The following is a 72,089-nucleotide window of genomic DNA, read 5'->3' on the forward strand; positions in this document are numbered from 1 at the left end:
AAGTTGTGTCTGTGTGAGATTATTACAGAGTTTGTGGGAGAAAAGTATGAAATACAGCCTCGTACCTTTGACGCTGTTATATAATTCTTGGTGGGAAAACGTTTATTTAATTTTTTTTTTGTTCATTTGCATTCAAAGCAGAAAAACAATGAGCTTAAAAAGGAACAAAGATTTTTCTTTTAAGTTGTTAGATTTATGGCATGAAACAGAAATAATTGCTCGAAATATAGTAATTAGTGTCAATACAAAGTCCATTTTTTAAAATGCAACAAATTATATGCTATTTGGTGTATTCATTCCTTCATTTATTTCTGTCTTTTTAAAATGCTTCAGTCACTGTAGTAAAGAAGAAAGAAGAAAACCTTTTCAACATATTTAGTTAATGTGAAACATTATTAGTATTTCTGTATTGTGTCTCTGTTGTGTCATTATCTAACAGTATGTATGATATATGTAGTATGTCAGTGTCTTGTCTGTCATTTATCAATTCAAGTGGTAAAAGACCACTTATAACTGCAATGTCACGTTACCTCTGAGGCGACTCATAAGACAGAAGTTACATGCTGCAAGTCACATGACATATGTAACCCTAAAACTTTCAAGGTTTTGGTCTCACCTGGGACAAGGAACCCTAGTGGATTCCTGGATTAAAGTCCTTCTTTGAATCAACCATACACCCCGCCTTTTCCAGACCAGGACTCTCCCTCTCTATACTACATCAAAAACCTGCTGTGTCTCATTCAGCAGCGGATGGGTTAACATTGAAGTCCCTTGCAAACCCTGTATGTCTCTGTCAGCTGCTAACAGGTATTTTGTGCGTCTGTATGAGTAGAAGAGGGGCGGTGATGAAATGTTGGTATCTGACAAGTTGGGAGAGAGAACGTGCGCTGATTGGTCCACTGGTAAAAGCGCTAACTCTGTTAATTTCACTGATTAGTAATTTTCCTCAACTATTTTTACTGACAAAAATGAGACAAACAAAATAAAAGGTGATTTATGATGATAGAAACTATTACATTTGCCGATTTCATCAACAAATAAAAACACAACAAGGCTGACGGGATGGACAAGTTGGGAAGAGATACGATCTTTGTGTGATAAGTTAGATGCGCAAAATTGGATGGAACTGATCTGCACAAGTCAGTTAGGATGCAGGTGCTGCGTGCAAAGAGACAGAGAGGAACAGACATATGAACAATTTCCACATTTGATGTCAAGGAAAACAAGACCCCTGGTTTACGAAGGGTCTTGCCTGGAACAGCACTTGAAGCAACATTTGCTGAAGAGTAATCTCGGAAATTTGTGCAAAATTTGTTCGTTTGTTTTTTTCAGTTGTTTTGGTCACCATTAAGTTAAATTGTTTGGGAGATTCTGCAGCACTGTTTTACTGTGAAACACCAATAATATTTTGTGGACTAAAAAAACTAAACCGGACCTTCAACCAGCATGAGGTGAGATAATAATGACTGATTTTTTTTTTTTTTTTAAGTGAACCATCCCTTCAAGCTAATGTTATTTTTAAGTAACCTGAGCTGGTGTGTTTTTGCTAAACTGGAAATTCAATACAAGCCAAAAGAAACCACTGCTGTCCTGCGCGGATCAGAGAAGTGACCGACCCACAGCTGCAAATCTTAGATCGGAATTACATCGGTTGACACTAAGGATAGTAAGTGTGAAGTTTCACTGTCCTCAAACTGAAGCAAACATGGAACAAAAAAATACACATTTGAAGAAATGCAACATACTGAACTGCAATTAAAATATACCTTAGTGTACTAAATGTTAATGTTAGAAACAGGTGAATAGATGGTTCCTCCAGGATTAAAATGAGTTTTTACAGAAATGATTACTAGATTTATTGACTTAAATCTTATCTTAAATCTTTATCTAAATCTTATGAGATTTAGAACTAAAACTAGTTGAAGTTCAACGTTAAACTAAAACTAAATGCCATCTTAGTTAAAAGACTCAATAAAAATTCTCTGTCAAAATGAAATCTGCTCTCACTGCAAACTGTGCTCTTCAGATGTCATGTTTCCAGATCGCGCCTCAGCTGTCCTGTCTGCCGAGGCACCAGTTTGAGCTTTAAGTTGGCTCAGTCATCTGAAATAGGGCCACTTTTGCATAATTATGTTGGTTGAAAAGTGGCACTAATCATTTCTGAAAAAGCTCACCTGTATTTGCAGTTTCAAAAGACTAAATGTTTAGTTACTGTATGCTGCAGGTGCCATAAAGTAAGAGGTATATACAAATGTTTGGTATATGTTTATGCAAAAAGGAGCTTGAAAAGAAAATGCTGGGTGACAGTTATGTAGTAAAGCCTGATGCAACTTCAGATTCACTTTTTCTGCAGATGCTGTCATCACACATAATGAATCCTGTATGGAAAATCACTTCAATTTTCATCTGGCTGCAATCAGCATGGTTCTAGCACAAAACTGGACAGACAGAGTTATTGATGTTCAAAATTGCTGAGAGCAGGACCACTTTTGGGTGTAACAAGAAAGGTCTGCCTCTCTATTACTGTCTCTCTCCCCCTCTCCCTCGCCGTAATTACAATATGCTTGCTATAATTTAGTGCACTTTTTAAATTGCAAATCTAAGAGGAGCAGTGATGTAGTTCGTATTGTGAATCCAACTACCAAATGTGCTGTGAAATCAAATGCTCCATTGCAACACTGTCCGGACCCCAGACCCGGGGCTCAGTTGGAAGGACTGACGTTAATAGATGGCTCGCCTTAGTGGCGGAGCTTTACTGCAATTACCCATCAGTCAGCTCTCAATCCTGGTGTGGATGTGCCCACCCTTACCCCTTTGCACCTATGTGACTGATGACTTGTACAGCCCGGCCCATGCAGCGCGGCAGTAAAGAAAGCTTCGTCATTTTCTGCTCAGGAGTGAAAGCTAGCTTCCAACCACCATTAGAACCCCGGGTTTTCTGTGACCTTATGTCGCCTCTGGAAAATTCACCTCTGCAAGCTGAGAAGCACGTACTGGACTTTGACCTCTGAGGGGGGGGGGGCATTGGAAAAGTTGGGGAGAACAAATTCAAAACTTGTCGGACGACAGCACAGGGCATAGTTCCACAAAGCACAAACACTAAAACCTATTTAAGTTTTTCTGTCGGAGCACTTTAAAAAGGAGTTAAGTAATCCCTGCCCCTTATTTACTTGTTTCAGCAACATCACAGAATATATGGCTGTGTTCAGAACAACATACTAACATACTGCCTGCTACATCAGTCTGTAGTGCATACTGACGTAAATCAACATTTCAGCTTCCACTCAAAGTCAGATTTTCCAGTATTATTTGAAGGCAGGTTTGTGGTCCATCATTTATTTAAAGAGTAATAAAAAAAAAAAAAAACTTAAGGTTAAATAAGTATTAAGATTAAAAAGAGACCAGGCAGTAGCAGCTACTGTCTGTAGGAGGAGGCTGCTGAAGTGACTGTCCGCCTGAATGATGTTCAAAGTGTTAAAAAAAAAAAAATGACAGAATCGGTTGTAATCCAGGTCACAGAGCCAGTAACACAATGCAGAGTCATTAGCATGATTGTTTATTTTATATCCATAACATTGATCATGTTAATTACTTGTTTCCAAGGATCATTCTAAACAGGACCAAACACATAAACATCAGAGAGAATGCCATGTTATTGCCTATTGTTATAAATGATAGGAGGGTTTGTAGTTTTTTTTATTTCTTTGTTTTTCCCCCAAACCCTTTGGACTGATTTTCATGGAGAGAGAATGAGGTGTGGTAGAGCTGTGTGTTGTGGAAATGACGTCAGGGTGCATTGGAAAGCTCTGCTGAGGATGCACTACAGCTGCACCGCCGTCTAACTCAAAGACTTTTATCAGCACTTATCTTTTATTTTTGGGATTCGTCTAACACCGACCCCAAAACTAAACAGAGGAGACAAGACGAAGCTCACGCCTCACAGGGGCGGAGGTCCGACGCTGGCGAGGCCTGGACCGAGGACGGCTCATCGATTGAGCTAAACCGCCTTGCAAGTGCTGCTCTGTTGAAACCCAGCTTTTAATAACAATAATAATAATAATAATAATAATAATAATAATAATAATAATAATAATAATGATAATAATAATAATATATAGATATTGATAGCTTTTAATAAAGCTATCAATATCCAAAATATACACAGTTTATTTCCCCCCTCTAAAAAAATACCTCAGAAACTAATTTAATGATGATAATAAAAAAAAAAAGCAAACAAACTACAGTGTGGTGCCTTGCGGTCTTCCCTGGGACAGGCTGAAGAGACACAATGCATCATGGGAAAACTTGCCAACCTTGAGACCTCCAAAACAGGGAGGATTTTGAGACTAAAGCGGGGTGTAGGAGAGGTCGTCCCCCCTCATCGATTTCATTTCCAACATTCTGGTGACTTTGGTGCCTGCAGATATTTTTCTCTCTTTCCTTTCCTTTAAAACTTTCTGTAAGAAACAGGAATTTCTTCTTTCCAGGAATCTCTCCATCTGGAATCTGCTTGAGAACTTTTTTTTTTTTCCTCATATTACTCGCCATTTCTCTCTCTGTCTCTCGCTTACTGAGTCGGACAAGACCGTGCATGAATGAATGAGCATAGATGTGTGAAGAGCAACTGACCTAACGGTCATGAGATTCTCTCTGTGTGTCACGTGCTGCTGTGTTCTTATAAAGGCTGTGCAGTGTCAGAATGAGGTTGTGACAATGAAAGGGGAAAAAATTGGTTAAAATAGTAGAGCTGCACAGTTAATCACAATATTATCAAAATCACAATATGGATGAGTGCAATACTGAAATCGCAGAGCCAGAACCAAATTGCAACTGGTGACGCGGCACGGCCATGACTGGTGGAAATTGCGGGTTACAGTTTCAAACTGCGACTGCCCATCAATAGCTGTTATTTAGCAGACCACTGAAATATATTGTCCAAATAAATTAGATTCCTTAATTGTCATGAAATTGTTTTTAAAAAGTACTTTAAAGCTGAAATATGAACTTTTTTGTGTATAGTGAAAGGCCTACTTTTAGCCTATTAATGCATTTACCTCATAAATAATGGCACATTGCTCTCCCCTACATTTGCCACTTTTAATAATAAAAAGTATTGGCATCGATATCGGTGATTCTGGCCTTGACTTACTTGGTATCATTTCAAAAGCAAATTTTGTGATATCGCCCACCCCCACACACGATATACTCAAGTTGACGTCACACCCAGTATGAATTATATGTTATGCAGCCTATTTAATCATACATGAGCCTCTGGTGAGAGTTTCTTGAAATTTTGATAAGTGGGTTATCTCCATTACAGAGTATGACCTGGAAAATTAGTTCTGAATGGCAGCAGTCTGCCAAAATAATCAGCGAGTCATTGGTATTGATCAACAACCCGATCAATCTATCGCAGACCTATTACAGTCATTTTGTGCAGCGGGGCCGCAGAGCTCATATCTCATTATTCTAAACCTACACAAAGTCCAGACCAAGCGATTATATTGTTATGAGGCAGCGGCTGTTTGTGCAACATATGCAGTAGATGAGTCACAGGTGCTGATCAGTCAACGTGGTCAAGGTGCGAGGCATTAGGGGATGTGAGGGACAGGATGTATTAGTGGAAAGCATGATGAGTGTGACCCTTCCAGCAGCGACACAAAGCGACAACAAGTACTTGGCAGCAGCCCCTCACGCTGATTGACTTGTCTCCACAGTGGGTGAGATAAGTCTCTGTCAGTGTTCAGTACCATGTGCCAACACTGGACCATTAACGTTGTTGTTTTTTTCCACACAGCATTAAAATGCAATCAGTGTGACTTATTGTGGTCAGTTGCGCATTAAGACAGGATCACCACCAACTTTTCAGACCATTTACTTGATGCCGAACTCCAATTACAATGAAGGTCACGGTGATGCCCATTTGTTCAGATGTCTATACCTGCTGTAGACACGGCCAGGCGGAGGAGTTCAGCTCAGATCAGTTTTATGTCGATGATAGTCTTTGTATTGAAATTTTGGACTATGTTTTTTCAATCCTATCGTCTGTATTCACATTTGCACCTACAATTGTTGACATATTTTTGAAAATTACTGCGGAAAAAAGGTTTAAAAATGTAACATCCAGCTTAGAAAATGATACACCCATTTCCCTGGCAAGTGTACTTTCAGATGTATTAGAATAAATTCTCTTGGATAAGCTTCAGGAATACATAACTACTGACAATCAATTTGGCTTTAAAAATGAACACAGCGCAGATTCGTGCATATATACACTGATGGAAGTTGTTGGTAAGTACTCTGCAATATTTGTGCTTCCTGGATACGACCTTTTGATTGCATTAATCATGGAAAACTGTTAAACTAGAGGAACAAGAGGTTCTCCTGTATTTAATAAGGGTCTTGTACTTTTGGTATTTGCAGCAGACCATGTGTGCTGGATGGGGTAAGAGTGTATCTGCACCCTTCATACTGACCAACGGGGTCAGACGAGGTGGAATACTGTCCCCTGTTCTCTTCAGTCTGCACATGGATGATCATTCGAAGCAGTTAAGAGCGTAAAACTGGGTGTATAGACGGAGAAAGCCTTAGTGAATGCACTGCCAGGCCAAAAATAGTCACACACTCTAATATTTTAATGGACCACCATCAGCTTTGATTACAGCACGCATTCGCCATGGCATCATTTCAATAAGCTTATGCAATGTCACAACATTTATTTCTGTCCAGAGTTGCACTAATTTTTCACCAAGATCTTGTATTGATGATGCATAAACTCGTCTTCTCCAGCACATCCCAAAGATTTTCAGTCTTTCACAATTTGAGCCCAATGAATCCTGGCATTGTCATCTTGGAATATTCCCATGCCATCAGGGAAGAAAAAAATCCATTCATGTAAAAATCTATTCATTCAATATATTCAGGTAGTGAGCTGACCTCATTTTTTTGGGCTCATGACGTTGCTGAACCTCGACCTGAGCAACTGAAGCAACCCCAGATCATAACACTGCCCCCACAGGCTTGTACTGTAGGCACTAGGCATGATGGGCGCATCACTTCATGATGCCCCCATCACTCTGGAACAGGGTAAATCTGGATTCATCAGACCACATGACCTTTATCCATCGCTCCAGAGTCCAATCTTTATGCTCCATAGCAAATTGAAGTCTTTTTTTTTCCTGATTATCCTCACTGATAAGTGGTTTTCTTAAGGCTACACAGCTGTTTAGTCCCAATCCCTTGAGTTCTCTTCACATTGTTTGTGTGGAAACGCTCTTACTTTCACTATTAAACATAGAGGTGAGTTCTACTGTTGATTTTATTATGATTTGATTTCACCAAACGTTTAAGTGATCTCTGATCACGATCATTCAATATTTTTTTCTGACCACATTTCCTTCTTGAAGATGATGGTTCACCACTGTCCCTCCAGGTTTTAATAAAGTGTCAGACAGTTCTTAACCCAGTTTTAGTAGTTTCATCAGTGTCCTTGTTTTCTTTGCTTGATGCAGGTCAATAATTTGACCCTTCTGAAACAGTAACATCTTTTCCACGACCACAGGATATGTCTTCTGTCATGGTTGTTTAAGAAACCATGAGAAGCTCCTCAATGCATCAGTTAAGGTTAAAATAACTTGTTTCCAGCTGAAACACATTAATCACTGCAGTAATTATCCAATGGAAAGATCTGACCTATTTGCTTTGTTAAATCCAGGTGGTGACTTTTTTTTTTTTGGCCAGGCGGTGTAGATGGAAGCTGGTGATTTAGTCCTCCTGTCTCCTTATAGCGGTGGTTTACAGCAACAGCACCGAGTCCACTCAAGATATGGGGCGCAGTACGACATTAAATTTAACCCTAGTGCTGTCATGATTGCTAAAACTGAGGAGCATCCGAAGCTGAATATTCCTACAATATTTTTTTTGATCCTGTGGTTGTGCCACAAATCACATTTTTTGTTAGTTTAAAATCAAATTTCATGTAGCTGCTGTAAAATGTGGTGATGGAAACATGCTTCATTGTTCTATTGTGTGTTTTTTTGAATAACATGTTGTATTTTAATCTTGTGATTGGCTGCTACTTTGGCCGGGGTCAGGTCTCGTGACAGATTTTCAATCTCAGTGGCACGTCCTGGTTAAATAAAGGTGAAATAAAAAATAGAATATATAATGGGCAAGAAAACACCTGCATTCATTTTTAGTTTCAATGAGTCAGAGGTATTAATCATGTCAGCGGAGGGGAGGAAACCCCATCTTTATTGGAAGTTTTCTTCCCGATGATTAGTCCAAAGATTTGAATCAAATTATTTGATATGTACCCATTAATACACCATCGGGGTAATTTAAAGTGTCATCACACAGTTTAGGGTAGCCTTTTAATCATAATGTTTCAAGGGAGGAAAGTTGCCTCTATCAGGGAGGCTAGCCAACAAAAGAAAAAAAAAAATCAATAAAAAAGTACAAACACACAAAGTCATCATCCTTTGGAGGAAAAAAAAATGTGTAAAATGGTTCACACTGGCATCATGCTAAGAACAAGCAGACTGACCTGCTGACACACAGACTCATGTCTGCTGAATGGCCCACCGGCTCCAGTTCACGGCTCCCTTCATGCTTTGAAGCTGTGGCTCTGATTAGTGATTGCTAACAGCCGCTGCCAATCACTGCAGCTGGAGGAGTCTGAGGGCAGAACCTGCACACAGGAGAGCACAGAGAGAGACAAAAAACACGCTACAGCACAGAGCAAACACAATACACTCAAACATTATTATTATTTTCATTGTTGCTGTAATTAATAGCGAGGTGATGCTCAGCATAGCCGGGCGTTTGTTGCATTTGCCGGCTTGACAAAATCTAAAGCCCCAGTCAGAGGGAACGGGTATCACAGTGGTGGTTATCAGTTTTCTTTGTTAAACCAGACTTTCTTCTCCAGGTTCTGTGTGCCTTCATGTAAAAAGTGGTGTTCGGTGCGTCATTTGACTCTTTCTTTTGCACAAAATGGGTCGATCACATGCCGCCTGCTTCAGTCTGGATGAACAAATCGTTATAATAGAGAGCTATGGAGAATACTAAAAATATATTATGGCAAAAAGAAACCCTGGCTGAGAGTAAGGCAAGAGAGCTGTTTATTTCTAACTGACAACTTCACAATAACATTCAAAGTTGATACAGCAGATTTAAACATGTTGGGCTACAGTCAGTCTGATACTGTCCTATAATGAAGGATAAATGATAAGTAAAATCAACGTTAGTCTATGTTCGCTTCATCATTCATGTTCACGTACGGATGATCTGCTATGACCTGAAGCAAAAAGAAAAACAGATTTTCTGCATCACCAGCTGAGGTTCCCGTGGCAACGCGATGCATACAGTTTATGCTGCTGTATGCAGCTTCATTTGATGAATTTACTAACGTCCAGCTTAGCAAATTTAAATATATAACGTGTAAGAATCTATAAAAATAAAGAACATTGTCAGTTAAGGAGTAGAAGATAACCTGCTCCCGAACAGGTTATGAGTTCAGCTTAAGTTACCATGGTGATCCAGCCAGGTTAAAAGAGAGGCATCTTTGTGACACAGTGAAAACGCAGACTTTAGACTGAACAGTCCTCACTAACACATTAATCTTGCACTGTAGTACGGCCCGCGGGTGAGGCTTGCTGTTTTTTGCTTGTGCTTGTTTTTGCCACTGACAGGCTCAGGTTGTTGTTGTTAGTGTCGGTCAACGCTGCATAAAAGATCGTGGCAGTGAGAGACTTTTTCTTAAAGGGAGAGTCAGTGGGGTTTGTCCGAGCTGCTCATAAATGCATCAGAATGTCAAATGCCACCGTTTTGGGTTGGTGAAACGTCCCGAGCAGCGAAACCAGATGGCAGCGTCTCTGCAGATACAGCAGCCAACACACACTTCTAGTGGGTCATAAATGATGATTGAAAGCGATCATGTGAGTCTATATATTGTTTTTTTAATGGAAAATGTTGCAGAATATAACTTTAAGACATGTTTCGTTTAACCAGATGTTTTATTGCTCTCGCCAAGCTAACCCCTTGAAAAGCTGTCATTTCACCATCATTGTTATCAGCTTCATTCAAACAGTTGGGTTTGTCTTTCCGCGGTTCCAGCAACAACCATCTCTGGTTCGGTTGGAATAAATCTTTAATTGACTGTGTGAGCGTGCAGGGCAGGTGATGCTGGAGAGCAGCTGCAGCCCGGGGAGACATCCTCCACCACTGCACTGAGATTTTAGAAGTGAACCCTCGAGGAGGACAGAGATACAGAGACAGACATACAGGTAAGAACAAGTTAACCAAGCGGAATAAAGAAAAACACAAGCATTTCAGTATAAGATGTAAATATATAGTCATTGTAGGTGATATATATAAGTAAGCAAAGTCTTATTCTCACTACATGTCATCAAAATCTCAAATCTGCCTTCACCCAGCAAGATGTTAATTGGTATTATCAAGTCTAGGTAATATGTTGCTTATTTTTATATTTTTTCTGCTTATTTTCCTCCAACTTTGCCTCAGGCCATGTTTTACTGAATTACACGAGTCATTTTCATACTCCTAACAAACACCAATAATGAACAGAGAGAATGGCAAATACATTAAAATTGCACTTTATTTATAAGAATACCCTGAGGTCCTACATGCACTGAACCCAGTGTTTGCTTAGTGTTTTTACTTCTGCGTGAGACAAAGGGATTGTGTTGCTGCCCGTGGAGCACATCACCGCTGTGTGTATTTGAAAGACAGACTCCTTCCTTATAAAACAGAATTGACGCTGCAAGAACATAAACCGTTAATTATGTTAATTATGCAAATACATACTTACCCACTCTGGCTTTACAACATGATTCATGTCAGTCCAATCTCTTTGATTATTAATTGCTTTACGATGTATTGTTATGAAACCTGACTTGAGTTAATTACCACAAGGGTGTGATTATCAAAAGGCTCCCAGTTCCAGTCGAAAAATGAATATCAGTATCTTCGGATGTCTTTAACAGTCGTCGCAGTGCAATGTGCTCAAGGGTCTCTCCAGAGATTGTGAAAGGTGCCACAGATTTTCAGAATCAATAGTGCTGTAGATTCTTTTCCTTGGTGGTTCAGACTCATTGATTTGCCAGCCAAACATGCTGGTTTAAGCCTGTCATCCCTACAGGAACTAAACTGAAATAGATTCCTTGAAATAGAAGTTATCTTTCTAATTAATAGATTACTGTGTTGCGCTGATACGTTTTTTCTATCATTTTAAGGTCGTATTGTATTTGCTATCACATCAATTAGCCACCACCTTTCTCTCTCTTTGTTTTTTTTTTTCTTTTTGTTTAGCAATATTATTTTTTTTTCTTTATTAATTGTTGTGGCTTGTGTTATATTGGATTTTATTGTGTTTTTTTTCCCTTTGATCGCAAAATAAAAGAAAATAGCAACCCTCTGCTCAAACAGAAAGTCTTGATGTGTTTGTGGTAAAACGGTTCAAAACTCTTTAAAATTGTTTTTATTATGTGACTCAGATTTAAAGTATAGAGTGTATGCACAGATGCATGGAAACACACCTCCTCAGTGGGACTGAAAACATCCTGAAAACCGCCGCCTTTAGGATGAGAACCTGCAAAACTGGATGCAAAACTCAACAGGGATCCTGACAACTAAACAAAGACAGAGTGGTCTTTGGCATATGGCCAGAAATCACGTTCCCGGACATTTATATATACAGTACCTCATTTCAGCGCTGTGGAAATACACAAAGCAAAGCCTGAAGGCAGACAAAAGCCTGGACGCTTGGTCGGTTCGTTACTTCAAGGATGGATTTGTTGGCGAAATTAAAGTCATGTTGATACCAAGGGATGTTCTGGCTGTCCATGCACAGGACTGTACAGATATTTTTGTTTTACTGTATTACATTATTGGAGACAACAGCGTTGATGTTTGCAGTTATGTCCAGAGTGAGGCTGCATGACGCAGTGTGCGTAGAATAAAAGACTCAGTCACACAGAATACAAATGAAAGATGCTGAATTATTAATTAATGAGTAACATTAGTCAGTACAGAGTGAAACCCAACATTTCTGACACAAACTGGCAACTGCAAATCCAGGTTTCTGTGCCTGGATTTCAGTTGTTTCTATGAACTGCAGTGATCCATTTGCTTCTCTTTATTTAGCTTTTAGCGGTCCGTAAAAAGATCGATCCCGTTTCTTGTTGACTGTAGTTGTGTAGTCAATCACACAAATTATGTTTACAGGTTTGTGTGCTTTTGTGGCATTCAAACCGTACACTAACACCGCCAGTCAGTAGTCTTTTTGCCATTCTACACTTAGCGGGACCTGCAACAGCTGTGTCCAATTGATGGCAAAGCAACCAACAGACAGGCCGAGCAAGGTGCATTCAAAGTGTCGATGTTCAGTGTGCCCTGCAATTCACATTACCTCATACAACTAGTTGCATTCTTTATTGATACACAAATCAATTTGTTTGTTTTTTTTGTTTGTTTTTTTGGTTTAGGCCAGAGTTCAGGGAAGTATTTTACAAGGCCGACAACCCCAGTGACTTCCCAACATGCTGTTTACTTGCACTCACACCACACACATCCAGTCCAGACGCTGTTCACTTGCACGAGAGAGCATGGCTCCAAGCAAAGGAATTACAGTAAAGATTTAGGCTGAAAACTTTGTGTAAATGACATAACCCTTTTAAGTCAACTGGCACGTTGGGGCTTCAGGTGACTTGGATTACACCAGACAGGCAGACTTTTATTTTATTTCTTTACATTTAAAAACTGGTCACCATTCACTTAAACTGTGAGATTTAGGATAAAAACATGATGTAAATAACACCTTTCAAATCAGTGACTCAAAAGTGAGTCAAAAAAAAAGGGAGTTTTCTAGGATGCAAGATGGTGTGGTGTTATAATATGTGTCAAAGTAAGACTAGATAGTGGACCCAGACTGAAACAGTGGAGGCAGAGTTCAAGTGCATTTAATCACACAAACAAATGATCAACAGCTTATTTAAATGAAGAAGGTCCAAACCAGAGTCTGGAAGAAAAACAAAAGAATTCACAAATGCAAAACACAAAACTCCAAGAAATGAGAACAGGTCCAGCAAACGACAGGACGACACATCGGGGCATCAACGGACCGACAAAGAAACAGAGAAACACAGGGACTAAATAGACTGAACCAAATTAGACACGGGTGGACAGACAGGTGAAACCAATGACAATCAAAAAGAGCGGGAAAAGAACAAAGACAGGAAGTAAAGACAAGACACATGAGGGAGGACCGGGACTACAAAAATAAAACAGGAAATGACCAACAAAAACCAAAACCATCACAGTCTGTGTGTAAAGAAACAAAAACTATATTACCCTTGTTCAATGAAGGTGATACTAACGTAGGACCACGTCACACAGCTGAGGCTGATGAAGTGGACGATGGCGGACGCTGAAGGAGCTAAACCTTACCAAGGCTGAAAGTTGAGCCGATGTGCCTGAGATGTGCTAAAGGCCTTCAGTTTCTACTCTTGATCCGTAACGGAATGAGTGAAAGGTCTACAGTGAAGAAATTTTGTACAACCTTTAAACCCAACAACATAACAAGTCATATTCTATCTTTAAAACCTGAGATTAAGCCATACAGGCTGAAGCTTTACTCCACAACCTTGTCTCTAACATCATCAGAGGCAACAGAGCGTTCGGTTGTTGTTTGGTCCCCCAGATCTTTTTTTTTTTTTTCTTTACCCTCATGATACTGGTGCAACTTTAATTTTCAATTTCAAGTTTCCACCCTCGCTTTCTACTCACTGCATCAGAGGGATCATGGGAAAATGTGCTTTTTAAAAGGTACAATTGGGCTGATCTCAAATGTTTTGAGCTGCATGCATAATGCAATGCAATGATCCATTGTGAGCAGTTTTGGGTACTTTTGCCGAATGCCTTTTTTTTTTTTTTTATTTAAGCAAGGTTTATCAATGATTTCTCACAATACTCAGAACACTGAATATTTAAATTAGATGTATGTTTTTGTCCATGTTCACATCATTTATTTATTTCCGAGAGATGAGAATTCCACAGAAACTTTTCTGTAGGGTTCACTGAAATAATTTGCCACTGCCGCTGCACTGCTTTGCCATTATGTTCCACACAGAGTATTCCCAGTTGTTTTCTTCCCTTAATGGGATGCCTCACACACGCCTTGTCTTAGATGACACCGCATGCTGTTCTCTCCTCCCTGCCTACACTGTTGATTCATTGGCTGGTGGATTGAGAGGCTTCACTTGCAATTTGGGAAAATAATGTAATCTCAGGATGGGCAGAATTGTTGAACCCTCTCTGAGATTACTCTCCTGTCTGCCTCAGTGATTACTGATCACAGGCAAAAGAAAAGAAAAGAAAGTCTTTCCTCTATTGTATGCTTCTATTTTCATTCTCACCTCATCCGTCTGGCGAGAGTTATTTTCGATTTCGGTTTTGAGAATTGGCACTCTCCCTTTCTGCTCCCCTTCCTTATTTTCATTGCTTACTGTGTGGCAGTGTTTTAAAGTCCGAGAGCGTAAGTTTTGTTCTTTCTGTATTCGCCCGGGCTGATTTGCAATCAACATATTTGTGAATAATATTGCAGCAGAACGCAGTGAGACATAAAAACGCTTTAGCGTGATCAGAATTATGTTCATCATACATCATGCAAAGAGCTGAACAGTGTTTACTTGTTATTAAAGGAGCAATATGTAACAACAGCGTGTCCAAAAATTTGTAGTGCAGTCAAGATAGCGAGCTGGAGCCACAGACTGTATTTTAAATAGGTATTTAATACACAGTCTGGTTGAAGCACGTTGTTTATTAATGTTTGTTAATGGATGCCACATATACAGGAATCATGGTATGTATGATTTGTGTGCTCAGTTAGCTGCTCTGTGCCTGTAGTGTGTTGTTACAGCAATTCTGAGATTGCAAAAAGAATATAGGTGCATACTGACTTATATTACTGCACACTTACAGACAGATAGTTTTTTACTGCCACATGTATTCTGCTCAGTGTCTGACATACAGGTATGTAAGATTCACACAGACCATCTCAAAGCCATAAAACGGTATCAGGACAGGCATTGTGAGAATGGTAGGCATTGTCCACTTTTCACAATAGTCTTCACCAATCTTTTTCTACCTCTTTTATTGAGCCACAGGGGCTGAAACGGGGGCAGTGTGTAATGCACTTGGGAGGGAAAAAAAAAAAGTCTGTGACAGTAATAGGTGCAAATGGTGCGTATGAAGATGTTGTCAGAGGTGTGTGCAAAGGACCGAGTTTGAGTTTTGGATAGGGGAGAAAAAACGACTCATCAAGATATCTGGAAGAGTCTTTCCAAAAGTTAATGGTCCAATTAAAATGTCCGTCCCAATGACAAATTCCTTTGAAGCCAGGCTCTGAACGCCAAATCACAAAGGCTCTTCCTTAACAGAAGGAGAGAGTGCACATCACCATTCACGCCCACTGTTAAACGATCTCATCTGTTGAGACTTCCTGTGATGAATGATAAGAGTGAAGGAAGGATGAGAGGGGAGTGGAGGCTGAATGGCTGTCTTGCATCAATGTAGACCAAAGAGAGAAGAGAAAGTGTGGCCATTACTATTTCTGACATGGTGAGATGGATGTCACCCTTATTTGCCATCAGATTAGGGAAGCCAGGCGAGGTGTAGCTCTCAGCCAGTACATCACATGGGCGTAATTAAATGAGTGAGAGCGCTGACTGCTCCTTTGAGCCCAATGTTGGCGCCTGAACAAAAAGACCTTAGCACAGGTAAAACAATGTGCACCCACACGAGGAAGGGAAGAAATTCAGTGACATAAGCTGAACTCGCAGGAACTCGGTGAGCTTTACCACTGCCAGGGCTGCACAATCCTTCAAGAAGGTGTTATTTTCATAATATAATGAAATACATGTGCCTCAGAAAAAGTGGCAGCAAAAATACCTTGTCTTGCGCTGTTCAGGGAAAAATAATCTGGTTCTACCTCATTCTGCATTCACTACAAATCACTACTTTTTTTTTTTTTTTTTTACATAAATCTGTTAGAATGATTGTGCGATCCTAACTGCATGACTTCATGGTGGCTGTGCTCAACTTTGAATCTGCGTGACTTTCCCATGTCATCCACCCTGTTGTCAGTCATGCTCTATTTATCCAGGATTTCCTTGCTCTTGTGTATGATCGCCAGACTGGTCTATGTTGGATGACATTTGGTCCAAATCCACGAGATGGGGTTCTTTAATCCCTGTTTCTGCTGTTTGTGCCAGGCCCGAGTAATCCCAACAGTGCCCTGCACCACCAAGGTCCTTGGATGAAGTGGAGGAGAAGGGCTGGAGTCCAGGTAAAACTGAGATGGCTCTTGGATTGAGTCTTTGGAAAATAACGCTGGATATTTCTGATGCGCTTATCTTATTTCTCTTGTGGCCGGACAGTTCATGGTCAACAGTGACAGAGACTCTTTTCCCCAACCTATCCTCCAGATATTCCTTATCAGTTGATGACTCTGTTGCTAAACATTATGAGTTTTTTTATGGGCGGAGGTTAGGTGGTGGCAAAACAATTCTCTAAACATGTTAGCTAACTAGCTAGCAAGTTTTGTTGGCTTCTTTCTTAACAATGGCTGAACAAAAAACAAGCATTTTACCATGTTGTATCCACCCTAGAGGGAGCTTTCTCATTTTCTCTGCTAGAAGAGCATTATAGAGGGAACTTTACCGCACTTTAGCCGCCATAGGTGCATCCAATAAGGCACTGTTGCATTGTTTTTTTTTTTTCAAACATGGGCGCTCCGCCCTCTCTGAATGAATTCAGGGGAACCGTAAACGATGTTCTGATGAAGACATTGCTTGTTTTTCTTCATAGGCCCCTGTGTTTGAACAGCTGTTCTTGTTTTATTGTGGATTTTTGTGCATTATCTGTATAAATTGTATTTTAATGTGTTGTGATTTTGTATAGCTGCTACTTGCAGGTCTCTCTTGCATTTTTATCTCAGTGGCATTACCTGGTAAAAAAAAAAATAAAGGTAAAATAAAATAAATAATTTTGACAGGTAGGGAATTCAGCAGAAATTCACCCAAAGAGGAATAAAGGTGGAACTTTAGAAAAACGATCCTCCTTACTGAACTTTCACTAAGGTTCCATTTGCTTACTTTATATTACGGGCGTCATCAATATTTGATGGTTAAAATTAACAGTCAAATGACTTTTGCAAGCTCTTGTGAATATTTACAGTCAATCTCCAGGACCGCAACTGTTATTTGAAAAAGTTAACATTAACCAATGCGACCAGACTAGCTGATCTGTACACATTTACTCAATGGATGGACCATCTCTCTACAGTTGGAATAGGTTTGGGTGAGTGGACGAATATATCGTCTATTGGCTGAGTCTATGGGGTGATTTTTGTCGTTTTATTTTGCTAATTTAATGGTCAGTGGAGTGTCAACTGCTGCTCTGCAATACGTTCAACAGCTAATTACACACACTAAGCCAGAGGACGAGTGAGAGAAAAACAGCCTGTAGAGTCACACTTCTTTTCACATCTAACGCAGTAAATTACAGATTTATTTTCACCAAATTAGAGCTGGTGATAGTACTAACAGTGGAAAGACAACATTGTTTTGGTGCGTATTAAGTTGAATTTAAATGAAGTGTGTTTCATGCAGTTAACAAGGAAATTACATCTTTTCTTGTTTTGGTAAAGGACATTGGTTTGATTGGTTGTGTATTTTGGTTTAAAAAAGAAAAAATGAGTGAATATATCCTTTCTTGACATTTTATGAGTTAATTTTTTTCAGGGTTAAGTCTGTTTAGTCGCGGCTCACAAACATCTCCCAGCTTTTCCTCTTATTGTGTTAACATCAGGGTTTTTTTTTGACTGGCTGTGGCAGCCTGTATGCAATAAAACTTCAGTTTTGAGCCATTAGTGCTTCAGTTCTGGCATCCAACGACAACACAGCAAGATGACATTTTCATTTTTTCATGTTTGCCTCCAGTTTTGCCTTTGTTGTGCCACCAGCTAACACCATGACGTTACTGTGTTGGCTCTAAAAAGGTCTGTAGTTTATTTGTATGGTAGGGGGTGAGTCCTTTGCACTTGCACCAGTCTCTCAGTCTCTCTCCTCTGCAAGCTGAGGATCTGTGCTGGCTCTGTGGACTCTGCACTCAATTATGAGTTTCTATGCAAGAACTTTTTTTTTTTTTTTTTTGCTTCCAAATGAGGTGGATTGGTCCTCGCTGTGCTGTGCCCTGCAGTTGTCTCTTCAATCCGATTGCCTAACCTCAGGCCATGGTGGCATGTTGTCACATTATAGCTAAATGTACATCTTTTTTTTCACCCCAAATGTATCATCCACCCCCTAATAAATCATGCATTAGCCAGAAAGCCTCTTCATTTACATCAAAGAAGAAGAGCTAACTCAATGTGTCCGACTGGTGCGCTAAAACTTCAGACAGCCCAGTGTGACAGGGTCCGTTTTAGCTGAGTTTGTCACACTGGGTGGCTGATTAAGCATTGAGCAGGCCAGTGTGAGGGCATATAGACCCACAACCCCTCTGGTTTCTTTTACCCTGCCACATATTGGGCAGCACGGGATTTCTGCTCTCATTTGTGCACAATGAGCGGTGCCTTGCTCCTTTTCCAGGATCTGCAGGATTTATGTTACAGTACGTCTGCCACCACACTGCGGGCATATAGGCTCACCATAGATTTGTACAGCCAGCGTATAAATTATGTCTCTTTATTTGCGCTATATCAACAAATTTAAAAAAACAGAGATCAGTCGGAAGCGAGGTTAGCAGCAGAGAAAGACTGATGATTAGACCTCATTGATAGGAAGCATTCAAGATGGAAGAGAGGACAGGATCCTCCAGAGTCTAGGTGCTGGTGTTGATGGAGTAAAGACGGCAGGTGGTTGATAGAAACTCTCAGCTGAATCTCCCTGGACGTCATGGAGGTGATGGAGAGTTGGTGGGCTGCACAACAGTTAGTCTGAAAAACAGGGCTACAGCATCGCAATTAAGGACAGGTATCCAAGGACTGATTGGTGTGAGGAACACAGACAGAAAGATCGTTAATCACAAATGTGATGTTAGAATTTTGAACTGTTAGACACTTTTATACATAAAGCAATACTGGGTGAAATTCCAGCCCAGCTTTTTAATGTCCCCTGGGATTTTTCTCCACTGGAGGGGCACAATAGAGGGCACTTCACCATGTTTTCACCACTAGAAGTGCACTACAGGGGGCACTGTACCATGTTGTCTCCACCGAAAGGGCATCCTAGAGGGAACTTGATCATGTTTTCTCCACTGGAAGGGCATTATAGAGGGCACTTTACCACACTTTACCACCATAGGCGCCTCCAATAGGGCACTTTTGCATCTTTTTTTTTTCAAATATGAGTGCACCACCCTCTCTGAATGAATTTAGGGGCATCATAAAAAATGCTGTGATGAAGACATTGCTTGTTTCTCTTGACAGGCCCCCGTGTTTGAATAGCTGTTCTTGTTTTATTGTAGATTTTGTACATCATGTATATTTATTGCATTTTAATGTGTTGTGATTTTGTATAGCTGCTACTTGCAGGTCTCTCTTGCAAAAGAGATTTTTGATCTCAGCGGGATTTCCTTGTAAAAAAAAAAAAAAAAAAAAAAAAAGGTAAAATAAAATAAATAAATTTGACAGGGAGAGAATTCAAAAGAAAATTACAACATTAGGATTCAGGGGAAATTCACCCAGAGAGGAATAAAGGTAGAATTTGAGAGAAATTATCCCCCTTACTGAACTTTAACCGAAGCTTCATTTTCCTTACTTTACGTAAGGGATATCATCAATAAAGAGGTGATGGTTAAAATTAACAGTCAAATGACCTTTTTCACAGTTGATGACAAGTGTAACAATGAATAGCCTTAATAATCATTGCCCTGCATTTGGATGTTTCAATGTAGGGTCCCAGTGGAGCGTGCAAACACACCTAAATGAAGAGTCATTAGGTAAACTCTTGAACATACTAGAACATATCAACTGATGATTACCAAATGTTCCTCTTTATTAAAACATCAATATTCCCACTTTTTGCAGCTGATTACAATAATACAGCACTTGCTGGTGTATCTTTTTTCATTTGAAATGTTTTATGTGTTTAAAATTTAAATGCACAGCAGATGCTCTTAAAGTGTTGTTTGGTTTCTAAACCATCCACGGCAATCTGTTTCCTCATACGCGGTTCCAAAGCCACACTCAACTTAACATCTACAGCACATTTTCTATGTAAAGTCAAGGGGCATGAAGTCATGCAGCGTTCATGTGAATTGCAGAGATGGAAAAGATTTCCATATCCATGTTCCATGTGGCTGTCGAGAGCTTCCAGGGAGCCCACCTGGCAAACATTGATGGAAGCTACCTGCTCTCATCAAAAAATATCCCACTGTGAGTGCTGTTGTTCATGCTCAACGGTGTTTCAGCTCAACTGGAAACTCAGTTAGTGAAGGAGCAATTCAACTCCATTGCTCAGTCTTTAACGTCGCTCCAATGCAATGTTGTTTTCTCCTTTCTCGTACCGTATCGCTGCCAGTGTGGTTTGCAGATTTTCAGCTGCCTGTATGCTCTTGACACTTTTCTGTGTAAATGCTCCAACTTTACCAGTTTGGATATGGACAGAGCTGTTTTTTTTTCCCCGAATAGATGAAGGGCTCAAATGCTTTCTACAAACCTAAATATATGTCTGAACTTGTGTTAATAACCGAGTTCCCTGCTGGAAACTTAGTCACACAGTGAATGTCTGAGGCGGGTCTCCCCAGGGGGGCTCCAAACAGTTTCAGGGGAGGCTCTGTGAATGGAAGTGAAAAAATATTATGTTAGTTATTACTGTGCTGTTCTTCCTCTAGGTGGGTAGAACAGAGTTCAAGTATCTCGGGGTCTTATTGACGAGAAAATGAGGGACGTGAGATCGAAAGGCGGATTGGTGCAGCATCAGCAGAAATGGTCATCATGGTGAAGAGGCTGCTGAGTTGGATCTGAGTCGATCTACGGTACGTTCTGACCTTCATCTGTGCTCATGAGCTTCCCATTGTGACCGAAAGAGTGAGATTGTGGATGCAAGCGGCTTAAATGAGTTTCCTTCATAGGGTGGGTGGGCTCAGCCTGATAGAGACATCTGGAGGGAGTTCGGTGCTCCTTGACAGCCAAAGGAGGCAGCCGAAGTGGTTCGGGCATCTGATGAGGATGCCTCCAGGATGCCTCCCTCGGGAAGTTTTCTGGGCATGTCCCACCGGAAGGAGACCCCAGGGTAGACCCAGAACCCGCTGGAGGGATTACATATCTCATCTGGCCCGGGAACACCTCAGGATCAGCTAAGAGCAGCTGGAAAGTGTTGCTGGGGAGAGCGACGTCTGGAATATCCTGCTCAGCCTTCTTCCAACCCCAGTAAAATGGAAGAAAAGAGATGGATGGATACTTACCAGCCTAGGACTGGCAGTGATTCAGCAAGATAATTTGCAGGTTGCATGTTAAAGGCAAGGTCCTTTTACTTTGTGTTTTAATCTCTAAAGTCTGACTGATTTTATCCAGGAACTTTCTGATCCTTTAGCATTAATTGTGCTTCACTTCGGTTGAGCAAACCTAAAATATATGTCGCCTCTCATTTACTATACTTACTTTATCTTGACATGCTGTCCATAAAGACATAAAATGAAGCTCAGCGTAAGTTCAATCAGAAAGACCTTCTATTATGCTGCCTTCATTCATAACTTTCCTTTACTCCATCTCTCGCTTCCTATTCCCTCTAATCAGCTGTTGTGGGCGTTCACCTTCGTCTTTACTATCCAATCAGATTTTGCCATGGTCGCGATACGGTCGCCTCTGTCTTTGCTCCATCAGTTGTCATTCAGTCAGTCGTGCGACCCTCCTCCACCCCTCTCTCCTCCAGTCATTGGACCCAGGTAGCAGAAGATGTTCACCTCGATCCTCCCCGACGCCCTCTCCTCCAGTCTTCAGGTCCAGGCAGCAGGAGTCCGGAGCCACTTCACCTCATCTGTCTCTGCTTTGCACCTCTTCCCCGCCACCACCAGTGTCTAGACCCCGAGAGGTTCTCTTCACTACAGCTTCATCACCCCCATTTATATATGTGCATAGTGTTTCACCTCAATGGGGTCTAACCGCCAAAGACTTTTCATGTTTCATATCTCATACATGTGCCAATAAACCATTTTCTTTTACTCTTAGTCTCTCCTGATTGAAATGATAGTATGGTGGTGTTGTGATGCTCTGAAAGAAGAAATATCCACTTAGCAAAAAACATTAAACGAAACAAAGTCCTTCCATCTCTGCAGCATCATTGCAACAGACCGTCATAACCCCAGAGTCCTTTTCAAAACCATCAAATCCATAATTAACCCTCCTCCTGGTCAACAAACAGAAGCCTCACCCGTGATCTGTGAGCAAGTCTTCACAAACAATATAAATTAGACTACAGAACAGTCGTGTCAGTGGTGACCCCTCTCTTCGCGGCCTCGCTCGATAATTTCGAGCCCCTTTCAGCGTGCACTTAAAAGGACACAGTTGTCTTAAGCCTTCATCAAGTCCTTCAGATGTTATTCCTGCCGGATTTCTGAGGGAAATAGCTCCTTCTGTGCAGCTGTAAACAGCTCACTGACCATTGTCTGTGCCACCTCGATCGTCTGCATTGTAAAATTTTAGACTCTTTCTAAATTTGCATTTTTTTTTTTTTACCAAAGATTTTAAAGAAGCTTGTTTACTTCGAGTTTGTTTCTTTTGTGAATAATCATAGTAACTTTGATTAAATTTTAATCATGTTTCTTCTTTCACTGGCAGATGATGCTGGAGAGTTCGATTTTAATTCTTCTTAATCTCAGCTCAGCATTTGAAACAGGCATTTTATTCTGTTGGATCGCCTTGAAAAGTTGGCTGGCATCAGGGATAGACTGGTTTATATCCTATTAATCAAACGGAACATTTTCAGTAGTGGTCTGTGATGTGTCCTTTCAAGTGGCCTGTTTGGTCCTGGGCTCCATCCTTGGTCCTCCGTTGCTCTACTGCCACTCCAACACATCATTCATAAACACAAAATTCAATCCATTTTTACATGAATGATATGCATATGTTTGTACCATTAAAAGTGAAGATTTTTACCAAATAAAGCGCTGGCTGTTCCAAAACTTTGGATGAATAAGAGGGGGGGTTCCCTCTTAAATCTGTCCAAATTTCACAGAAAACATCTCGTCTCCCCATCTACAAATGTCAAACCTGCAGATAGACATCTTAGGTAGACCATTTGACTGTGACCTTCCATTTGAAAAACAAGTTACAAAAGTCGGTGTCATGTTTTGTTTTGTTTTTAATTCAAGAACATCTCAAAATATGTTCCCTTTTCTTGCATGGCCTTGTCTCAAGAAGGTTATTCATTCCTTTATGTCATCTCTGTTAGATTACTGAAATTCACTGTATTCAGCGTTGAGCCAAAAAACCTTCACCTGCACCTTCAAAAAGTACAAAATGTAGCCGGATGGCTTTTATCAAATACTAGAAGGCAGTCTTGTTTTAGCCTCTTTTCACTGGTTACAGTAAGTTTTAGAAATGCTTTTTAATATTAATTTTTAATGTGGTTCCCAGTTGTGATTATGACTTGGAAGCTGAACCATTTAAAAATCAGGAACTTGTATTTATAATGACAAGAAAGCAGCAATAGCGTTCATTTTAGATTTGCTGTCTATCTAAAAACTTCCCCATATTTCCATGATTGGCCGAGCTACCAACTGCAACGCTCAACTGATTTCAAAAGATTTAGGTTTGCAAGGCTACCGGCGTTAGTCACCCCCTGTCTTGCAGCATCTAGCAGTCTTTCAAGAATTCACAGATTCATAGTACCCTTCATTAATATGGATTCATACTTCCTGAATGAATGTGCATGCAAGTAAATGGTAAGACAATAAGAGTCGAGACTGGTTCGAAGTGATCAAAATGAATTTGTGAAGCATCAGACTGTTGTAAATGTCAAAAGTTTGTGTATTCACAATGCCAAATCCATCCAACCTCAGATCCCAGATGTGTACCCAAATCAAACCGTGTTCTGTCTGCCTTTGTCCAAGCTGGGTATTAGTAAAAAAAGTAATTTCCTCTGCTCAGTCATGGCTCCATGCTGCCTGTGAGGTATTTTTTTTTCTACAGCTGTCAAACTGTATCCTGGCTTTTTCTACCAGACGACTGAAGTGCATGACCTTAAACCCCAAGGCTGTTATACAACACACAACAACAAAGGTGAGGTAATGTGGGACTAACAACATTCAAGTATTTTGCTCAACATTAATTTTGTGGCTTTAGTGTTTAACCAAAGACTTTTATTTGACTGTACCAGTCATTACACCAATTAAACTGTGCACAACAAATAGAATTAGATGGCATGGAATTCAACATAGTGCCCATTTACTGTATTTAAACTATGCACTGCATGAATCAGAAACTGCTAATGCAGCAGATTTTCTCTCTGAATGCAACTTTGGTTTCAACATATATTTGCTACCCTGTAAGAGATATACACAGTATTTCACTGACACATGATATGCACTTGGAATCAGGCATAAATAAATTAAAATGTGATATCCCGGGGCTAAAAATGTGAGGTTGACTTTCCAGAATTGTACAAGTGACCACCATATATACCAAAATGCTGCTGCAGTTCAGTTAAATATCCTATTTAAATGCATGGGCTGCAGTAGATAGAAACGGTATAGAGTTGAGTTGAGGTATGCAGAAATGAGAGGATCTTGGGTGAGCTGAGAATCTGAATACAGGTTTGACTTATGGATAACTTCACGTTGGATAACTTCATTTTCCTTGACAATTGCTCCTCCTTTTGTCACCTGTTGGTGAATTTGAAATGAAACAACTGCTCCGTCCTCTGAGGTCACCATCCTATAGAGGAGGCAGGGGAGATCTATAAACACTTGTTATTACATTTCATGAAGGCTTCACAACTATAATACCTAAAGGAATCCGTCCTTCAAGCAACTTGGAGTGTAAGGAGGTTGAAACAATAGACTGATGCTGCTAAAATCATCAACAAAGCACTAATTACACTCTCACTTATCCAGCCTGCCTGTGTCTCTGCAATCCTGTTGCTTTTTTATCACATTGTTTGATGTTAAATAGCAGCAGAGCTACATGAGAGAGCAGGTCAATAGCATTAAGAACGACTAATTAAACCAATAAAGTCGAGCTGACTTTTTGCACTGAGCAGTTCTCTGCATGACTTTAGTTAACATGCATTTGACCTACTTGTCTAAATGGCCGATTGCTTAGCCTTGAGGCTCTGAATGACTCTGTTTAATCAGCTGAACATGTGTTACAGTGTATAAAACAGGCATCACAGGATTTAAGAAACTAGTAGGACCTCTTTCAGCTGTTTTCAGGCTCTCAGCTGTTTTGGATGAGGTTGTGGTGGTGGAGGACTAGTTAAGTTCTTTTCCCGCGGTTTAAAACAGGTCACAAGAATTAAACAAACGCGACTCTGTGCCTCTGCTCCGACAGAATAACTGCTTTGTTGAGGCATTTTGATATTCATGAATATGCTCACTCACTGTGGCATTACAGTTATAATTACATATGTCTAATCCTCATTATCTATTGCTTAAAGTCTCTGTCCATGAGTTCCTTTGAATATAGGCTTGAACTAAGCCACAAAATGCATTACCAAAGGTGAATTATGAAGCAGGTGTTTTGTGACGATGCATATTAGATTCATATTTGCATTTCAACTTCCTCAAACAGCGCAAAGCAAATGCATCACGGCGGACGTGGTGGGAGCCGGGAGGCTGGTGCAACGTGATTGTCTGTTTGAATGATTTTTTTTTTTTTTTTTTTTTTTGGCTTTTCTTTTATAAAACTGTGTAATGGTCAAAAGCAGCTCTTCTAAAATGATAATGCTACTTCTGTATTTGAAAATACTGCAGTGTTTGTGTTGTGGAAGTACAAAAGACAATTGCCTAAGGTGTTCTGTCTTTTTCTCTCTCGTTCTTTTCTTTCTTCTCTTTAACATGAGGTTATAATATTTTTAAACATTTCTATGAGGAGCTGTGTCATTTAAATGTTTTAACTGTAGAGCTGCAACATTTCATCAATTATAAACTATTTTGATAACTGATTAATTGTTTTGATTCTTTTTTTTTTTTTTTTTATTAAAAAATGTCCAAAATATCTGATTTCAGCTTCTCTAATGTGAATATTTTCTGATCTTTATTCCTCTATGACAGTAAAATGAATACTTTTGCGATGTTGACAAAACAACAGGACATCATCTTGGGCTTTGGGGAAATGTGGTCAACATTTTTCATAATTTTCTGACCTTATATGGACGTAAGCAAGTAAATAATTAATTCAAAGAAATAATCAACATAGTACTCAGTTATGAAACTAAACATTGGTTGCAGCACTATTCAAATATATATTTACAGTGACAATTAAACATACCTTTTCCAAAGCCATGTAAAAATATAACGAAATAGATCTTAGGCACTATTTTATGGCCCTTAAACACAAATACAAGTCAGTTAGCTCGTATATGACTGAGAAGCCTACTTGGAAAAAAAAAGAGCCATACTTGCATTTGAAAATTCAAACAACAGAGCCAAGATAAAATGGCACAGTGCAGATGATATGCAAAATTATGTCCCATTAAAGATAAGTGAGGAGGGAATTTTTATCTCGTCTGTCAGAAATAAAGCACTGATGTTCCAAAACTTTTTAATTTATCTGTTTTTTACAAAAACATCTTAGCTTCCTGTCTGAAAATCCCTGTCAAATCTGCTGCTAGAAACTTTGGATCACTTTGAAGAGTGGGTTAGCATCAGGGATGCTGCTCTAGTCTGGTTTAAATCCTATTTATCAAACAGAACATTTTCAGAAGTGGTGCGTTATGTCTCCTCTTCAGTGGCCTGTTTGTGGTGTTCCCCACGGCTCCATCCTCACCCCTCTGTTATTCTGTTGTAGATCACACATAAGCACAAATTACAATACCACTGTTGTTCAGATGACACGCAAAATTAAGTCCCATTAAAGACAAGTGAAGATGTAATCGGAAATAAAGTGCTGATGTTCCATAACTTTTTTTTTTAACCAAACTTTACAAATACATCTTGCCTCTCTGTCTACAAATCCCTGTTAAATCTGCTGCTAAAAACTTGGATAAACTATTTCACTGCGACCTTTCGTTTGAAAAACAAGTTACAAAAGTCATTCAGTCTTTTTTTTCTTTTTTACTGAAGAGCATCTCAAAAATTTGGACTTTATTTTCTCAGCCGGATCTCAAGAAGGTCATTCATGCTTTTATATCATCTTGATTAAAGTATTGAAATTCATTGTATTCGGGGTTGAATCAAAAAACTATCCCACAGCTTGAGCTTGTACAAAACACAGTTGCTTTGCTTTTATGTCAGTTTTAGCCTCTGGTTACCAGAAATTTCAGGATTTTTTTTTTTTATCCGTTTCCCAATCATGATTACGACGCGGACACTGAACACAATTTACAAATCAGGAACCTGTAATTACGATAGCTTCAATATGACATGGAAGTGGCATTAGCAGTCATTTCAGATTTACTGCTTAAAGCTGTCATCTAAAAAACGTCGCCATGCTTCACAGACTGGCAGAGCTTCCAGCTGCACGGCTCAACTGAGATCTTATGATTTAGCTTTGCAAGGTTACTGGCATTACTGGTATCGTCAGGTCTTGGGACGGCACTTTCATTTGCGCAGAAGAAGACTCTGTCTCTCTCTGAATTCACTGAATCCAAGACCTGTTTAATATACCCACCACAAGCCCCCCACTCTCTAACTGTAGGGATAACATGATCACCAGTTTGTTGTTTCTACCATCTAACGTTTTCATGAAGTATTGTGTAGGATGGAGTCAGATGTGATGAACACTGAGGCCGCTATTAGCTTAAGACTTTTCATCTTGTTAAAACTAAATGTGGTTGATGTTTTAAGTGGAAAAGCTCTGGGCTACAGGATCCTCTCTGGAACTTAATTCCACATTTTATGGCTGCGCTGAAAGTGCTGTTAGAGGACGGCACTCAGGGGTCTGAAATACTTCATTCCCATTTTTCCATTGTGATTAAAACTTACATAGACACATGGAAATGAGGTAAAATCATCTCACTTCACTGACTGCATGACATGAAACATTCACACTGCGTTAACTTTTTTACGAGACGGACAGTTTTCATATATGTTGAACGTTTTCAGAGAATCAGCAGATGTTTGGTGATGAAACTGGCAGTAAATCAATTTTCTCTGGAAAGATGATATGACTGTTGACCAACAGGAAAGAGATCTCATTCCTGTTTCTAACGCTCAGAAATATTTACGTTTTTTCTCACTATGTATGGTCTGTGATTGTTGAATAATCATTATTTCTCACTGGTAAATAAATTAGGAGTATCCTACTGAGTCTACCGCACGTTAATTCGCAGGTCCCAAAATCTGTAATATCCTGTCCTTCAGTCTCATTAGGGCAAAATATTGCTCTAATTTCTTGCCGTGGAAATGCATACACTCTTTGAAATAAATTCCAAAAAGGTTCCTCCTGAAGGACTTAGTTTCTACCCAGAATTATTTGCTTCTGATTTTGAAGAAAGGGTTTGTCAAGGATTCTATGTAAGACTAAGAACCGTTTTCATCCAAAGAACCTTTTTTGGAAGTAGGAGTCCTTCGAGAATTGTTGAAAGCATGAATCCATCATTGTTAAACATTGAGGCCCTGAGCAAAATTCTGCTGAGGCCTTACTAACTGATCGGAGAGCCGTGTAAACCATTTGCCACACAGTCACCACATAAGTGAATACTGTCATTAACATAAATAAATTTCAGAATCAATAAGAATGTAGATAATACTAAAACAGCTGCCTGGTAATTAGTCAGTTACTTATTTAATCAGTCAGTTACTTTCCATCTTGCATTAGTTCAGAGTTATAATCAGTGGTGAACAAAGTACATGTACATCAAGTACTGTACTTCTTTTGTAGTTTACCTGCTTTGTGCTTCTACACTACATCCCAGAGGCAAATAATGAACTTTTTAAATCTACAAAGCTGAAAGAAGGCTGGCTTTTTAGAGATACGTGGTTCTCACAGGACAGTGATGCTACAGACATTTGATGGTTTTATAGTCCATGATGCATTGCTGTAAACTAGCCGACAGCGCACTATAAAGTAGCAAAAATGAGCTCAACCTCAAACCTCTACTGCAGTAAACAGCAGTGACATTAAAGCGATAATATTAATCCAAAAACATCAGACATAATAACACTGACAGGGAAGATTTCACTGCAACCTGACTACTTTTACTTTAAGGACATTTATCTGATATGTCTGTACTTTTACTTCAGTAAGGTCTTGTGAATGCGGAACTTTTACTTGTATTTAAGTATTTTTACAGGGTGATATTAGTACTTTTGCTTACATAAAGGAGCTGCATACTTTTTACACTCGGGGGAGTAAGATCGTGTCCATATATTGTCTGGACAGACAGACTGGTCTCCACAGAGGCCGCTTTGGGACAGCATGTTCACACGTTATCTTTTCTGAGCTACAGATCATAAACGCTGCTGCACGTTGGCGCTCACCAAAAGTGATAAAACAGCTTTATTTCATTCACACTTGTCAGACACAAAGTCACAGAGCATCCCTGGATGTGGCTGTAAGCTGGACACAGACAGACACACCGCCCAGCACATCTAACATCAGACAGACAGACAGACGGACGGACGGACGGACGGACGGAGAGACGGACAGACAGACAGACAGACAGACAGACAGACAGACAGACAGACAGGCAGAGGGAGGAGCATCAACTGAACATTACTGTGAATGAATGAAACTTGGAGAGGAGGAAAAAAGTTTACCCGATTACTGTTCACCTCAATCACTCTCTGGATGTTATTTTCTCTGTAGTTCTGCTTCATCCTCTCATCAAAGTTGTAAACATCGACACCCTCTTTGACACGAAGGGGAGGCGGGGCCCTAGCGTACATCGCAGGGCCCTGTGCAACTTGCATAGCGTGCGTATACGGCCGCAACCTCTGTTGTTAAAAGGTTAGACTTAACCGTAAAATTTGTTTGAATGTTTCTTCAGTTTCAAAATGGGTAATTGTTACATAGATATTTTTTTCGCCTCATCTGCTGAATACAGAATGTAAGTTCTACATAGAACCCCCAGAAGACAAGGGGTTTTAAGAGAAACCCTTGGGAGTATAAAAAGGATCTTGGTGGAACCCCCTGGGTGAGTTCTGGATAAAACCCTCTGAATATAAAAGAGTTTTTGGTTGAACCTCGTTTTTGTTGACACACTTAGACAAAGGGAAGTTTTGGCAGCGAGGGGCGTCTTTTTCCAGTTGTTGTCTGAGGGCACAAAAATAATAATAATAATAATATGCCCAGGGCACCTCGTGTTTTTACAGGAGTGACCTGAACGCCTCGAGCTGAAAACACGTCAACTCAGCGCCGGACAGCATTTGTGTATGTGTGTGTGTTTTTTTTAACCAGTGTACAATCAGATTATTAACACTATTGAGAGCAAAGTTTCCGGATGCTTGTAAATAACAATCATGGAGGACCGTCTAGTGCTGCCTGCTGCTGGATGACTGGAGCGGTGTGATTATACCCACTGTGGTTAGCATTATTTGAACAGAAAACAGCAGCTTGGAGGCAGGTACTTGAGATTTTGAGATTCCGAGATTCCAGGTGAGTTTTTTTCATTCATTTTTGTAAAATAAAGGGGGGGGGGAGCACCACACTGCTCTTTTTTTAGTGTCAACAAAAAAGGCAGAGCTGTGCAACTCGTTAGTTGGCTCTAGGTGTAATCCTAGAACCATCTAGTCCAGGTGGACCCTTTATAAAAGGTTCTACCAGGAACCAAACAAAGGTTTTCCTGTGGGGACAACCCAGAGAACCCTACATGGTTCTAATCAGCAGCGTACTGTACTGCATTATTGCCTAATGTGAGAGTAAATGCAAAAATTACATGCACGCCCAGGATTATGCGGACAAAGAAAGGAAATATTATGGAGGTCAACCTACTGTATTCACATGTGTTGCTTTCTAATTAAAGGTTTGTTTATTCATTTAGTGAAAACAACACATTTGATAAACAGTATAAATAGAACAATGTAAACAGGGTAGATAAATACGGTTCTGTTTTGGCCTTGCCCTACTTTGTGCGCCCTCAAATATTTCCACAGTAACGAGGGAATCATCCAACCAAGGTCAGATTCTTGTGGTGAGTTTATTTTGCTATCTGTTGGATCAGAACGGACGCAGAGGTGTCTGGTGAGCATTGTACCCTGGGATAAAATATGCCACTGATCCAGGATGCCTGAAGAGTTTGTGTTTCTCTCCCACCTCCGCTGACTCCAAAGCAGATGCTCATCATTTGTTTTAGTCAAGCGCCTCTGTTGGAGAAGGTCAAGGAGGGTGAGCGGACCGTGCTTCGCGCAAAGTCTCTCTCCACACTATTAAATCCTGCACTGTGGAGACTAATCACTACCGTAGTACACAGCGTGTCGTGTCTGCGCTGCCTCATTTTGTCACTCCTCAGACATACAAACAGCCCTTAGATCTGTCAGACTCTGCTACTGTGACAGCCAGCTTGGTATTTAGCAAATTTCTTGATATCCCCCAGGGAGAAGGGGACTTATCAAATGTCTTTAATGAGATCCTTAATTGAGGAACACTTGTATCACTCGCTAATAGGACACAGAAAAAAAAAAAAAAAAAAAAAAACACGCCTGTGCTCCAATGTCATTTGATGCGAGGGTAGGTGAGAGACGCAGACATGACAGAAATAAATCCAGCTGCCTCTCTTGTCCTTGGTGAGAGGCACATGTGAAGCATTAGACATGGAATATTATGACATGCTGTAATTAAGGTTTGATTAATTAGGGTAATAAATGGTCAAAGATTATCAACCTCTATCAATTATGTGGAATAGGAACAACATTGACAGCTCCATGGCAACACTTTCCATAAACAACCAAAACAAAAGCTACATTTTTACATTTATGATAAAGTGAGCCAGTTACAATTTACAAGTTACTTTTGATGTTTAGCCTAAGATCAGCGTTAGGTTCATTCATTTTTTTTGTCCAGTTATTCCTCGTTTTACAATGTGGGAATGAACATTGAGATAACGGTGGTCTCTCTCACATTAAAACAATAACAAAAGACGTAGTTTGATGAAACGTATCAATGTAATTTGGGGTTTTTCAGGTTGATTGTAATGCATTACTTAACACTGCTGTGCTGCTTGGCAGTATTTATATATTTAGCAGTCCAAAAACACTGGTCTTGAGTTCATTTGCAGACATTATTATTTGCAAGAAAAGATCATTTTGAAAGGTAGGTATAAATAAAAGAGGCATAAATAAATGGGAGTTCTTGGCAATAACAAAGATATGGGATACTGAGTTGTAATTGTTAAATTAAATGTTAAATTGTTAATTTTATTTCCTGCAGTAGGGCAAATTACTTAATCTGAATTTAAATGGAAATACTTTCTTCTTCTTATAATGTTTGTAAAGCAAAATGCACCAATTTATTTTTGTGTTAAAAAAAAAAAAAGCAAAACATTTACGATAATGTAAGAATACAACTCAACAAAATGTAGAACATATGTGCAGCATTTTTAGATATTTTAATGCTTAAAAATGACATATTAACACTTTTAGTTGTATCCGACCCATTTTTCTGCAGTAATAGTGGTATTGGCAGGTTAGTTAGCGGCGGTTAGAAAAAGTTAGCAGTTGGTCTTAGCTGTAATATTCTTGTTAAGATTAGCTATGTTTTCACTGGAGATCAGAGCGGCGTTGCAAGACTCTTAACTTCTGCTAATAATTCCTGTTGTTACTAATTCAGTAACCAGTAATCTGATCAGTGGTGGACAAAGTATTCAACCCCAGTACTTGAGTAACATTTGACCAGGATTATCCATACTTGGACTCAACTACAACTGAAAGTTGCTTAGTCAAAATTAAAGTCCTAGAGTTCTTGCTTTTAAAAATACTTAAGTATTCAAAAGTACAAATTACAAAGTAAATTTTCTAATATCAGTACATTGCTGTATTGTTTTCACAGTGTATTTACAGAAGCTTGTAACTCTCTGAAACCATCTAATGATGCACTGACTTGCTTGTAAAACCACTCAGCTACACAAAGCCTATAGAAACACCTATAAAAACTTAAAAAGAAATGTAATCAAAAACAAAAAGGAGAGCTGTTGTCATTTTCTGAGGTAACTGTTAAAATCACCCCATAAAATTAGACTGAAGCCAACTGTAAGGAGTTCTCAGAGTCTGTTAAATAACTGAGATTTCTTTCAGGTTTCAGGTTCGGTATATACATTTATTTTGTGGTATTTTTCACTTTGCTAAAAACAATCCAACATTAAAAGCCTACCTGGAATTATTTCTCACATCTTGAGGTTTAATTCTGTCTTTCTCCTGCGTCACCATCACCGAGTTTTGTCAAGTCATAACTTTCCAAAAAAAAAAAACAAATGGTGGGCGAGTTTTGAACAAAGCACAGGATGGAAAGGTGAGTTTTGAAACCAGCAGAGCAATCACTGTGTCGCTGCTATTGATCAACACCCCAATCAAACCAGCAGAGATGTTTTAAGATCATTTTGTGCTGTGGAGCTGTAAAAACCTTACTTATTGCACCTGTAACAGACTCTTATCAGCACCCGCACCAGGTGTTACCATCTCCGGATATCTGTATGGGATGGACTATAAGATTTAGGCTTTCGATATATTTATTTGTGCTTTCCAGGTGTTAGGAGAACTGGGACGGGATGACCTTTTTCCACCTGCCTCAGAATAAAGCACAGTGAGCTTCAAAGAACTCGCCTTGAATGAACTGCTTCAAATGGAGTCAAAAAATGGAATACTGGAATACAGCAGGAGGCAGAAACCTTATCTCCTGTGAATTATGTTTTTAAGCAACTATTTTGCATTGGCAAAATAGGTTTTGTGAAACGCTAATTTAAATGTGTGTGCAGCTTGTGTTTCCTGTACACCTGTGTTCTCTCCTTGTTGTATTTCAGTCTCCCCCCCGGTTGCGGGTGATCGTGCCGCGAGGACGAAGAACAGAGGCCGAACAGAACCTGGAAGACAAGAGACATTCATCGGCGGCGATGCAAAATGAAAATCAGTTTACGGAAGAAATAATATGGTTGGCGCTGGGTGTGGAGCATTGTTTACCTGCGTGAAAGGATATTATTTACAGAGCCATCACCGGAGAGAGGCTGCTCTGATATGACTGATGCAGGCATGTGAGGAAGGGAGAGACTGCTTGTGCAAGCAAAACACTGACAAGACGAAAAGTAGAGGCGATCTGTGAAGAGCACCCTCACTTTTGATGTAGGTATTTTGCAGTTGGCTGCCATCAAACACATGCATCAATCACACATGGCACAGATGTGGGTTGTGATGAATAGACTCCTGACAAGATCTGGCGATGAAAATAAGCTTGACAAAGAACTTGAATGATTGTGACAGCCAAACACACAAAAAAAGGAAAAGTTTTTTTTTTTATTTGCAGCTGCAGTCTAAACGTCCAGCTCGCTCAGAGGAATTTTATCTCACAGGCTTAACAACAAGACGGGACCGTCGCAACACTTTTTGCAAGTCTCTCAGTTTCTCTGAAACTATTTGGACTAGACCAACCAAATTTTTATACACTGGACTCTGATCTGTCTGCTAATAGTAAGTAGTTCCTCTGTGAAACTGCAACATCCACCAGGGTTGTGGACGAGCTTGAGCAACCAGGTCATCATTTCTATAAAGAGACATTGCTGTTGAGTTTTTTTAAATGTGTGTTGTAGATGAGACAGCAGACGTCTCTGCAGCTGATATCTCCAAACCTCCGCAACTCACAATGCAAAAAATATAATTGTTGATTTTGGGATGAACTGTCCCTTTAAAGATAATACCATATAGCACATTATTCACAAATTTTATTTGAATAGAAGTCACATGTTGCAACTGATCCTAACCATGGGGACAGTTGCAACATATTAAAATACATATATATTTAAATTTAAACATCTCAGTCACTAACTTTTGCTTTTTGACTCAAAAATATGGCTGATGGCTAATGTACGACTCACTGTACTGGAAAATGTAAACAGAGGCTCCTTTGAACTGATTTCACTGAGAATCTGACCCAGTGAATGATCTTGTTAACTTAAGTAGGTCGTATAGAGGTATCAGTATTAAACTGAGACTGAATCATAACGGGTTAAAAACTCTTTGCAGTAGCTTTAAATGTGTATTTATTGTACAAAACTGCAACAATGTCTACTTCATGTTGAAAAATACAGTTATGTGGTCTATTCTGATATTGCTGCTTAGCGTGCAGACAGTTTTAAGTTACAGCCCCAAGCTAAACAGACATGACAAGACATCATGTCCTTTACTAAACACACTGAACTTGACACACGCTAAACAAAACAATGATTCAAACTTAAGGACAGGACAAAGTGACGTCACGCCTCCAAAACAAGCGCAGCATCAGATATTGAACACATCCTCTGTCTTCCTGGTTGGTGAGACATACTGAGCATGTGCAGTATGAGTATCATCACTCTGGCATGTTGCTGACTGGAGAAATAAGACTTGTCGGAACCGTCCCCGGTTGCAAATGTCCCCAGTCTACCCTATATTATGATTTTAGCTAAATTCAGGCAGACCTTATATGTGGCAAAGCTACAAGCAAATCAGCATCGCTTTCTTTGTCTTAATATTTATCATCATTTGCATAATACTATTTGGATTTCAGATTATTTCACACGAGCAAAACCAATTTCAATAGCTCAGTCTTGTCGCTCGCTTATGTAGTCATAATGGTCATCCAACTGTGTAATTGGACATTTTAAACTGTTAAGCAAGTTAGTAACGAGCAACACAGTGGAGTAGACCGGCGCATTAAAGTTGAATGACAGTTGAATATGGAAGGAATACGGCCGTCACTGTCCGCCACTTAACTGCTCCGTACATTTAAACCCCTCGGTTAATGCAGATTATGTCAACATGTCCATTAAACACAGTGCAGAATGATGAATAACATTACTGTCGAGCGCCTTAACCCCTCAGAGATGAACTACAATGACTGTCAAATGACCTAAATGTGAATTTGTTATGAAATCATTCCACGAGATTTCTTTTTTTTTTTTTTTTTTTTATCTCTGTGTCCTTTTGGGATATCTGCTAAGGAGATTAGTGGCTGAGAATCAGTTAGAGTTAACTATGACAAGAGAATGACAGTTCATTTAGATGGTGAAAATTGCTGGTGGGATTTCCGCAGGAGTGCCACCAAGCTGGCTTAATACTGTTTGTGATAGCAGCTGACAGGACGCCTTTTGGGAAAGAGCATTTGGGATTCTGACCTTTCCTTTTGACAGAGGTCACGGTTTATTTTCTTGCGTCAATACATGCGGCTCCAGCTCGGCCGTCGTCACACTGGGAAGCGTTTCAAAACCCCAAAGGGAGGAACAACCAGTTATGCACCAAAAATCGCATATAATCAAAGACAGCCATTATGAAGGCTTTCAATACGCAGCGTGGCATGACTGGCAGCCCTTTTGCAGCACAGTTGGAAACTACACTGTAGTGATGTGAATGCATCTATATTTACCCTAAGGTTTAACAGATTAGGCCTATTCATGGAAAAGTGATGGCAGGTGTACAGTACAGTACAGTGTGATCAGTGACACCAGAAAACACCTTTCATGTTCACACTTCTTCTCCTGTTCACATTTAGACTGCGTCGTATATTTAGACGTTAATGAGGACATGTTGTTGTCAAGGATGCAGAATGTAAAGTCAGGCACCTGAGTTCAGCCTTCAAGCACTTTAGAACAGTGGTTCTCAAAAAGAGGTCTGGGGATCCCCAGGGGTCCTTGGCCCTCTGCCAGGGGGTCCGTGAAAAGTTTTCAGATTTCATTCACTTAAAGTTCCGGCGTGTGAGATTTACAAGGGCTCTATTGGAAGAATATGTCGCAAAAATAACTTTTGTGTTTTCATGTTTTCATTAGCGCAAAAGCAAGAATCTTGTTTTTGTTGCCTTAGAATGAGCCGCCATGTTTCTCTGCTGTGTTTCGACAGTCGCCCAGGATGGACAAACCAAATGCTGACTCTAGAAACATCAAATCGCATTTCTTTGAAAGTTGCACGGTCACTGAAGGTTCTCCGCAAGCTTGGAAGGGGAGGGTGAGATTAAGTGTTTGCAATCTGCAAGCTCACCAATAGATGCCACTAAATCCTGCACACTGGTCTTTTTTGTTCCTCATTACAGCCTGCCTTTATTTTATGATTAGACTTTAACCAGTCATTACTTATTTCCTGTTTCTTTCATATTCATAGACTGTTTTTAAATTTGTCATTAAGCCTCTTTAATACTATTATTTATTCCTCATTAATTTATTATATGAATAAATAAATGAATCAATTTTAAATTGATTTAAATTGTTGTGAAACCCTGTTTTGTATAATGATAAATAAATTACCTTGATACCTTATATGTTAGATACATATTATTTAAAATAATCAGAATCTGCATTTTATTTTATGTATGCACTATAGTGAAAAACACTATATGTTTGCTATGGGTATTCTGTGTTGACATGGTGCAAATATTTAAATTCACATCTAATACCTTTCTAATACATTTCTCAATACAGTTCTTTCCTATAATGAAGTAGAAAGATATAAAAGATTAGACTACGTCAAATTACTGCAAGGAACACAGCATGAGGGTTATTTTAATTATTTACGTTATAATGTAAGGAATAAATAATAAAAAAAAAAAGTTAAAATGTACATCTGATATGGGTTTTGTCCACGGGTGTAGCCAAATGTATTTTAACAAACTCCTCCTAGAGAATTAATCAAATCAACTTCAAAATCAGTGTGTACCATGTACAGACCTTCACAATGAAAGTTATTTAAAAAAGCTTGATTATTTTTGTTGATGGATGAGTCTCTGGCACGGTGTTGAATTTCAGTGTTCTCCTATGAAACAGGAACTTGTTATATCTCAAGCACACTTTGTCCAACCTCCCCCCAAATTCCACGTGTCTGATAGAAGTCCCACCCTGAAGACATCTACATGACAATTAGGCTTCATAGTCACTGCGCCATCTACTGGCAACAGGAAGTAAGCCTTGAAAAACAATTTGGTTTACAGGAAACTCATGGTGTGGTCGACACTTAATATACTAATTAGTCAGAGTTCTTTTGCGCCACATAGTAAAAACAGGAAGTGGCACTGAACTCCTTCACGTAGCGGCCAAAACGCATGAAAATTCAGAGGCGTGTCCACCAGTTGCCGTCCGGCCACCGCACACTCCAATACGCTTTAATTTCTTTCTTGTAAGGGTGAGAAAAGATGGAGAACCTCTGCTCTACAACATTGATCTGGTGGTTAATAGCCACCTCAAGCACAGACATAACACCATTACTGTGAGTACATTACAGCACTTCCTGAGCATGGATCATATGGCCGCTCTTATATCTTCTAGTTTACAGTGGTCAATACTTTTGGCAGCACAGTTTTTCTGCACTCACCCATAACAGTCAAAAAAGCCTTTGAGGTGCGAGGATTTTACTGTGTGAGAGCAACGGATAACAATACCACCCCCGCATCCTGCTCCGGCGCGTTGAAGGACTGACATGCCTGAAAGGAACAACTGCTGGGCGGAAGGTCGGGACATTCAAATAAACAAGAATTTTGAGAACTCTCAATCAAATGCCAAAAAATAATCGAAAATGCACCTTTTTTTTTTTCTCCCTGTGCTGCTGCTGCATATGCCGGCGTTCATCCTATACACTCCATCTATTGTTGCTTCTCTCCTTGGTCTCTTTTCCGTCCTCTGACATTCTTAACTACCATACTGAGTATAATCAGTGGGAACTGGTGAAGATAAAAGCCTAATCAGTCATCCGTGTTCCGCTCTCATTCACGGAGCGGAATATATTATATAAATCATATACATTTGAATTATTCCCATTTCAGTGGTTCAATATTTAATTTTGGGGGTACTTGGCAGGAGGTTGGTTTATTCCTTGACAGTGCTTTATGATGGAGGACATGCACATACTTTGAAATCATTGTTTCGTGCAAGATAAAGTTTCAAAAGGGGAAAAATGATTATATGACCCATGAACTTTGACTTCCTATGGTGCGTGGGAAGTTAAAGGGAAGATTAATGCATTCTGCAGTCTGTTTCACTCCGTTTTCTAAGACACATTATGCCATAGAATAATTGCTACTAGATGGTAGCCCCAGCTTATGTTTCTCTTCATTTCAAAAGCATGTCCGTAATTAGACTTTATTTAAAATTAGCTCCAGTCTGTCCATTTAAATAGGGTAACAGAGCAGAGTATGATTCAAGCTTTCTATGTGCCCTGGCAGAGCAGCTGGTCTGGCAGATATTAGCTCCTTTTAGTGGGCTGACCACTTCACCAAGCCTGATAATATAACTCTGAAAATTGGATATGGTCACTGAGGGACAAGCGGACTGAGAAAATCAGAATTACTCCTCATTTGTATGTGATTTACATTTTTTCAATTGGTCTTTAAAAGGCCAGCATTGGGCTCAATAAGAAGATTAAAAGCAAATATAGTTTTGTCAAACCAGGGGCTTGGGTGAGAGCTATTCACTTTCACGTCAGCTTTAAGTCGAAGATTTGCTGTCAGGCCTGGTTGCTACTGTAGCTTATTCGGGGATTTAAGTGTCTTTTTTGGCCCAGGATCTTTTAACCAAGCGAGCTCTGTGTTATTTCAAATCAACGCCTAAAGCGTGAGTAGTGGGATGAAGAAAGTAGGATTGCACAAAAGTTGTGACCACTATTCTGTAGCTACAATGAAATCAGATAGATTTGACATGGCTACTTTCATATCGCACAACATGTTCGCTCACACAAACCAGGGGGAGCGGCTTTGAATCGTTCAGTCGGGAAAACAGCTTAAAGGTCAGGCAAGTTAAACTTTCACTCCTTAAAGCTAACTTTCTTTTTTGTCTTATAACCCCAGCTGGGATTTTGAAGGGATGGTACAGAATATTTTAGGCGGGGTTGTATGAGGTACTTAACAATAGTCGGTGTATTACTTACAGTAGAAGGTGGTCTCTAGGCCACCAGTTTGGAAAAGCAGCAGGCGTACTTGTGTAGGAAGCTGAGCAATGTACTGCTGTGATAGAGTCAGCAGCAAAACATTTAAAAAAAAATCTATGTCAGTCTAAGTTTATACTATATTTTTAATATTTTGCACCACTTTATGTTGCCACCAGACAACCTTTTCCAACAGGAAAGCACAGTCATATAAGCCACATATCATCCTCTCTCAAAACCAGCCAGACTCCATAGGCAAAATCAGCTATTTTACCTTGCAGAACATTAAAGTCGCTGGTCTACCGCTCCCTTGTTCAGTCAGCTGGTTTGTGTTGTTGTTTGACTTTTGTGTTTTAAAAGGATAGTTTGGATGGAGTCACACAACAACTCAACTGATCGAGGCAGCAGTAGACCAGCAACTCCTGTGTTCTGCAACGTAAAAATGACTGATTTTGTCAGTGGAGTCTTGTTGGTTTGGAGAGAAAAACTTTTTAATACTCCCACTGAGTACTGACCAAGATTTCAACGTTGATTTCTAGCTGAAAACTGGGTTTTCACTCACTGTTCAACCAGCTAAAATGCAGTTATAACATCAAAATGTCACAAAACACAAATTTGTTAAATCACAGTTGCAAATCCCAGTGAAATATGGTCTGAATGTGAATGTTTAATCAACATTTTCAAATAGTCGGTGTAAAAAAAAAATTTCTGAACCATTTATAAATGTCTTTTCTCCGGTGACAGTAGTTGTTTTTGAACGGCTTTTCAATGGAAAAATGCTCTTGGACGGTTTCCCATCAGGAAAGGCTGTCTGACAGCAAGGTCAAGTGGGGAAAATGATTGAAATATAACGTACACTTGAACCGACAATTTCTTTAGATGGGCCTTTTCAGATGAACGGTTCTCAATATAAAAAAAAATGTAATTTTTTTATCTCAGTGGAAAAGAGTAATACATTGTGACCAGTCTGTGTATCCAGGCTCAGGCTGTGTTGCCTCATGCATCCAGCCAGCTGCAGTGCTGCTTTTATCAATCCTAAAGTGATATCAGTGTCAGGGCTTTGGGCTTACGTTGGTGAAGAGAGTGCGACCGGGTTAAAAAGTTGAGAAAGATGTCACAACAGGCGGCTGGATAGATCCCAACATAAGCCACAACAGCTTAGGACGGCTGTGCTACACTGTCTCCTGGCAGGGAAGTGTGCGCCACTGAGACATACACCCTGGGAGGCAGTCAAGGATTGGACTACCCTGTCATTTGGTTGACAACTGACCCACGTCCCTCAAGTCCGCCGCAGTCACTGCGCTGACAATTTCACGCCATGAGCTTCCTCTCCTACCTGGCTCACAGAATTCCAATGAGTTGACAAATACCGGGACTGACCTCTGGATGCTGTGGCATGTCAACATGATTCATTGAACAGCTTCTCATGCAAACAAAACAACCCAGAATGTATGAACTCGTAGTACTGTACACTGGTATTATGTAAGCAAGAGTTTTGCAGCATGGTGTCCCTGACATTTAATACTTGATGTCTTCATAAAAGGGATAGTTCAGGTTATTTTATTTGGGTTACTTTATATGAGGTACTTATGGATAGTCAGTGGATTACCTACAGTAGGTGCTGGTCAGCAAGCAGAGAGGAGTACCAGCATGAAAGCTGTGCAATGAATTGCTGAGGGCAGGATCAGCAACAAAAGGTATTTTAGCCAAATTAAAAAAGTCCACCTAAAAAGTCAATATCAGACTAGAAGAGGTCACTCAGGAGACTGCAGCTCTCTGACTGAGCTGACCTGAATGGAATATTTGGATGTCACCAACGATTTGATTTACTTCTTTTGTAATTTAATTACATGTAACTAGTTACATGTAAATACTCTCTAGCACTGCTAGTATCTGACCAGACATTTATGTGAAAGTTTGTCATAATTAGCACATGAATTATTCAGTTATGGCCAAAACTTTATCACAGTGACCTTGACCTTTAACCACCAAAAACAAATCAGTTCATGCTTGTGTCCAACTAGTTCTTTGTGCAAGCTTTGGAGAAATTCCCTCAAAGCATTCTTGAGATTTTGCGTGCACATGAATGGGATGACCAAGAAACATAATGCTTCCGGCCGTAAAAATATACATTAATTTGAAAAGGGTTTTTCAAGGTTTTTCGAAAACTGTGAATCACAGAGGCCCTTCGGCATGCAGCCATGACTGTGCACAAAATATATTAAGTTGATCAGTCAAGAGGTGTGCGAGATTAGCAGTGGATAAGCTCCAGGTCTGTTGGTCACGTACCCAGCACACACACATGCACACATGCATCTGTCTGCGCCCGTCTGCTCGTGGCAGAAATAATTAAGTGTACACTGTTTTCACAGCTTTACTTCATCATCAGACCGCTTTTTCAGTTTTTTAATATATATATTTTTAGGACTTTCTTTTATGCCTTTATTTAGATGGGACAGCTGAAATGAAGACAGGAAATGGGAATAGAGAGCAGGAGAAGACATGCAAAGGGCTGCAGGCGGGAGTCGAACCCACGCCTGCTGCAGAGGACCCACACATGGGCTGCACACTCCACCAGCTGAGTTCCCCGCGCTGAGTTCCCCGCTACCCAGACAGCATTTTCTGATGTGAAACTGTTATTATATGAGCCAAATGACGCTCTCTCTCTTAAAATCAATCAAATTTCATGAGCAAAATCAGTCATTTAACCCTGTGGAAGACGGGAGTTGCTGCTTCGATCTGTTAGTTTCTTTGTGTTATTGTGACAAAATAACATTAACTACCCTTGGAGGCAGTGGTAGACCAGCAAGGTAAAATTGCTGATTTCGCCTACAGAGTTTGGTTGGTTTGGAGAGAGTGATGTTTGGCTTATATAAGGGCGCTTTCCTGTCAGAGACGGCTGCAGGGCTGCAAAGTAAAGTGGTGAAAATATTTTAAATAGAGCATATACTTATACTAATACAGATATCTTTTAAAGTGGCTAAAATATGCTTTTTTCTGACCATCTATAGAAGTACATTGCTTTGCTTCCGTGCTGCTACTCATCTCTGCTTCTCCAAACTGGCTGACTGACATCTACTGTAGGTAATGCACTGTCTATCCATAAGTACCTCATACAACGCCACTTCAAATAATGCAAACTACAGCTTTAATGTTGCCAAGCAAAATGGTTTTGCAGCCTTTGTTTCTGAGAATTGCTTCCTGTTTGTCTTTCTTTGAAAGCTCCGTACAGTAAGACCAAAATCAGACTCTCTCAAACATCAGTCTTTTGCCGTAAGTCAGCACATTCCTCTTATAAACAACAAACGGGTGTTCTATGTTTTATAAAGAGCTCGGGTGAAGGAGAGAAAAATACAAAAGCTCTGAAGGGCGTGAGTAAATAAAGTGTAGTCGAAAGATAAGTACAGGGACAGATATGAGACTCCTACACAGAGTTCTGCCAAGGTAAGTCAAAAACAAACTCTTTCCTTTCTCGAGGCGAATCTGCCTTTTTTTTTTCCCCTTTATTCTTTCCACTGTGTCATGATGGCAAAGCTCTGATAGTCTGTGGAAATCACCTCCACAGTTTCAGTATTTGCTTTCATGTGCCGTGCCTCACAAGAAGCAGACAAGAAAGCTGAATAATCAGTTTTGCTAATTGTGCAATCATCGTGCCACAACATCCTTCCACTTTGCTGTGCCTGTTAATTGTGTATACAGTGAGGGAAGGTATATGTTCCCATATGAACCGTTGTGCTTTAACTTTCGTAGGGAAAAAATAGCATCATATTGACATTACACGCTCTATGTTTCCTCTGTCAGCCCCAACAGGGCTTAATTGGCCATACTTCAGAGGGACAATGATCCTAAGCCAAAGTTGCCTTAGAAGATTATAAGTTGTGTGCTTGCAATCCAGCAGACGTAATTGGGTGCTTAAAAAGTTAATAACTTCTGAATAAAAGTGCTCGTCAGCTTTTTAGCACATCACATGTAATCTGTGACCAGGGCTCCAGAAGCTTGCATGCTAATGACAACTATAGGGATTTAATTAAACGATTTTCCTTCCCCTTCCAGTATATTTGACTTCACGTTTCAAATGCATTCCAACTTAATTTCTCAGACGGTACGATTTGAATAATGCCAGCGCATAAACCACTTTGAATTTAATTAAGATGCCTGTTTGTCTTCCCAAATCAACAGATGCCCCGGTCTTAGTTCAAAATGTGTTTTGCGAGCCAGAAAGAGCAAACAAAAAGGAGCCCGGCTTTTGTGGATTACAAAGTTTGCCGCTAAAAAGGTGTGCGTGTGGATACACAACATAAAATATAAATCCTTAACCTTTGGCATTACATTTTCTTCCTCAGCAATAAATACATAATTGCATATTTTAGTACTTGGGACAAGGGAACTCCAATGTTACTGAGTGTATTATGATGCCAGGAGAGTAGAGCGCATTCTGATGACAGACCGCCCTTAGGTTAACTTTCAGTGGAGAATAATTGAGTAATGAAAACCCAAATCTGATTTCTCAAAAATGAAAAATGGATTTTTCTACTGTGCGTACAGTGTTGTGGGAGCCGTAAGCATATCAAGTCAATTCAAGGCCATCTAAATTTATTTATAAGGTGCTTTTAACACACAGGGTCATTGTAAAATTCTTTACGGACCCACAAAGCAACAAAGAGGATGAACATAAACATAAAACAGACAAAGAGGAAAAACCCTCAGAATATTTTAGAACTCTGTGTCCATGTGAACACTCATTGAGATAAAGACCTTTTATTAAATGTTCCACTTGGAACTCTTTCAGAGAGTCCTACCTTGAACCAACATAGAGGATAATACCTAGAACATCTGTGAAAAGGTCCATGCAGAACCCCCTATGAGAGGTTCTAAAAGAAAACCCTTCAAGAATTCATCTGGAGGGTTCTACCGCAAGCCCTTTTATATTCCAATGATTTAATAGAATCCAACCAGGCGGTTCCAAAGAGAACCCTTTAATATTCCAAAGGTTTTATCAAGATCCCACACCCAGGGGGTTCTACCGAGAAACCTTTTATATTCCAAGGGTTTTATTGAGAATCCACCCAGCGGGTTCTACTGAGAACCTTTTAATATTTCAAGGGTGTAATCAAGAACCCAACCAAGGGGATTTGGAGAAAAAAAAACTTTTACATGCCACTGGTTTCATCTAGAACCCACCCTGAAGGTTCTGCAGAAATTCTTTTTATATTCAACAGTTTTATCTAGAACCCAACAAAGGTAGTTAGGATGAGAACCTTTTAATCTTTTAAGGATTTTATTTAGAGCATTGTTATCATCCAAGGGTTTTGCCTAGAACCCACAGGTGGAGTTATACAGAGAACATTTTTATATTCCAAGGGTTTTATTTAGAACCCACCAAGGTGGTTCAACCAAGAACCCCTTTACATTCCAAGGGCTTTATCTAGACACCAGCCAGGAGGTTCAACTGAGAACCATTTTATATTACGGTACAAAGAACTCTTAATGGAATCCTTAGTCTTACAAGGAACCCTTGATGAACTGTTTCTTCATATAATGGTTCTTCATAAGCAAATGGGGATGGGTAGAACCTCAGATCTCCATGAGGAACCCTTTTGGAACGCTTATATTCACAGAGTGATGCTGGGAGAATCGAGATAAACCACAGAACAGGAAGCTTCAGGACAACAGTGACTCACACTGTGGGGATAAAGGTAAAACAGTAAGCTGTGCTAAATCAAGGGTGCTGCATATGAACCCACTTTCTGCTCATTGTCCGTGGAAGCGTCCTCCCCAGAAGGCCTGTTAACACACACTTGATAGGCCTCCTCGTTACCTCCACGACAAAGCCACGAACCGACAAACACAAAAAACCAGAACAAAGCCACTCCTGCACGGGCCAACGCTTTGTTCTGTACACATCAGCCAGATAAACAGTAATAATCACTGTAATGATGTCTGTTCAAGGGCGCTGGGGAGCTAGGGAGGTGGATAAGGGGCACATGTAGCGGAGGGGGGCGTGCAGGGAGGAGACGTGTGTTGTTAATCTGAGAGGCTTGTGTGGAGTTTAGACGGATAGGGAGGGGTGCCACGGCTGCTCACACTGAGATAAGGCAGCCTCCCCGCCACTGGTTACCACAGCCGCAGCCCCTTCCCAACAAGACTGGCCTAGTTGCTCCCTTCCTAGGCCAGGGATTTTGCCTGCGTGCGATAAGATGCTCCTGAGCATTGCAAAATAGCACAGGTATTAGCCTGCCCTCGTCTTCACAAAGGAATGCCACGGAATAGCGTGAGGGGACGAGGAGGATGAACCTAGACAGAAGCCAGCCACTATTCTGGGCGAACAGATAAGTGGTGCTCTGACAAGGGGTTCAGAGAATGGGAAGGACGGCCAGTGGCACCCCTGCTGGGCCAGATGAAGACAAGCTCACCATGTGGTCCCATCATCCACTGCACATTCTCTACCCAGAATGCACTAGATCACTGTTATGTGTTTATCTGGTGGCTTATGAATAGATATATAGAATAATCACGGTATTATTCCTCAATTAGGTCCGTCCTTTGTTAAAGCATACATTGAGCAGATGCACGCCGCTTGTCTGATGTTTTCCCAACGCTCGCTACACTTTGCCGCTGCATAATTAGCAATTTAAGGTGAAGAGATTGCTTGCATATTCTAACATTGCATTATTACATACACAGTGTTCAGTGTTTTGAACATCCGTGTTATTTAATGCTGCTGATGTGAGAGAAAGGATAAAAGCTCGGTAGGAGTTCAGAGTAGAGACACTGTGGGAGAAATAAAAATGGTCTGATTTGTGCATTTGATGTTTGATTGTATGATTGCTCGCACCCACGGGTGCATTCATACCATAATCACCATGCTGTATGATACCATAAATATCGATAAAATGCTCTTTTCTGTAAAATTTTGCCAAATAAAACAGCATGTTTCCTTACCTTGCTTACTTTAAATGTGGTTGTATGAGGTACTTATCCATTGTTAGTATAACTAACAAAGCAGGAGTCCCGGTGTAGGAAGCTACGCAAGGACCAGGGCCGTGTATTATGGAGCAGCATTTGGGATTAACAGGGTAACTTTGGGTGTACATTGTCATGGTAACTTAGGTCTCGTGTAACGCCTAACCTGCCCCATTGTAGATTCGAGTTGTTCGAGATAAGACATCAACGCAGATAAGAGCACTGTTGTTTGGTTTTAATTATGGTTTATATTTATTTTTTCTTTGCTCCCATTTATTTCTGCGCTCTGCTCAACTGGTACGTTGATGGGGCGCACTCAGAAATATATCATTGTACATTTACTTGCTCATCTGTCTGCAGATCAGGCGCAAGACAAATAAGTGAACATATTGAATGATATGTTTGACACTGGTGGAACTGAAATAATAAGACTAAACACACCAGGCTCACACCCCATAAAACTACATCTAAGTAACACATTTATTCAATAAATTTAGTCAGATCTTGTGCTCTAACGCTGGAGCTGTGATATAAGCCTACTAGTTTATGCCTTGAAGTGCTTTGAACTGCCTTTTATATATATATATTAGTGCGTTGTTCTCTACGATCATTTTAACTTAAAGTGTCTTTGAGTACCCTGAAAAGCACTCTATGGAATAAATGTATTATTCTTTGCACAGATTTTTTAATGTCCTTCCATCACTGCTATAGTGGTAAACAATTAAGCTAAGCAAGAATCAACCTCTTGCATGTGCATGGGGGGAAAAAAATCCAAAGAAGAGGAGGAGGAGGAGAATATGGACACGGTCATCGTCGGGGAAAAGAGGCCAACTTGGGATGCCAAGTTTGCAAACAGAGCTTAAGGTTATTTGTAGTATGCTAACTATGCTAAAATAGCATCTAAATTGTGCTTTTGGGGCCTCTGATATGATCTTTTGTCCACCAACACCTACTACATCCCAGTTGGTTGGTTAGTAGACAGATTGTAGCAGATGTGGGTACTTGGCTAAAGCTACCACAGAGGGAATGAATGGCAATGTCAGCTCCTCCACTAAAATGTCTAACATATTGTAACATTGATTATATATGTTATATTAATCAGTATTCCTTGACACGTGGATATTTCACAGTAACTTCCAGTAACTTCTGAATGAGAAGAAATGAACAGATGTCCTAATCTACTCTACAGTGAGTCCAGGCAGAGTTTAATTACAATGTGCACAGTAGCACAAGTGAACCTGCCTGATTGAAGTAAACAGTGTGTGATTGTCGGCACATTACGTCTTCCCCTCCAGAATGTAACTTTGTGTTTAATTAAGGACCGTGGAGCTCCTGTTCGGAAGATCCGCTTCACACAAGACAGCATCGCCATCTGCTAAGTAAGACGCGACAAAACCGGCGGACGCTTTTAAGACAGGGGAGAGTGTTTTCCTTTAAGAATGCACTTTCAGGGTGACCACTCTAAACGCCCCTGTCAGCCCTGACACACAGGGAGGAACAACTTACTGCGCCCCCGAAAGAGGGAAATAAAAAAAAAAAAAAAACAGCTGCTGGTGAGGAGGCAAAGTGAATCACCATTAATGTCAGGTGCCTGCAATTATTCCACTCAATTTATAAGCTGTAGACACTAAAATTCAATACCCTTGCCGCTCCCCTAAGAAATATATATTTTCTTCTTGATATCAACAAATACCACCTGCCACGAAAATACTGCTTGAGGGTGAAACTTCCAAAAAAAAAACACTGTCAAGTTGCTGCAAACGTGGACCACTGTTTTTTTGTTTTGTTTTTTTGTTTTTTTTTTGTTTTTTTTTGTGGTGAGCACAACCTCCAAAATAGACACAGTGTGTTTCTCATCACATCTTCGGCTCCGCCGGCCCGCAGTACATTTCCACTTATCTGGCTCCTCTTATCTGAACTCTCCAAAATAAAGGCTTCTTTACTCGAGTCGAGTGTTGTGTTTGGGCATTTTCATAACCACCAACTGTTTTGGGGGAGGAGGGGGGCAGGGGAGCAAGTAGGAGAGGTTGTTTGTAACAGTGTGCATTTATCAGCTCCTCGTTTGAACGCCATTCAGGTTGTGTTTTTTTTTAAAAGATTTATACGAGAGATAGTGCAGTCAATTAAAATCATTGTACTGATACAGACGGCCTACAGCAAACTAGCAAATAAACAAAACGCCTTGCAGGAAAATACGCCGTCTGATTAATTAAGAGCTAGACGATAATGATGATACTGCCGCACACGCACAAACACGCACGCACGCACGCCCTTGTTGACATAATATATTAATGTGAAAATAAAACGAAGGGTGTGATTCACAGGTTTTGGAGCTTGTTTATTTTTGTGTAACTGTTCTGTCTGTTTGTCAAAACTACAGCGTTCGTTGACGGATTATTTTGTTTGTCTCTGTTGTCGTTTTCTGTCATCCTGTTGTCTTTTTGTGGACACTTTGCGTCTCTTGGTTGTAGTAGTGTGTCTGAAGTCTGTGCGTCTCTTTGTAGACACGTCGCGTCTCTGTGTCTTCATTTTCGTTGTCATTTGGACATTTTATTTCTCGTCGTTGTCGTTTTGTGTCACTTTCTCAGGTTTTGTGTGTCTTTGAAGTCGCCTGTGTCTCTTTGTGATTGTTTTTGTGTTTTTGTCTGTCTTGGTCCTCATTTTCTGTCACTGTTGTGCGTTTGTGTCTTTTTGTCATCATTTTGTGTCTCTTTGTGATCATTTTCGCATTTCTTTGTAGACAGGTGTGTCATTTTTATTTCTCTGTCATTTTGTGTCACTTTGCGTCTTTTTATGGTTGTTTTCCATCTTTTTGTAGCAGCTTTGTGTGTCTTTTGAAGTCCCTTGTGTCTCTTTGTAATCGTTTTGCAGGTCTGTGTAGTCTTTTTGTGACTCTGTGTGGTCATTTTTGGTCTTTGTGGTGATTTGGTTTCTCTCTGTTACTGTTCTGTGTCACTTTGTTAACACTGTTTTTTTTTTGTGGTTGTTTTGTGTCTCTGTGGTATTGTGTGAGTGTCTTTGAAGTTGTTTTTGTCTCTGGGATCATATGTTGCATTTCTTTGTAGTCTTTTTGTGTCTCCTTGTAGTTGTTTGGTTTCTCTCTTGTTTTGTGTTCATTTTTTTGTTTGTTTTGCATTTTAGTATTTCTTTAGTCTTTTTGCATCTCTGCCTGGTCGTTTGGTTTGTCCTCACGGCCATTTTGTTTCTCTTTGATGCCATTTGTGTCTTTTGTGGTCATGTTGTGTCTCTTTGTGGTTGTTTTGTGTCTCTTTGTAGTATTGTGTATGTCTGAAGTTGTTTTTGTCTCTGGGATCATATTTTGCATTTCTTTGTAGTCTTTTTGTGTCTCCTTGTAGTTGTTTTGCTTCTCTCTGTTTTTGTTTTATGTCACTTTGTCACTTTGCATTCTTGTGGTCATTTTGTGTCTCTTTGTGGTTTGTTTTGTATTTCTCTGTCTCTTTGTAGTATTGTGTATGTCTGAAGTTGTTTTTGTCTCTGGGATCATATTTTGCATTTCTTTGTAGTCTTTTTGTGTCTCCTTGTAGTTGTTTTGCTTCTCTCTGTTTTTGTTTTATGTCACTTTGTCACTTTGCATTCTTGTGGTCATTTTGTGTCTCTTTGTGGTTTGTTTTGTATTTCTCTGTCTCTTTGTGGTCTTTTTGTGTCTCTGTGTGGTCGTTTGCTTTGTCTTTGCAGTCATTTTGTTTCTCTCTGTTCACATTTGGTGTCACCTTGATGCCACTTTGTGTCTTTTTGTGGTCATGTTGTGTCTCTTTGTGGTTGTTTTGTGCATCTCTGCTGCCTGATCCATCCATGGCTGTGTCGATGACTCTTTTGAACAATCAGTGACACAATTTTAGTTTCCTTTTTCTGAAGTCAAAATCCATAATCAAGAAACAAACCCAACCACAGACACAAATGTTCAAAATGACAGCTGACAGCACAAACAAGGTGGTTCTGAGGAGATCTGAGTAAACTCCAGCAGCATGTTACCTGACTTAGGCCATTCAGTATAATGTATCATGCACCTACTGAATATTTTATCTCACTGAGCCAGGAGCTTTCAAAATGTGTAACTGGCACAGACTTTCTCAGTGTGGTGATCAGATGTAATGCAGCAGACTCTGAATGCCTCAAGCACCTGTTTTTTAATCCTCACAGTTTTAGCAGTATGAAGCTTTATTTTATTGGAATGTCATGGCAGTGTGTGAATTCAAATTGCTGTCATACAATATTAATTGCAGTGTATTCCCAGCAAAATTGAAAATTTCTAGGACTATGAAAGATGTGAGGTCATAAACAGAAATTAATTCTGTCCTGGGTTTTTTAGCAGGTTGTCCATAAAAATCTGTAATTATTTCTCCCGGCTCCCTAGTTTCTTATACACGACAGGTTCAAGATAAAATTATGCATAAATCTCTGTGATAAAAAAAAACAACAACAACAATATGTCAAGAGCCTGTTGAGCCCTATCACTGAAAAAGATCGAGATCTTTTTATCATCATTGAAGCACATTTAACTGATGTATGTCGCATCTCTGGTTGATCACCTGCCTGCATATCCTCTGAGGACAATACAGCAATATTAGACTATTTGGCTTGTAAGCAGAAACAGGGTTATCATTACCAACATCTATGCATACATGCAAACATACGTTCTACATGGAGACACTGGTATTGCACAACCACACTGCTGTTTAAGCAGAGCGGACAGAATATTAACTCTATTTCCAAATAAGAACGTCAATATAATTCTTTTCTGCACGACTGCCTTCAGAAATATCTGCACATGACAGCCACAGTATGGTCATGTTTCGAAAAAGATTTAGGTTATAGCATATAAATATAAATATGCATTCATGCATTCATAGGTCCATGGGCTTCTAGTTATAGGTAAAAGTGTGGGTGTGAGATTAGTATGGTGGGAGTTTTCTCAGTAACACCTGATTACTTGCAATATAGAGCTTTCAATCATAACAAGAAAAGCTGCTATTTCAGTATAAATGTCAGTTCATATTCAGTTGTATCTAAAAATATCAATTTTTCATTGTGTTGTGTACTTTCAGCAATGAATGACAGATAATCGTACACAAAGGCAACCATTTACTGCAGACTGCTGTTAGACACTGAGTACAATTAGCTGGTAATTAGCCTGATCAGCCACGGTCAGTAATGATACATTATTATATCCTTAATCAAACCAATAACTAACAACAGTCAACATCAAACAACCTTAGCGGTTACCTGGTGTTTCTGTAATCATACCCCAAAAAAATTTTTTAGCAACTAAACTTCCCTGTGCTCTTCTGGAGAGATATTACACCAAACTCCCTTTAAAAAACATGAAATATTAACTATTTCTTATATGTTCATTTAAACGCATACATCTACAAACACAAAATACAAGTGTCAAAATATCAATAGCACTCCCGTCAATTCGGCATCAATATAATTCATAAAGAAACCGTATTTCCATACAAACTTTTCATTCTGTCGCCTCAACTCGGTACCAGCCCCAGTTGTTTTGTTGTTTGTTTGTTTTCTGCAGTGGAAAAGTTTTTGCCATGGCAGAGCTCAAATCTTCAAAAATAGCAACATTACATGTTCAAAAAGTGGGAACGCAAAAGCAGTCATTCGCTCCCCCAGGTCTGATAGTGGGGGTGCAGCAGCTCTGTTTGCTCTGTTGCTCTGGCGACTGTTCATACACCACAAAGCAATAATGCTTCGAGCATCCAAATGACCAGCAGCAGCTTTGATACTACATATTATATATCAACATCATGACTGTTCATTGTTTGCCTTGGAAACAGCAGTTGACAAAACAATCTCAACTCAAGACACAGTCACTTTCCACTCTGTCATAAAGTCTTAATGAGCAGATGAAGACTACTCAGTTGTTATGGAAATTCTGGTGTTTAGATACACCATTATTATAAGCAATTTCTGGACTTCTTAAGAGCTCTGAAACCAGCAGCTAACTGAACTTTGATTTGACTTGATTGATGTTGGAAACTCAGCCAAAGGTTATCAGAGGTGACTGGGCTGGACTCGCTTCGGTTCTTGAAGATGTTTCGCCTCTCATCCAGGAGGCTTCTTCAGTTCTACCTTGAGAGGTATGTGACTCATGGACCCACCCCTCAATCAATTGAACTGTTAGGGTCACCTGCGTAAATCTGTTAGAATAAGCTGCTTGCGATCAACACATGTTTTTCTGGTGAGGTCGGGCTGCATCGTCCATTCCTGTATTGTGCAATGATGATAAATGACCTTGATTCCTTAATTGACTCGTTCCTTGAAATTGTTTTGTCTATTATAATCACAGCTAATATGACTGCTGAACACACAAGAAAGGATCAATATTTAACTATTTTTAAAAAAAAAATCCACAATGATTTTTCTGACGTGTCACAAAAACAACAAGAATTCGGTGAGTATCTGGCACCGCGTGGCGATGTGCGCAACTTCTTCTTATCCAAAGACGTCTGATGATCACAGCAGCCCTCACGCAGATCATCTCCCTTTATATCGCCAAACAACATGTTGAATCTGACAGGTAGGAGAAACTTTCTGAGCAGCCACGCTAACTTTTATTGGGAAGAGAGTTGGCATGGGGTTGGCAACACAGCATGGGGTTGTTTTGTTACAGTAAACTGGAGACAAGCTGAGCCATAAATATGCTAAACTGACTATTTCTTTTGTTCGGGACTTTGAGCGTAATTGATCCACGGCTGCAGCGGCTGCAAGACGGAGAAGAGAAAGATTGTCATCTCCCCTGATCTCTGCCTTCTCTGCAGGAAAAAGGCCTGGTGACTTTGTGGTTCACCACAAGGCAATTTATTTACAGCCCTCCACTTGTGGCTGTGTAAATATTCTTCATGAGAGAGGAGGCTGTCACCAAAGAACTGCACTCCATCAAAAACAACCCTTTCTTGTCAGGGGCTAATGTGAAGGTGTATATCACACCAGGCGTCCGCCCTCTGAGTAGTGAGACGCAGGGATTGTGGCATTGTAGCGAGTAATAGGGCTCCCAGAGGGACTCTACACCTACACTGACTGTGAGTCTCTTTCAGTTAGGAAAGAACTTGTAGTCTTTCTTGGCAGCAGCTGCAGGAGGCAGTGGGACTATTGTTGTACAATAGCCTACAATGGCAATGAGTATTTATTGGGGTAGACTTGAGGATTCTTGCTGCTTATTACATCATACAGATTGTTCATGTCAGAAGCCCCCCCAAAGGCGGGTCACGGTGTGTGTAGAGATGAAATTTCTAACCAGTTACAGAATGACATATCTTTCTCACTATAACAGTAGTCATAACTGTAATGGTGAATAAGGGAAATAACCATCCATAATTTTTCTGTGTTGCCTGTGACTAGCCTGAAGTTTTCAGCGTGACCTCCTTAAGGAGCTGTTATTGGATTAGACTGTCATGCCACCGGACGGATGCGTGATCAAACACTTTTATTCTCCTCAGCAGTCTTTATTACACACAATCTTTGGGGGGATGACTCATAAAAAGCTGTTATGAATCACTTACAGATGGATGCTTAGCCCGCAGTTAGAAATGGACAGTACAATATGAGATAGAGGCTTCTAATTTGATTTCATTATGTGACTATTGTGCCATTATCAGGTTGCTTTCGTCAGGTTGTGAACCATTAGAGTGGTTCTCGAAGCTATTTTCTTTCTATAGTCTCTAAATGGAGGCCTAGATGAGGCCTGTGGTCTATTTAGAGGGACCTCCTGGGGGCTAATGAGCTCACCACTCAAGGATGCATAATTTAACCATATGCCTCATTCCATGACTCTAAATGCTACGATATTTGAAATATTCATAGGTTGTTTAAGCTGGTACATTTATAGATCAGTTTACATCTTCAAGAGGTCAAAGCAGTTCAACCAATGTAATCGTCTCGCATGGTCAGACCTCCGTTCTCACACTTCATTTTCAGTGCTGGAGAAATGTCTGGCTGAACCCATTATCATGCTGGTATAGGGGTGAGACCTGCCCTAGCTTGTTTGTGTTTCTTTAAATCAATCGCAGATGTCTAGAGCCGAGCTAAGGCCAAATAGTGTTGGGGCAACTTGCTTTGGACGAACATTTGCATGAAGGGAGGCGAGTTGTGGCAGAGTGCCACATCAAACGGTTGAATATATATGTTGATGGTGTGATAGGATTTTTACTGATAAAAAAGAAAAATCTAGCTTGATCACTGGTACCCTAGAGATTGATGCTGTCTGTACTTACACTGTGGAGAAGCTCACTGGACTTGTTATATCCAGAGATGCTTTAGTAGCTGTATGTCGCTCTTGCAGAGTGTAATTAAACTGATATCAAGTTTAGGTTTAGGTTTAGGTGTAGGTTGCTCGCTCAGAAGTTGTTGTAACACAGATACTGGGAGGGGAGGACAATTCCAGCAGGCTTATGCCTAAAATACATGGAAGTCAGATGCAGCACGACAGTCTGACACATCATGCCTGTGGCAGAATGTGTCCAATACAAATTGCTGAAGCTGGTACACTGACCTTGCTACTCCAGCCTTCAAGGTCAACGCGGCCTCGATTGCATCAATTTGCCCTGTAGAACATCAGGAAGATTAGACCTTACCTGTCTGAGCATGCAGCACAGCTCCTGGTACAAGCTCTCGTAATATCAAGCACTGAATACTGCAACTCCCTACTGGCAGGTCTCCACGCATGTACGGTCAAACCTCTGCAGATGATCCAGAACGCAGCGGCACGTCTGGTTTTCAGCCAGCTCAAAACAGCACGCCACCCCACTGTTCAGATCGCTTCACTGGCTTCGAGCTGCTGCCTGCATCGCATTCAAAACCCTGACACTCACCTACAAATCAGCAACTAAACCGGCTCCCGCATGCCTTAACTCCCTCAGTCAGGGCTACAATCCCTTCTGCTCACTTCACTCTGCCGATGAAAGACGTCTGACGCAACCACAAGAACACGGCCCTGGTCTCCTTCATTTTGTAGTTCCCTGGTGATGGAACCAGTAACCAAACTCTGTTCAATCAATTAAAAAAAAAATTAAAATAGAGCACGGAAGCTGTGCACACACTGCACGAGTGTAGGCAATAATAAATGTAGAGGTTGCCCAACGATGCCAACTACGTTTGAAGGGACCTGAGAACTCTCAAGATATAACACAATAACTGGGTTTCAATTTTAGGTTTAACAAAGGAGAGGAGTATGTAGTAATACAAGGATAAAGACTAGAGAAGAGTGTCAAAAAAAGACAAAGATAAAATAGCTGAACTGAAAAAGCCTCTTGGATAAGAGGCAGAGTCCACTTGCCTGCGACAACCTTTTCTACGAACACCATGACCCGGTCCACTTATCACCTGATGAGGATAAAATAACTTAAACTTATTCTAAAGTTATTCTAAAATTAGGCTACAAAACTGTTAACAAATAGACACCTCATAAACTGATGGACCTAGGATATTTTAAGCTAATAACCAAGTCCCTGGTCAGCGAGCAGATCCTCTAGATGGCGAGCAGCTCCTTCCAGCACAGCCGCAGAGTGCATCGCTTTGTCAGGAAAAAAGTGGCCAGTGCTGCGCAGAGATCTACCAGGAACCTCCAGCGAAGCCGACACCAGTACATTTATTGTATCATAGAAACTTTGTTACTCACTTGCCTGGGCCGAGGCTCCAACCTCCGCCCACCAGCTGTAGAATCTGGCCCGTAGATACAAGTGTCGGCTCGGCTTCATCTCAACCTGTGTCCAGTGGGTTTTCTTCAAGCAGATGATCAGCAGCACTGCAGCGGTACTGTGGTCCTTTGTCTGGCTTCCCTCCTCTCTCTCACATCATTAATACACCCTCCTTTCACCTGCAGCTCCTTTTTCCTGGTTGCCGATTGGTTCCTCTGTGTCATGCAAATTGGCATCAGTCCTATTACTCAATCGGGTTCATTGTCAACTCTGTTTCACATCACAGTGCATTCTGAGATGGGAAGTTGTTATTCCGACTTCAGTGTGTTCATGTTCTTTTAAGTCTAGAAACTCAGACCTGTAGGCAGCAACTAACAGTTCCAACACTATATTACAAATCATATGTGACCAAAAAATGGTATCCTAGTTGTTGGTCTAACTTGAGTCGGTGTTCACATGAATTTTCCCAGTGGGGAAAATAAATTTTCCAAATGAATTTTCCAATGAAATGTTCAAATGATTTTAAACCTAATTAAGGTTAAATAATCTAAAACAAGTAAATCACAGGTAATAAATATACATGCAAAACAAAAATATGACAGCAATGCATGCAAAAACACATCAAAATACTCTGCCAGGTGACTAGGCCTCTCCAAAAGATATAAACTACATATTTCTGAGTAAAAAAAACAAGTACTATCAGTTTTAAAATGATTAAAATAAATACCTTGTGGTAACAGAGGCAATGCCACTCAGCAGAGAAGCCTTCTGGGTGTTTTTACATTGTACATTAAAGTTAATCAATAAAATCAATGTGTATGCATGTTCCTGTAGTTAAAACAATCTAGTTAATTCAGTAACAGTTAATAGCCTACACTTCCAGACTGTGCATAACTGCATTATCGCTCGGCAAAAGACTCAATATATGCAGACACTGAGGCAGATCATCTGTGTGCACAAACCTTGTCAAAAAACTCGGCTGGCGTACAGCAGCACGGTACAAAGACGGAGTCACTGTAGCAGGTAAAAATCCCTGCTCCACTCTGCCTAAGTGACGCATCCTGTCTGTACTCCATGTATTTCAGCCATATCCACTGCCTACTTCCTTTGAGTCAGACTACTTAAATGTAATGAGTTGGCAACATAACAGTTTTGTATCCCCAAATCTATCAATAACCATTATAACCAAAGTTATACTGATACTTTCTACATAAAAAAAAAAAAACACAGGCTCCCTTTCGGGATGCCTTAGACCTCCAAGGCACCATCAGATCAAAAAAAAAAAAAAGTTGAATGATTATCAGCTCATGCTGCTGTGCACACACACACATACACAGAGACACACACACTATTAAATTAGAGGATTTGCAATCGACATGAGACAATATCTTAAGTGGGTTGTGCATGACTTCTCATTCGAGTAAATCTGAAAATATTAATTTGTGCCTTAGGTAATGACGATGTGTTTATAATCTCTCAACTTACACAGCAGGATCAATAATCACCACTCACGCTTTAACAGCCCACTTTGTTATCCCCCCTCGCTCTTTGTATTAACATGTACAGTATTATGTATTCTGCTTATTAATGAAAACCATGAGAAATATTTGTGCCTTGTAATTATGTGAAGCACATTCTTACTGGGCTGTTCAGAAGAAGAAACCAGCACTTCGACAAAATACGACTGGTAAAGAGGGACAATGCCTCTCATCACACAGCCCACTCCTTCACTGCATCATCAAGAGGATAATAGCACCTTTGCTGCTGATGATGCAAATGCAACACAACTTGAAAACAAAATGATAATTGCCCCGTAAAATATGCGTATTGTCCCAAGCATCAGTAGACCCTTTTGTGCATATTCATAAAAAAGATTCATGTGGGGCGATGACTCAGAGTTGTGCTGCTGTGATAACCGAACACAGAAACAAAAATTACATGGACTGTAATTAAAGTGAGTCAGTTCATTCACAAGCTTCTTGAGGAATTCAGCGCCCACAGCGGTCAGCGGCATCTGAGGCCGTACGTTAGCAGTGATGAAGAGGTCACCTCGTGTCATCATCGTTTTGTGGTCATTTCATCTATAACAACCACAGCAAGCCGACAAATCTGCTGATGTGTTTCGTCGTAAAGCTTCCATCAGAGCATGAAGTACGCCAGGACTCCACATTCAAACCCAAAACACACCAAGAGATCCAGCTTTGAATCATGATCAGAGTCCATCTCTCACTCAGTTGGGTATGTAAATTCAGCAAGTTTTACATACTCTGGATCTAAGTCTGGGTGTTCTGGTCTAACCTCAGTGGAAGAAGGAACTGTTCAAGATTTATATCGCCAAGATAACTTCTCTAATTTTTTGTGAAAAATTTAAACTATCAAATCATAATTTATTTAAATATTTTCAGATCAGACACTGGGTCTGCAGTAGTTACACAGACTTCTGGCTCTGGTAGCTCAAGCATGCCTCCACATTTCTAATAATGCTACTAGATGGAGCGTTCGTCTTTCAGATCATTTTGAGACCTAAGCTGATATATTTTGCTTTTTTTTTACTTTCAAATTTGTCCATTAAACATATTTGTTATTGACCACCCAACCAAACAAAACACACACACTTATTGTTGCTTTACGGAACCTTTAAGAAAACAAAAGCATTTTGGTAAAGGTTAAGAAAAGACTGTTGTTTTGTCTTGCGATTCAACACACTGCAGACTTTTTCTGTACTAAACCAAGACCATGATCTTTCCTCAGTCCTAACCAAGTGTTATCAGCATCTAAACAGAACAAATTATGGACCCACTTAGAGTAAAACAGATGATAAAGCAGAGTAATCTTTAGGGTATGGCTACTTAGTGACTGAGTCATGCTTAGTGACTCCTTCATGGCCAAGTCGCAATACATCACCCACCAGCTCCATGCTCATTTCGATATTGTGCATGCTCTGGTTGCAAAAAACCAAGATGGCAAGCCCCATAATGCCAACCTCAAGGCTTCAAAAAGGTGAACCAGTCTGGGGTTCACACTTACCCTACCTTGTGCCTCAGTTAGATGTTCCTAAGGTACCATCGATCAATTATTTTTCTTCCACAACTCTGATTTACAGAGAGTAGAGGCTGTGCTCCAACCATAAGGTTACATGTTGAATTTCTTGTGTAAGTATGACATACCACTAGCCAGCATGAGAGTTAACAGAATGTCCTATTGAATTGCTCACATTGTTTCTTTTGTTCCATCACCTTGAGAGTGATGTGATGCAGCGTGAGTGTGTGAGGACCATGGCAACATCAGCCAACTGATTATACAGTGGGAATAAAGTTCTTTATCCAACATGTTTTTACACCAATCTGAGGCAGGCTTGAACAAAATGAAATTTATTCTAAGCACTTTAAGGCACCGTGTTGGGAATTCTTTCCTTGGAGCAAATGCACTAACCAGAGACTGTTTAAAAATAGATAGTAGTTTGGTTTGTGAACTACCATTTTGCAGTCTTGAGTTTGGCATTATTGGGGTTGAAATCTTGTTTGTTTGTTTTTTTTTTTGCAGCCAGTGCATGCATAGTACAGACGAGAGCGTGGAGCTGGTCTGGACATACCAGGACTGGGGGCAGTCCTTGTTTTGGCTCGTCCATTCAGCAGGAAATAATGGCGCCTGCCTGGTTGCAGTCTCTCATATTGTAACTAAACAGTTACTAAGATATGTTTCCTGAAAACATTTTAAGGAATAAATAGGCAAGGTAGTAACACAATCTTGATCCATATTGGATCAATACTTGATCTGAGTTTGGTGAGCCCTGTGTGAGAAGTATGGTCATTTTCGGTGACCTGGTTGCCCGGTTGGTAGAGGTTTTGCCCCATGTATGGAGGCTGTAGGTCCTCTGCAGCAGTCATGGGTTCAATTCCTGCCTAACCCAAAACCCTAACCCTAACCCTGTCTATGTGTAAAACCCTCTGCTCCACATCATCACACATTACAACCCGACGCAGAAACATGTCTCAAAGGGGTTTGTATGCCCTTTATTGATTGATCAAACATGCCATAACTAAGAGCCTCTGACATGGACCTGCATGCATGTATGATATGGCGTGTTACTCTATCAATCTTGCCAACTCTGGACCACTCTTTGAGTAGAGAAATGACGATGGCGTGACCAAACTTTGTTCCCTTTGTATAGGACATGATACCTTCTCTCACTAAATTTGTTGTTATTGCAGTTCCCGTCGTGATAGCTTACAGATGGATATACACACATCAAACTCCTGGTAATTCCCGTCTGGCAGGGGGAGCCCCAGCCTGCTAACATCTGTTTAGATACAGTGTCAGCCGCAGTGTTTCTTTGCCCACGGCAATACTGCAAAATCAAATGCAGCTAGCTGGGCAACTGAGTGATGATAAAATGCCCCTAGTTAACATGACACAAGGGATTTTTGTCCATTATGCCGATACAGGTATCCTCTGGAATTTGACAGTCCATTTGAGAACAAGGAGGACTTGTCTCCTCACAGCTGATAGAGAACAGCACTTAAATCTAAGCTGCTGTCATTTGTCCCTGCAATAAAGGAGGAAATTAATCAGTATCCTTCCGTCACAAAGCACTTTCTCTTTCAGTCGGTCAAAAGATTCCTGGCATTCTGATGTCTATCGGTTATAAAACAGGCCTTTAAAATGTCCTACAGTATCTACAAAATCCTAAGAAACATCTCAAGTCTTTGAGATGGCCATCAGAGGTCATAGGTTCGTCGCAGCTCTCTGGGTTTACACTTTTCCCCTCAGCCGCACGACGAAGGAGAAGCAAATGGCATTTCTCTGCCTTGATCTTCAACCCTGCCTTTTCAAATCTGCAAGATTATTTGAGGTCATACATACACCCAGCCTCAAGCCATTGTATGTCTCTCGAGTAAGATCCTTGACGTGTGCACTCATGCTCTTTGAAACACTCTTCTTGCTGACCTCTGTGTACCGTGTGGGAGGTGTGGGTTAGTAAGGCTGAGTAACTGAGACGTTGTCAACAAAGGGTGGGTGGATTGATCCCATTGATACTTCGAGCGCTGTGTCATGTTCTTCATAATGGATTCTGGTGTCAGGACTGACACCAAAAAAGGGATCACTCTTTCTTCTACATTGTACCGTTAGTATTTCATCAAAGAGCAGAGTTGTGCGTGCAAACAATGCTCAGTTTGATCGTACACACTGATGGGTGAATGGAAGAGGAGCTTTGTTTGGAGATATGTCACAGCTGTGACTGAAAAAGTGTGTAATAAGAAGGCTGTTTGCTACAAATTCGTTCAAAAAAAAAAAACACCACAAGAACTTGTAGCTGCAGCAGTAAAGGAGGGAAGAGAAAGAAGTGAAATGTCACAGCATTTAGACGCTCGACACAGAGACAGAGGCAACTGGCAGACTTTTCAGAGGCTCAAGCAGGAATATATCAGGTACATAGAAGTTAAATTAATATTTTACTCTAAGTGTATCTTCAGCATTGGTTGATTTTACATATTCAAACTGTACTTGGTCATCAACTGTTGCTACTTTAGCAGACCAGTTACCCTAAATATATATTCAGGCATTCAAATAATATACTTGTCTTACTGAGATGTATTATCTAAATTAGCCTAATCATTTTAATGCAATTGAAAAAAATAAACCTCACAGCCGAAATATGAAATGGTTGAATATAATAGTCTTTTAGTGTAAGGATTCCTACATTAAGGCTGATTTGGCCTGTTAATGATGCATTCACCCCATAAATAATGATAAACTGCTCTCCTTTCCATGAAAGTACATAAGCCACTTTTAATAATAAAAAGTTCTGGTATTGGCCGTGAATTATTTGGTATCGTATCAAAACCATATTTTGTGATATCATCCACCCCCACTGTCAACCATACATCATGTTGAACTACTTCTATATTTATTATTACCTGTCTCTGCAAGCTGTAAGTCTTTCTTCCTTTTGGAACTGTGTCTAAGTACACTGAGAGACACTTAAAGGAGGGATGAGTCATTTTGGAGAGAAGAGAGTTGATGTTTGAACATAACAGCCAAACAAACACACCCCTCCCTTCAGTCCTTCCTCAGAAGCTCCTCCTCTCAAATTCATGAGCATGCTTTGCCAAGGAAACGACAGTAACAACCGAGCAATATGGCAGAATCCAGCCCGCAATTTCAAGTAGCCTCAGTGAGGGGAAGTCGTATTTTATTGCGACAAAAATACAAGTGTAGAGAGCAGGACGGGGGGGCGAGGTATAGACCTGATGTCGACTCCTTCACTGGGAGGGGAGGTCAGAGTTTATGTTTCAAACTTTTGTGATTAAAATGAAGATTTACCTTCACTCCTGCTTCTCAACCTGTCTGCAGCAGCGACCCACAGAAGAGTCAGAGACCCGTTTGCCAACTAGAGGAGAGCCCAGGGTTTAGTTTTTTAAAGTTTTGGGATTATAATGAGGATTTATTTTCACTCTTGCTTCTCAACCTGTCTGCAGCAGCGACCCACGGATGCGCTGACCGCGCTCTGCTGTTTACAGTAAGCTAATTTGTCTCTCTGTCCATGTTGACTTTTATGACGTACAGAGTACAGAGTGAAAAAGAGCCAGCTTCTCTGGTGAGTGTTGTCAGGCTGGCACATGCAGCAGGTGCCTGTCGGCTGGTTCTCGCTAACTGTTAGCATCTTGGTCATTAGCTTACAGCTGCCTGTTTGTGGTGAGTAAACACACACATGCTAGCAACTCTAGGTGAATAATCACTTCACTTTTGGTGTGAACCGCCCACAGTCAGTCACTCACTTACGTCATCCTCCTCCAGTCCTGCGTACGAGCACAAATGTCACTCGTTGCTGATTGGCTGAAACAGTGTTGTTTCAGCGCACACACACAGAGGGGATGTACACATACTCGGCCAATAAAGCTGTCTCTTATTCTGATCCTTTAAAGCAAGTGTGCAGCTAACTCATCTTGTTTCTTAACATACTCAACACACTCGTATGGCTAAGCACATCACCACTTTCGCTGCTTGGATTCCACCAGCGTGGGGACCACGAGGATGCTTCTGGGAAATGATGTGTAGTGTCATCTAAGAGTTTTTTTAGACATCTTGTGTGCACTGAGAGTCATCCCTGCCACTTCATGTGTTTGCTTTTTGCTGAAAAGCTTCTCTCCGAGCTGAGTGCAGCTCTCCACTAAGTGTTGTGTCAAAACTGTCAATATCAAACTTACGGCATCTATTAATAACATTCATGCAGGAAGCAATGGGGAAGGTTCTGTCATCATCCTCCAGAGCCTGCTGCTCTCGATCCTGCTCTGATAAAATGTTCACCTCTGGAACCTTCACACTTTTTTTCTGAACCTGACTGTCCAGGGCTTGATCCTTGACAACTAAAAACCGAGACTCAAGTACATATAGCTGTTATGAGTTTGGCACACCACAGGAACATGTTAATAACCACACAACCAAATTTGAATGATTAAAAAAATCACTGCTGGGCTGATTTGGACTGACAGAGTAACTTAAGGTAAGTTTGGCATATCAGGCATGTATCTCAGGTCCACACAAAAAATCCTGAAAACAGAAATCGCGAACAGCAGTTTAACGCTCTAACTAACAATTCAATGCTACAAATTCGGTACAGATTTAACAACAACAACATAACGACAAAAACACTGTAACAAAATTTAAAAAGACAAAAATTACATCTAAGATTTAATAAGATGCAAAAGACTTACAAGTAACACAGAAAAACAAAGTTGAACGTTGAAAAACACGAAACAGAGAGGGAGACTGGACTGCAGAGAAAAGCTGAGGTTCAGTTAGCTTTGCACAGAAACAGCTGGTAGAAATCTTTCTTTTTGGAGGGTGACTTTTCACCCGAGTGCATTTCAGAGCCTGAACTTTTTCACTTTTACTTAAGTAAAAAGGTTTACCGGAGTCTTTTTTTTTTTTTTAAACTCAGGTATCTGTACGTCTGCTTGAGTACAAACTGTGTGTACTTTTGCCACCACTGATTGTATCAAGCCTGTCCCATTTTAAATCAATGGTTGCAGCTGACCAGACCAGATCCAGGACGGGTGGAAATCTGTCTAAACAGGAGGAGGGCCAGACGTATCTGCTAGGACAAACAAAACATGAGCTTGTAGATTCGTCTGGTTGCCAGGTTACACATGGCCTGTTCGTCTGACTCCAGCGTTATTAATTCTATGTGTGGGCATGTTGTGAGTCGGAGACAGTGTCATCCTGGCTCCCAATATCCAACACAGTAGGCTGTTAGCCTTACCTCCACCCACCACCACTTCATCCTTCTCACAATCAATACCTCCCCATTAAAAAGATTTCTCTCTTGTCTTTGAACTTTCACCCTCAAGTTTGATTGTGATTTCTCTTGACGACACCACAAGTTGTGAACCACCTTTGTTGGACTGGGCCTCTAATGTGCGATCCTGAACGTAAAGCGGCACCAGCATTTGTTTTGTTTGAGAAAACTATTTCCGCTTTGACAAAACCTTGACAACCTAATTCTTCTTTTACTGAATCAGTTTTCATCTTCTCCTTTGGTGTCATGGTTTGGAAACCTATCTTTAAAGAACAGAAACTCTGAATCAAATTGTTAAATGGTCTAGTTGGCTGATTGATGAGTCACCACTTAACCCAGCGTCCCTGGACAACAAGGGTAACCAGCTTGAATTTAAATGATGATTACAACCTTTTGCATAGTGAGTTTCAGCCTCTTCCTTCTGGATAGATGTTCATAAGCCCCAAGGTGTAGAACAAAGCAGAATAAAAATAGATATGTTACAGCAGCCATTGCTCGGATTAACAAGTCATAGCAACATTGTACAAATGGCATAGAAGCAATGTTTATTTTGGGGCTTTTTTTCCTCAATTTGTTGTTGAATTGTTATTTTTCTCTTTTTAAGTCCGCCTTATTGGAGACTTGAGAACTTGTATCATTATGTCTATCAACTAGGTTGTATATAAAATGTGCGTAAAGACGTCTTACTGCAAACCAAATTTTCCTCTTGGTGCAAAGTCAAGTCGTTCTCCCGTGCGTCTGAGAGGAACAGGCTCCTCACACTTGTATCTACTGTGGGTTCTTTTAGAGCATTTTGTAGCTTTCCAACAGCTTTACCCTGCTTTGGTCATAGATTACCCAGCAAACATGAGACATCTGCTAAACGCACAGATCATAATGCGTTAGTTTGTCCAGGACCATATCTGCGTGTCTACACAACACGCAAATCGGGTTAAATATCCGGACGTCTGACTGCAGCCCCTCTTGGATGTTGACATGCCGCTCAATATTTGAACATCTGACCAGGACATCTGTGGACGTGCAAGACTGGTGCAGGAAATCAACATGAGATTAGTGTTTTGTTTTGTTTTTGATTTGTGATTAAACAAATAAACAATATGAATAATTTACTATTGACATTTATTGTTCATGTTGGATAGATAGAGCATGCAAGAGTTTTGTGTGTTCAGTTAGGTCTAACCCTCCTGTGGACGTCAACATTGGACGTTCAGAAGACGTCATAAAAACTTGCTTTCCGGGTCCACAGGGGGCATCTTTTCACTGTACAACAAGACAACTAAAAGACATCTTTCTGGAAGCTGGACTTTTTTTCTCAGTGGGTAGACATATCTGTCATTCACCCGTTGTGTTCTGAGGTTTGTCTATAAAACGTCCACGTCATTTTCTCCATTTTATGTAAAATTGCTATAAATATGAAAGTGCAGGTGATGCTTCTGGGAATCTGGATGGGCAAACGCTGCCATCCCAGTCAAGCAAGTATTGTGGCTAAAAATGACCCTCCATTACAACAGTTTGTCACGGTTTTGGGTGTCACTCTAATTTCCATTTTTATTTTGAAAGAATCTGTCTTTTTGTGTGTTCTGGTTGATTTTATTTCCTGCCTTTATTTTCCCATCTGTTCTCTGTGTCACCTGATTTATTGGTTTGTGTATTTAGGCCTCGTCTTTCTTTGTCTCCGACAGTTTGTCCTCGTCTCTCGCCAGTGTTTTTGCTTCTGTTTGTTTTAGTCTTTTGTACTTTCTTGAATTCATACTTTTAATCACTTTGAGCTGCACCAGTTTACACTTTCAGCTTCCACTTGAGGCTTCCTCTAACACAGTTTAGCCTGGTCTAGTCAGGGCTAACTCAGCAGTCCAAAAGCCCAACTTATAAATAATATTTTTCTCTAGAAATTTGCCAGATTCCATCAACAGCCAGTGTCAGCGGCGGCGTTGTGAGGAGCAAAATGGCTTCTCTGTTTTTCAGCCCACCTCTGTGCCGTTCCCAATCTCACAGTCACAGATACCACAAAAGAGACAGTGGATTCTGTTGGTGTTAGCAGGAACTAAAATATTTTTCCAGCAGTTTATAGATTCGAGATGCCAGATTTTCACCTGACAACCACAATATGGTGTGAGAATCCTTGGGCCAACATGGTATTTTCATTAAGCAGCTGGCTGAACCAGAAAGCTGCATTTTTCTTTGAGCATCTGTTGTGCTGCCTGTGTGTCCTTTCACATGCACAGACTTTTACATCGTGGCTTCAATTGCAGATTCAGGGGAATAGACCTGAATGGGGAGGATTGTGTGCTTCTGTACCTGGTAAAGCTGTCTTTACTCAGCCCATATGTGAATCACAGACTCTTTGTAATAGCCTGCCTCTGTCAAGAGAGAGGATGTACCTGTCAAATCATTTAAATTACTACAACCATTGTTGAGATGGAAATGCTTGGATCAGCGCTTTGACGTTGTGGAACTTCCAAGGCCCTGAAAGTATGCCTCGCTGAGTTTCGGTGTCTTTGCAAAACAGAATTATGCTCTGTGAAATGTCTCTGTCCAAACTCATGGAACTGAATCAAAATCAACAAACTCAAGTTGAGCCCGGCTGTATTTCATAAACAGTCACAGACTGTACTGCACACAGATACACATGCATAAGCCTACTTTGCATTCCCTCCATCTGAAACACAAATACACACTTGTCTGATTCATATAACCAGTGCGCATACAGGACATTAACACGCTGGGACTGTCTGCAGAGACGGGCAGTATTTCAACTAAACGTATTTTAAATATGTATTTAATTACATTCAACAGTGACAGCCCACTTTTTTTGGAGGCTATGTTTCCGGAAGTGAATTTGCCATTCATTCAATTCAGAAAATCTTTAAGACTTTTAAGTCTGAAACCAAACCAACCAACTATGAGATGAATGATGACCATAAAAAATGTATTATATTCAAAAAAGGCAAAGACTTCATGCATAATTATTTAAAGTGAAGGAACAATTAATCCCATAAACCACTGTGATTGATAGTTCTTCTTCTTAAATGTAACTTTTGTCATTATTAAAGTGTTTAGTGTTCTTTGACATAAGGACATGATTAGTACAACTCATGTTGATTAAAGATACTGTAAAGCAACAATGAATAAATTAATTTTTTAATACATGTGCTTAGAAAACACCCAGCATGCACCCCTGTATTTGCAGCCTCCCACCTCTAAAATATCCTGATTGGCCACTTAAAATCAATGATGTGGAAAATTAGCAGAGCTCATCTTATCAATGTGGAGGGTTAAGGGGAGATCCATATTGAAGCTAATAAATACCTACAATACAATAATATCAGTGTCGGCTTAATTATTTTTATATTACAAATTACTTGCATTTTAATTCAATAATTTTTTTCATATCAGTATTTTGAATTTTAGTTTGATACATTTGATTAGCAAGTGTTTGCATCCTATTTGTATTCACTTTTTAATGTCTGACCATCTGTTTTAATTTGTTGTTACCATAAATACACAATGACTATATCGCATGTAGGTCACATTATTAATCTCATACAGAATAATGACACTGTGACATCCATGTGCAGTAAACCCGCCGCAGTTTAGGTTCTTTCAAGCCTGGAATATTTCTCATTGCAGCAAAACCGTCTTGACAGAGAACCTGGAAATTACGGAGAGTTATAATCTTGGATTTTTAATTTAATTTATATACATCTCACTCCTCCATGTTCCCTATAGTTAATGGCTTCTTGTAGACCCTTGACTGTTCATAAATCAGAAGTTCAGCTCTGGCGCCATTACAAATTGAGTGATCTAGCCAAAGCTGCTGTATCCATGAATCTTCTGAGTTGAGTGTAGGAGGAGAGAGGTGGGAGGGGGAAAACACAAACAGAAGAGCCCTACAGTATTTCCGTGTCATTATTCCATGTCAGTTTCCCAGATATGAAATAAAGCAGGTCTGATTCTTGGCTTAATACCCGCACAGTCTCCTACCAGCTGATCTCTAAATGCTTGTCAGGTGGCAGCATTTCGTGACAGAGCAAAGGGCCAGGATGATCAAATTTTGAGCCTGAAACTAGGACGGGAGGTGTCCACGCTCTGTACATGCACACACTCACGCACATTCACAATGTATTCTGAAAAGACTCAAGGCAGATATGTTGCTGAACAACAAGCACAAAACATCTTACATTATACAATTTTGTTTTTGAAAAGAAAGAACAAACAAAGTAGAGAACTGGGGAGGACTTTCACCTGAAATCCATACAGGTTACTAAACTAAACTCAATCCATGCCTTCCATCTTTTATCCAACCTGTCTGTCTTAAGTCTTAAAGCAAATGTTAATTTTTTCCATTACAGTAATGTCATACATCACGCAATATCTTTACTGTACTAAATCATGCAAATACGTCATCAGAGATTAAAGATGCTGTAAAGCAACAATAAATATGTGTTCTGAGTTTGTCACATATTAATCACACGGCCAAATTTGAAAATCGCTAAATGAAGCTTAGCGTAAGTTCAATTAGGAAGACTGTCTTTATGCCCGATTCATTCACTGCTCTCTCTCTCTCTTACTCTCTTTCTTGCTTATTCTCAATCAGCTGATTATGCGTGTACAGTTGTCAGTTAATCAACGAGATGCAGCCGCTGTCTCCATCAGCTCCATCATGTCATCGCCGACAACATTTAAAATCTCCTTTCTTTCAGTCATTTCAGTGTGGAATCGTTGCGACCCTTTTCCACCACATTCACCTCCGGTTCTTCATAGCCAGAGCCCAGGTTGAGCTCATCCGAAGTCCACTCCTCATTAGATCTTGATCTTCATCCATCCCTTCATCACCACCAGTGTCTAGACTCCATCGGTGGGGGTGGGGTTCCTACATTAACCGTTTATACATGATGAAGTCATGATGGGGTCTAATCGCCAAAGACTGTCCACATTAGGTCTCAAAAATCATGAAAAAATTAAACAGTTTTCTCTGCTTTCAAACACTGGAGGCATGTCCACTCTGCTGCCTCCATGTCAAACACTGCAACAACCTGAAACCTGTACTACTGTTTGAGCCACCAGGCCAGAGGACGGTGACAGGATGGTATTTTTTTATCAGGTTGTTGGAACTGTTGTCTTGCATACCACTGGACCCATTTGTGCACATTCATGACTGTATGCTGATGGACCTCCTCCATGCCGCCGAGCCATTATGTTTGTGGGTCATCTCATCCTCGTATGTCAAGAACGCCTTGAGGGAATTTCTTCAAACACAGCACACATGACCGCTTGGGCACAAGCATGAATCGATAAGATTTTGATGGTCAAAGGTCACTGTACTGTGACCTCACAAAACAAAATTTGACACCAATATCTGATAGGATACTAGCGGTGCTGGAGCAATTAAATTATAAAATAGATATAATAGTAATCATTTACAGTAACTGAAGAAAAATATAGGTAGGTTTGCAGTCTACTCAGTGCGCTCCTCTAGTTCAGTAGCGACTTTTTTTTGCCGGTGAGCAACATTATAATAAACATGTATGCTTTAGAAAAGCCAAGAAGTTGTGTTGGTGTCTTACCAAAGTGTAAGACCTGAAAACAAGTATCTGTTAATTTTAAAGCATCTCCAAAACACTTGATAATGATTTGTTCATCCAGACCCACAGCCTCTCCAGCACGTCTGCCTCACCCTGGACTGTTTGAGTGCTGCTGATAGATGAAACATATCCTGATCCATTTTAAGAGTTGTATTGAGGTAAACATCATTATATATAGTGCATTTTTTTTCAGACGAGGTATTAAATGACAGCTGTAATAACTATGTTATTAATGCCTGTACACCACCTACATAACAACAGAAAATCTCATTGATAATAAGTATTAGTAATAAGACTATAGTCGTGAGCATAAGACAGAGAGATGAAACGTTTCATGTGTGATACTGAGAATCTTTCATCTGTTTTTTGTGACAGACACCCAGTCTTCATCAAAAAACTGTCTCATCATTGCCTGAGTTATGAATGTGTGGCTACTTATTTCTGTTTTGCTTGGAGTTTTGTGTCCCAACTGCAACACCTCTATGACTTTTAGGATTATAATGAGTCTGTTGTAGCGTCTAAAGGAATTGTGAAGTTCCAAAATAGCGTTGCTCTCAAACGAATTTCTATTCCATAATTGCAATCCTACAGGATCACCCAACACCCTACAAAACAAAAGTTTAGGACTCGCTTTGTGAAATCTGAATTCTTGTTGGAAGCATTTGCTGCTGGATTATGGTTAGGCACACCCTAGTGTCTTTGTTACCTCCGTTTTCCACACTCAGGGATGAAATTTTAATGATTGGTATAACAGAGAGGCATATCTAGCCTCAGTGATGCTGCGGTGTCTCTGAAATGTTTTCAAATTTTTGTGGAAAGTATGCTGTTGTCATGCACTGGATTCCTGAAGTACTTTCTGAGCAGAGCCCCTGCAGGGAAAACCTATTGCACCTTTTAAAGAAGTGCTGGTGCCAACGCTGCGAAAGAGACATATGAGGCTGTGGACATCCAATTGATTTTCAGTCAACACATCCCTCACGTAGTCTTTTATGTGTTAAATTATTTAAGCGCCACAGCTTGAGGGAAGTGAGTTTATATCCTCCCAGAGGAATGGGTAACTTACCTGTGTCACTGAGTATTTCACACAGATTCAGCCTTATTAGTTAAATGGGTTTTCCGGATTGGCCTTTTCACCCATGGGTTGAAAAGGTCTCAAGCAGGTGCCTCTGGGCATTGCGCATTATCATCATAGAGAAGGTCTCTATCATTACCACCAGGTATTAGTAAATGGTCCATTCAAGCTTACCTCCGAGCATCATTTTATCATCACACAATGGACTTCCCCCCCTGCAGCGCTCTTGGTAAATGACCATATTCATTATTCATCAAGGATTAGTGTCATAATCGATTTTGTCCAAACGGTCCGCATTCCAC

The sequence above is a fragment of the Lutjanus erythropterus genome, chromosome 2 (genome assembly GCF_056507025.1).
Source record: "Lutjanus erythropterus isolate fLutEry1 chromosome 2, fLutEry1.hap2, whole genome shotgun sequence".
Lineage (NCBI taxonomy): Eukaryota > Metazoa > Chordata > Actinopteri > Lutjaniformes > Lutjanidae > Lutjanus > Lutjanus erythropterus.